The sequence below is a fragment of the Drosophila innubila genome (genome assembly GCF_004354385.1).
Source record: "Drosophila innubila isolate TH190305 chromosome 2L unlocalized genomic scaffold, UK_Dinn_1.0 4_B_2L, whole genome shotgun sequence".
NCBI classification, from domain to species: domain Eukaryota; kingdom Metazoa; phylum Arthropoda; class Insecta; order Diptera; family Drosophilidae; genus Drosophila; species Drosophila innubila.
Window position 1 is genome coordinate 26,282,769 of NW_022995372.1, and position 72,089 is coordinate 26,354,857.

Sequence of the window (72,089 nt, forward strand, 5' to 3'; positions counted from 1 at the left end):
TTCTGTCAGTTTGGTTAAGATATCCTAAAAAACAAAAAGTTTTTCATACAAAAACTTGATTTTCTATAGATCGTTCTTATGTCAGCTATATGATATTTTGGACCGATTTCAACCAAATTTGGCCAAGATTTAGATGACTTACCCAGATGCATATACCGTCAGTTTGGTTAAGCTATGTGCATTTCCGAGTTTTGTTAAGAACACAAATACTTGTCAAGGATTTGAGCCAAACTGCAGATATTTTAAAAGCATCTTCATGGTATTTAGCTATGATTACTGCCAACACTACCTCAAATAGCTAATTTATTATTTAAATATATTCCCTATTAACTGTCCGATCGATATTTTCAGCAAACATTTATGACATTTCCCGCTTTTTCTTTGCCAAATTTGGAATCTTTAGCTTTTAAATTGTTCTTATAATTTGAATGTATATACTTTTTTGGGTCTGTCACGCCTTCTTCTACCTATTAGGCAAATTTACTTTTCTTGTGTACAGGGTCTATAAGCCATTGATTGGCTATTGATTGACAAAACCATTTTTATGCCCATTAATCTAATTTTAAAAATAGTGAGGATATAGTTCATATATACATATATTATTCTTTAAAAACAGTTTGGTAGATCGGTAGATCTCTTTGGGAGTGAGTTCTGGCCCAAAGGAGGATTGTCTGCTCCAGTTCCCTTCTAAAGATTGTAAGAACTTATAAGACATTTTGTTTTCTTGGAGCTTAACATTGGTATATATATTTTGTTTAAGATAAAATTTTATATAAATAGAATTTTTTCCAATGACAATGTCGCAACTTGGCCAAGCTGATAATTTGGCATTGGGCTGCTGCCTGCTAACAGGTGGCAAAGGTCAAATGGAACCTAAAACAACGAGCGGCAACACATTGTTGTTGTTGATGTTATTTTGTGGATGTATAATTTGCATAATTTTATTGCATGAATTTTCAGTGGCATAATGAGTCTAGACATTTTGTTTCAATTTATGAAATTGTTATTTTATGCAATATGTTTGTGATTAGTTCACTTTTGCATAAATATGCGTACATATATTGTGGCTGTCATTGCTGTTGTTGCAGTTGCTTGTTGTTGTTTTAGGGCACAAGGCCGTGTTGTTGGAAGGGGACCCGAAATTATATTTACGATGCGGACATAAAGTTTAACACAGAATCAAGTTGAATGCAAACTTTATAAAAATTTCAGAGATGTACACTAAAAGTGACATAGAATGTGGAAATGAAAAAGAGAGAGAGAGAGAGAGAGAGAGAGAGAGAGAGCGAGTGTGAGAATGAGAGACAGACAGAGAAAGCAACTTAAGAACTTGCCTTACAAACATTAAAAACTAATCAAACTTTTAAATACACTTCAACCGCAGCATCCGACGTCTTAAGGTGTCTACGCAGCTAAAGGGGGCGTGTCCTTACCGCCCCAGAACAATTCGACAGGCGTCTTAAAAAGCGGCTTCGACTTTGATTTGTTGCCCCGCCCTTCCCCAGCAAATCCAGGCCCCCACCCTCGCCCCTAGAGCGCGTCTTGTCTTTCGGCCTTAACTTTTGCTGGACTTTTGCCTTGTTGTCAACGTCAACAGAAATTGATTGCTCACCAAGCGCTGTGCTCTGTCTCTTTCTCTCCTTTTCTCTGACGTTTTCTTTCCCTTTCTCGCTCTTCAGGTGCCCCTCTCCCATAGGGGCTTTTGGTTGCCTCTGTGGCATTTTCATTTCATTCAGTTGAGTTTACTTTACGCAAAAGTTTTGAGCTCGTCTCTCTGGCGGCAGCCGCCAGTGAATTATCCTTAGCCAGCGGACCAAGATGCCTTGTCCCTCCTCAAGCCTCCAATCATCTGTCTTCCCTATGCCCCCTCCCTGCCTGCGCACAACTTTGACACAGTTTAGAAGCCAAAAGTTTAATGGAATTTGTCTATGGCGTCGCAATGGCGGTCGCCGGAAATATAAATAAAACAGCATTCAACTTGTTTTTGAAGCAATTAAAAATTCTTTAAGACGCCTTCCTCTTGCTGGTTTCAAATTAAGTCGACCGCCGATCGACAGCTCTTTCCCCCAAGCCTCCAATATCCCTGATTCCCAGCAGCTACAACTACTAAAACAACCGTAATGTAAACACAAGTCAAAGTAATAACTAAAGTTTTTAATTTTAAAACGATTTATGTTTGTGTACAGATTTCATATCGGAGTTATCCCATCAAATAAAGACGTTTCGTATGCTATATGGGACCCTTATTCGCGAAATACGGCCAGCAGTGATTGATTTGGATTTGGAGGTCCAGAATGCGCTTCGTCAAGAACAGAAATGGTGACGAGCATACTCGACAGTCGGCGACCCCGTACTTACTATAGAAAAAGCAAAGACTGCTTAAAATTCAAAAATATTTTGCTCTATTGACGCTGTTGCAGAGCGTTGTATTAAATTCTCGACTACTTGTTTCAATGAAAGCTATATGATATAGTGAAGCGATTAAAATCAACTTCGGTCAGGATATATACGATTAACTTAAATGCATATTTTATAAGTTTGCTAATGATATCTCATAAAACAAAAAAGTTTTTTATACTAAGACTCGACTTTCGCCTATTCGGTCCTATGACAGCTATATGATATAGGGGTCCGATTTGAACCAACTTTGGTCAGGATAGTAAAAAAAAAGTTAAATGCATATTCTATAAGTTTGGCTATGATATCTCGTAAAAGAAAAAGTTTTTCATACTAAAACTTGATTTTCGACCGATTGTTCCTATGGGCGCTATATGATATAGTGGTCCGATCGAAACAAGAAACAAGCTTGATCTGTCTGCAATATAGAGGAATCTACATACAATCTACATTTCATCTACATTTGGTGTCACTAGCTTTTAAAATGCTCTTATAATTGGATATAAAATTTTCTATGTCGATTTTTAGCGTAATAGACCCAAAGTATATATATTCTTGATCAGGATCAGCAGCCGAGTCGATTGAGCCATGTCCGTCTGTCTGTCTGTCCGTATGTCTGTCCATCTGTTTGAACGCGTCGATTTCAGAGACCATAACAGCTAGAGACTTCAAACTTGGTATGTAGATTCCTGGATACCATAGGCATATCAAGTTTGTTTTTATTTATTGATCGGACCACTATATCATATAGCTGCCATAGGAACGATACATCGAAAATTAAGTTTTAGTGTGAAATAGTTTGTTGTTTGTTGAGATATCGGAACCAAACTAATAGAATATGCATCTGGGCTTGTATTATATATCCTGACCAAATTTGGTAAAAATCGGTTTATTATATCATATATCTGCAACAGAGAATCTCAATCGAAAATTAAGTCTCAGTGTAAACAAATTTTCTGTTTTTTGAGATATCTTAACCAAATTTATAGAATATGTATTTAACTAAGATATGTACATCCTGACCGAAGTTCGTTTAAATCGGATCACCATATCATATAGCTCTCATAGGATCGATCGGACAAAAATCAAGTCTTAGTTTGAAAAAGTTTTTTTTTTTTGAGATATCTTAACCAAATTGATGAAGCCCCCTTGTTCTCTTTAATATTAAAGTAAACAATTTTTTTTAAATATGAAAGAAATTCAAGAAATAAATTTACATTTTTTATTATCTGTCTGCATTAATGATAGTTATAATATGTAAAAATCTAAAAGTCTAGTGACGAAAGCATATTCTAGCCCCAAAATTTCTGATATCCAATTTTGTGACGAAAAAATAAAGTTTTATATAAAAATTTTAAATAATAATAAAAATGTATTAAAAAAAAACAAAAATTCACATTCGACGCTGCGCAAAAAGCACCCTTGTTGCGCACAGTTCAGAATGGCAATTTTCGTGTATTTTTAGACCCCGTACTTAAAAAAAATACAGGGGTCTATTGGGTTTGTCTTAACGTATATAAGCGTATTACTTACTGAGTAACAGGCAGAAGGTGGCGTGGCTTAATAAACTCAGAAAAAAGCAGTTCGATTCGTTCAACAAAAAATAATTCTTAAATTAATCCTGTTTCGGTATAGAAATCTATTAAATCGACTCAGTCTCTAATTTTCTTTCTATAAGAGCGAATCATTCTTAAAGCATAAATAGCCGTTAAAAATTAAAAAATAAGAACAAAATTCTTAAATTTAGAATTATGTATACTAAATAAAGACTGGTTCGTTCTAAAATATAAACGTGCTTAATCCTGATCTTAAAATACTTGCTTGTTAGTTTAAGTACAAATCGTGCTTAACTTATAAAAATAAGAACTACAATATTTTAACATAAAGCTGAAAACAAGAGCATTTCATCCTAAAAATGTGTAAGTTTGTATACTGTTTGTATGTAATTACGTTCAGAAAAATAGAAATTGACAGGTATTGTATTAAGTACAATGAGACTTGAATCAAGATCTTTTATTCTTATATATTTTTGAGTTCGCTTGCTTAGAATTCTCAAATGGTACTGGCTTGTCTGCTATGAGGAGCTGTTCTACGGTCCATATACTTGAGGACTCTATAACAGGATAAATTCTGTAGTCAGTATTCACACACTTTTGATGCTGATTTATGATTTTGATCATTTTATTTATTTATTTTGTTGCAAAAGTCTCATAATACGTATTTCTTATCTTTATTTTAAGATGTTTTTGTACTCAGTTTTAGAATTTAAATGACTTAAATCTACTACGTTTTGAAGTAATAAGTCTGAAAAGCTCTTAAAGTAAGTACAAAATGTTCTCAAACTTATCCCAATTTTAATAAAAAACAGTCTAAAATTAAGTACTTTGGGATTATATCAAAACTATAGAGTCTTAAAACAATCCTGAAACGTGCTTGACTTCTCCGAAAGCTTTTGATATCAAGAAATTATAGAAATTCTTAAATTTAGCATTTCGTTCTTGAATCAAGAAATTTCAGGCTTGGCTGACTATTAGCACCGGAAATTCTTGAATTAAGTACGAAGGTTCTTGATTTTTTTCTCAGTGTACCACAGCATATGCAGTGTCATTTGCAATTGAATATCCTATATGTTTCCTTTAAATGGCAATCAAGAAGCGTGCTAGATTTAAAGTTATCGCCTTCCATGTTGACATTCACATATAGTCTTCCCATATCAATTCTCTTTGTTTTTGCTCTTAATTAAATGAACACATTTTATGATAAACTAACATAAATATAGCAACTGCATTTTTGAATTAATTAAACAATCATGTCTAGAACGAACTGTCAACGGGGAATATTGTGAACAGTGAGAAGGTCCTGCTTCGCTTAATTCAGATGATTTTGTTTTATTTAGAAGTATTTCAAATATGCTACAAGTTTATTAGATTCTTTGTTAAGTTGTGTAATTTTCGTACAATACAAGTATATAAATATACGACTTAGTTAAGCCTGTTTATTTGAGCATTTAAATCGACTGGCAAAACAATTGAAATCAAACAAACAAATTTAATTTGCTGTCGTTTTCTCCAAACTCAAACGTTTGCCTTCGTTCACATGGCGTATGAGCAATGCGGCTTGTTTATTGCCTCACGCTTCCCACAGAGCGAGTCGCACATAAAACGCACAGTGACTCTCATTGTAGTGTTCATTCACATACACAAGCACACACACACTCAAACATAACAGCAGCATCATTATCAGCACTTACACATAAAAAGAAAAACGATGAAAGTCGTAGGAAAAACTGCTCTTAACTACTTTCTGCACGTCTGCAGATAAAATCGATAAATTCCTTTTCGCAAAACGAATTAGGAAACTAATTGACTTGGATTTCGCTTAAAGAATCTTACATAAATCGTGAGCTTAAGCGTGATTCTGGCAGTCGCCGCAGTTGGTATTCGCATCGCTAGAAGAAGAAGGAAAAGTGTTCTCCCCCCTAAGGAGGAAGTGGAGGGAACTTGTAGTTTCAGTGGAACTTTTGCTCTAACAAATATAGAGCACTCGTAGGAGTTTCCTGTATTTCATTATATTTATTTAGAATTTTAATTATGCCTGCCGCCTGTTAAATGTCATTAAATGTTTCAACATCAACCCCTTCACATCGCTTCTCCATCCCTCCCTCTTCTATATTCGAGGCTCCGCTCTCATCATTCAGAGCCAGCGAAGCGTTGAAAAACTAACAAGGCACAAATATTATGCTCGCATTTCCAGCAATGCCTTTCAATTTAATTTACCACACATTGCATTACATTTCAGCCCTGGCAACATTTATCCTTTCCTTACCAGTATCTGCTTAGCTGTGTCTCTCCAGCTTTATGTACACGGGCATTTTATGCTCGGCTTATTTGTGGCACGGCTGTGTGCGCGTCTGAACGTGCATCCACTTGAAGACAGTCCTGATAAATGCACAGCCCAATAAAGGGGGAACATTCACAACTTATTATTAGAAGATTTTTAAAATCTGATCTATTTTCTTGTATTCAGATCTGATTAAGATATACAAATTCATAAGACACAAACTTTAAGCGAACTTGAACTATAGAATTTAATATGAATTCTGAATAACATATGTTAATCTTTGTTATTTTCCTTACTTTTATAACCCTAACGTAATGTAATCAGGAAAATGAAATTATGAAACATTACGAAATTGACTCTTTATATACATTATTTATATAACCATTAATTGCAATCAAATCGTTTCTGGGTTTCCTTGGGTTAAGTTTAATTTTTTATACTGATTCTAGGCAATGCCCGAACTTTGGTAATGAGACATAAAAATTGTCGCTTCTTCGTTACTTAACAAATCGAAGAAAACTTTAACATGAAGTGAAAAGTTGGCAGTGCCAATATGCAAGTGGCAAATTCCGAGTTCCAAGTTGCAAGTTGCAAGTTGACAAAATTGCGTTTCATATTTATAAATTCATATGCAATTGCCATTTTTGCAGTCAACGTTTGCTGACTTCGTGCCTCACTCAAATTGCAACAAACATGCAAATATATAATTTTAATAAAGTCCTAGAGTTGCTCAAGCTACCTGGCCAGGTAGCTGGAGGGGGCAGGAGGGAGGGAGGTTGTAAAAATGAGGGGCTACGTGCAGCTAACTCATCAAAAATGCCAACCGACAACTGCCATGGCAAGTCATTTGGTAACAGCAACAAGAACAAGCTAACATTTCTCTTTTCTCCTATTCTAGTTGTTGTTGTTGTTGTTTATTTCACTGAGGAAGGCGTGAAGTTGAGTGAGGGGGAGGCAGCCACTTGATATGCCTCGAGAGAGGCAACGGCGGCTGCAAAATGGGAAATATGAAATTTATGTAGTACCTACAAAATATTTTCATGTAGATTCCATGCCGTCAATGAGTGCAATTTATATGCAATTTGTTTACCAACAACAACAACAACAACAAAAACAACAACAACGACAGGAAGTTATCTGGACTGGGGGCTCATAATGAGCTGGCAAATAGAAACAGGGAATTCGGTTCAGAACTTTGGAAGATATCTGACAAATTACAAAGACAACAAATGAAATAGCACCCCTACTATTTCAAAGTTAGCTTATATTCTTTAAACCAACAACACTTAAGAGCGAACACTTAAAGAACATTCTTTAGACTGTCACATAAGACATAAAACAATCTTGAATTGATGTCAAGATGCGAATATTAAATAAGAGGTAATAAAATCAAAGGGGCTTCGACCCCCGGGAGCACGCTCGACCCTGTGCCCAGATACTCTGTATTAAAAGTGAATTTCGACTGAGCGTCTTTATGGCAGCTATATAATATAGTGGGCCGATTTGAACCAAATTTGGTCAGGATGTATAATACTAACCCAGATGTATATTGTGTCAGATATCTCAAAAAGCCAAAAAGTTTTTCATACTTAAACTTCATTTTCGATCTATCGTTCTTATGGCAGCTATGTGATAAAGTGGTCCGATCCAAAAATAAAAACAAAACTGGATCTGCCTATGGTATCCAGGAACCTTCATAACAAGTTTGAAGTCTTTTGGTATCTGAGATCGACGCATTCAAACAGACGGACATGGCTAAATCGACTTGGCTGTTAATCCTGAGCAAGAATATATATACTTTGTGAGTCTGCCATACCCCCCTTTTCTGCCTGGTGCATACATTTTTTCAATGGGCTCAGGGTATAATAAGTAAGTTGTTGGCTGAGGATGATTAGCATCTATTGCTTATCCACTAGACTGTTACAGACCGGACAGGTTGCTAATCAAATCTAATTACTTCAGTCTAGTGATGTTAAAATACATCGAAATTTCGACAACTCGATTTTAGCGGAAGCGATTATCGAGTACTTAAACTCAATGATTTTAAGCTCGGTACCCAAAAAAATGGGTACTAGAGCCTATTAGATTCGTGAAAATTAAATGATATTAAATCTAATAACAAGAGCGAGCTACAGCCTTCAGACTTGGCACACAGGATGGGGAAAAGAGTCCTAAGGTGTGCTGAAAATTTCATCAAGATCGGTTCATAAACAGAGAAGATATTTGAAGAAATATGATATATGGAGGACATATAATCACCTGGATCTCAGAGACTATAAGAGCTAGAGCTACCGAATTCGGTGACAATACTGCTATGTTGCGCACGCAGATCAAGTTTGCTTTAAAATTTTTCCACGACCCAGTTTTCCTGTAATCGACAAAAAACTAAAATATTCAATTACAAGGCCAATTTCCATATTTATGATGTATTCTGAAAATTTCATTGCGATCAGATTATAAACAACGAATATATTAAGCAAATAAGTTTCGATTTGCACGCCGTGGTACGCACAGTCTGGAGGTGGGTGTAACAGCAGGTACACATGTTATGTTAATGTTTTAAAAACATAATATAATTTTAGTTATACATGTTGCATCAATTTTATATTAACATAGTATAATTTATGTTAGACATGTAATATGAATGTTATGTTCATTAATTTTATGTTAATATACATATCTTCTGTTAATTCAATTGTTCATTAAATTATGTTAATCTATAAATGTTAAATTTGTATATATTTATGGATGTTTGATGGTTAATGTGTTAAATTTTCTTTTCTTTTAACATTTTTAAAGCTAAAAGTGTCAATTAAATTAAACCTCTGTACGAATTGAAGTTTTTAAAGTATTTATTTTTATATAATTGTCGAGTGGGCTCGACTGTAGTCCTTTCATCCATTACCGCAAGCGTAGCTACTAGGGGGCTGAGCCGAGTCTTCGAAACAATAAAAGCTTTTATACAGAGTAATATACGTGTATACACACAAAAACCTCTGCACGAGGTAAAAGTCTAGTGACGAAAGCAATTTCTAGCCCCACAAATTTTATGATATCCAATTTTGTGACTAACAAAATAAAGTTTAATATAAAAATGTTAATTTAAAATATAAATAAATACAAAATAAACACGAAAATCGGCATTCAGCACTGTACAGAAAAAGGGTGAGCTACCACGAACATAAAAATTTATTTTTGCACAGTGCCGAATGCCAATTTTTGTGTTTGTTTTTTAGTGTATTTATTTATATTATTATTCACTATATTACGAATTTTATTGATCGGTATATAACTCGATCTGATCAGACAGTCGTAGCAAATTTTCCATATTAGCTGTATATATTGCTAGTCGCCCTTCGCACCCTTCGTGCGGTTTTCGTCACTAGCGCGGACTGCCGTCCACAGTGAAATGCATATATTTGATGGGAAGGTTATACGACTTCAATATGAAAGTCGAGTATCCTTTTGGGTGTCAATGCTTCACAGAAATGTGTCTGTCTATTAAAAGACCGCCAGACCCATCAAATATCTGCAAATACACACGTATATTACTCTGTATAAAAGCTGTTTCAAACCAATCCTAAGACTTTGTAATCTAAAAAGAAATATGTCTCTTTCTGAAATATAGTTACAGATTCACTGAATAATATTTCTGTTGCATAAAGTAAAAATTTCCAAAACCTAGGAGAGTTATATAAGTATAGGTTTTTACTATAGAAAGTTAATTCGAAGAGAAGATTTTAATATTTATATTTTAAAGGTTTGGAGCCTTGACTTAAACTACTTATTCCCAAAAGTAATAATTTTTCTAGTCCAATAAACTGCAAGAGTTTATAACATTCATAAATTGAAATTCTGAATTTTGTTTGAACATTATATACTCGTATTGTACCTTCATACACCCGTTCGTATCAAAAAACTTTGCAGACGAGATATCATGTTGAGTGGCGCAACCCAATAAAAATCCGCAACTTTTGCACCGCTCTCGACACTTTTGGGCCAGGTCAAAGTACCTCGCACTGGACACGGAAACTTTGAGGATATTTATTGTTTCAAAGGAAACACGCAGCATATGCAACGTGTCAGAGGAGGCGCCAAATGAAGAAGACGAAGAAAAAAGCGATGAAAGAAAATAATAGAAATTGAATTTCTATTAAACTTTGGCAGCATGCAAACGACCAAGTCTACCGGCCAACTTTGGCCACGGTTCACATATGAGCCCGGGGGCCGTACAAACAGGAGTTTTCTGCTGAGAAGTCAAGTTGTCAAAGAGTTAAGTAGCCAATCACTGCGCTCTCTTTTCTCTCTCTCTCTCTCTCTTTGACTCTTTTCTTTCCCACTCTCTCTTTCTCTATGTTTTTTTTTTGACTGCCACATCGCACTCATGACTCCATAGAGGGCGCTGTCAACACGTCGACTTCCGTTCGACCGTTCGACTTTTGGACCGTTGAACGTCGACATCGGCGTCGTACAGTGGTTCAATTTAGCTCAAAAAAATTTAACATATTAAAATAATGCAGATATTTTTCGATTTATCCTTAACTAATAAATGAATCGATTTTTTAGGGCTATTGGAACTGTTTTGGCTGGCGAAAATTTCTGGCAATTGCTGCTAACTTTTCAGTTATGATTGAAGACCTCAAGCTTCCACTTATTGTTCTTTTTTTGTTAGACTTCCTTCTATTTTCCATATCAATTCATACATGTTTTCTCTCAACTTTTTTGTAATCTCTCCGAATAAAACAGATTAATTCCAGACAGTGTGAAAGGGTTAAGTCTTACCTGCGAGCTCTGAAATACACACAATAGTTTTTTTTCCCATTTGTCCAATAATAAAATAATAATGAACGTACATTTAATATTTTTCATGCGCAAATTGATTTCTTAAAATTAGAGAAGGAGACTTTTTTAAAAAGATATTAATTAATCCGTGCCGAAATGCTTAAAATGACCACTGTACATCTGCGTTGCGCTGACAGAGGCAGCGGCTTCGCTGCTTTTGTGCTGTCAGCAGAAATGTCACATCTTGCACATGCATTGGAATTGGCTTTGTCCCATGCAGCAGCAATAGAAACAGCAGTTGTAGCATGTGGCGCCCTCTGTCGTCAGTTGAATTCCGTTTGGTTCGGTTTGGTTCATCGTCTGCCTTTTAGACGGCGCATTATTTGCTTTTATTTTTTGCAAGTCAATAGCTTTGGCTTTTAAATTTATCGTCTGACGTTTGATACGCTTCATTTAACTTGGAAACATTTTTCAACTCTGCCCTCAACTGGCACCCTGTCACCCCCGATACCCCCTGCCACACTGCCTCAGTATCACCGTATCACAGTATCACACACACTGCAACCACACCCCAAAACTCATTGCAATGTTTTACTAGTTTTAGAAATTACATGGGAAGACTCACACACTTTCTCTCTCTCCCTCTCTCTCTCTTTCTTTCTCCCGCTTACTCTGCATAGATAAGTTTTGCAGAATGGCAGACGTTAAGTGTCATTAAATTCAGTCGCACAATTGTTGCAGTTGTGCTATAGCTGAAATGTGAGTACAGTCCAGCATCATTATAACAAACTGAATATTATATAATTACATACTACAAATAAAAATTACATTTATTGTTTAAGAATCTCTTAATAATAACATAATTTTAGCGTGAGATAAATTATATATTTGGTTTCATCATGATAATAATTATCTCAATTATTCATAAAGACAGTACTCTAATCATGATACATCAAACGTTAGCTACCTAATGTAACGACTCGATCATGATGATATAGCAAATTGATCACACTTAATATATGATGATAGCACTCTGACTAGAACTACAGTTTGACAAATAACTGGGTTTGAATCCTACCTGTCTTGTTAAAATTCGTGCGTTCACACTAAAAATTCTTTAGGAAGCATGTAGCGTGCTTATAATAATAATAATAATTAAAATTTAAAAAATTATAATAATCAATACAAGAAAACATAAGCTACTCATAAACACATACATACTGCTACTTATATAATAATTTAATAGAGATTATTCTTCTTTTTTTTTTTGGGAATACGCATATTTACTATTATTAAGAGAAGGACGCATGCTTATTTAAGCAGCGAGTCTGTACAGAGTTTTTCAAGACATGTAGGTAACATATCTGATTCTTTTTAGAGGACAATTGTATGGTATTCTAGTACTGATTATACTAGGGAACAGCCTAGTTCTTAATTAATGTAGCTTTGCAAAAAAAATTAAAACCGAAATTCAGAATTTTTTTTCGAGTTTTCCTTGAATTTTTAAGTAAAAAAAGCTAACAAAAAATTCTTAAGTAAAACAACATTTTCTTAATTCAAAAATTAATAGTTCTTAAACTACTGGTTTATATCTTAAACAGTGAATAGATGAATTACAGATATATTCATTTGCTTTTAGGAAAAGTAAAGCTATTGAAAATCGGTTATGCCATTTTCGAGTAATGATGACAAAAGTGGGCGTACCTCTAAAAAACGGCTCGAAAAAAGCCAAGTTTTAAAAAATTCTAAAAAAAACTCTGCCATAGAAAAAAAATGTTTTTCTATCCAAAAAAGTCAGTTTGGTTAAATTCAGAAGAAAAAAGGTCCAAATTTGTTGCCTAATATTATAGTTCTCTGACAATAACAAAAGTTTTATAATCAAAGCGTAAATTTTGTGTTGATAATGGTGATATTACTTATTTTGTGATTTCAATCCACACGTACTTTGATTTTTTTTTATTAGTTCTCCGATTAGCTAGCCATAAATATAGTATTCTTAACATTATTATTATTCTCTGATAATAAGGAAACGGTAATAATGAAAGCATTAGCTTACGTGTATTGTGTGTTGATAGCGATGATAATGATATTATTCGTTCTGTGATAACAATCCACCTAATTCGATTATGATATTGTTTTTCCGATCGTGACTGAATACAACTGAACTGGAGACTGACTGTAGAAAGTGTATAAGCTCAGACAGGTTAATCTTATTCTCGATTCGATCACACATAAATCAGCTTCATTTATTTGGTGAGTGCACATTGAATTGTTAGCCCTAAATCTTTGACTACGACTGTGGTCTAATAGGCCTTAAGTAAAAAACAAATTGAATTTTCAACATTTTTGTAGAGCAACGCAATTTATTCAAAGATCGTACAACTTCTTTATGCGTTTCAAGTAAAAAGATAAGTTAAAGTTCTTAAAATGTTCATGTTTGCACTGATAACTTCTTAATTTAGTTGACCATGATTTAGAAACGACTTATCTCTTAATGTTCGATAAGTTTATACGCGAAACATTTTAGTTCTGATCGACTGCTCAGCACTCTTTCTAATGTTTATAGTAGGGCTGTGAGTTACAGTAGGAATTTAAATTATATTTATAGTCTGAAAGTATACTTAATATTTAACAATACCATCTTAATCCACCAACCAGATCCTGCAAACAAACTTCAAAAAGTCACTTTTCACCATAGATAATCTTAGTTACTTAACTTTTGTTTTCCGACATAGGTATTATAATTATAGTATTGGGTCGCATTAACTAGTGACTGTTTGGGGGTTTCTATTTTTATAAGCATCCCACTCGATGGATACTTATCGCAGAAATGAATTAGTCCCCTTTAACATCAGAATGCCAGTTGCCAGGCTCACCTGTAAGTGGCCTCGACTTTTCTCTGCTTAAGTATTAATGTATCAAAGTAGGCAGGTCAGAGCTGCTAATTCCACGAGTAACGAGTGTCCAGGAGTGTCGATGCCCGTGGCAAAAGTTTCCACAAAACAACGCAGATAAAGAGAGAGGAAGGGAGAGTGGGAGTGGGAGTGAGAGAGACTAATGTTGGCTAACTGGTCGACTGGCTGACTGTCTGGCAGGTTGACTATGTCTATGTGGACCTGGTTTATAAAGCAAGTACATTTCGTATACAAAAACTGAATGGGGCTACTTGAGCGCGAAGAGAACGATGGACAAGAGGGGAAGACAGCAGGGAAGGGAGGGGATGTAGGGAATGTGTCAGAGTTGACCAACAGCCGTGTAGGCCAACATGGCATCCATTTGGTTATTTGCCAGGCCAGCCGCACTTCAAAACATTTTTACAACCCATGCACAAACACAACAGCAACAACAATAGCTGGTTTTTATTCGGCAAAGGGGGGCGGCAGGGGCGTGGTCTGGGAATATGAAAGAAATGTTGCTACAATAACCGAAATGCACTGAACTGCAAAACATACAACTTCACGGTTATTTTCTCTTTAGTTAGTTGCAATTTTTTTTCTACTCTTGCACAGGGCATCCATCGCTTAGATTGGGTAGATAGGATGGTTAAGGGTGGTACCGGGTGTGGGGTGCTCGGGTGCTCGGCAGTCCGGTTGGCCGGGTGGGCGTTTCAACTGACCCAGCATCCACTTAACGAATATCAACTAAAATGGCTTTATATGTTGAGATAATAAAAAGCCAGCTGCATCTGCAGCAGCATCAGTTCCAATTCCAAGAGGACACCAGCTCCTTTCACCGAAACTTAAACCTTAACCATGTCCGCATAAGGATGCGTTGCACTGGGCATTGGACATTGGCTGCTCTTGAGAATTGGGTGTTAAGTTTGTCCGATTTCCACCTCATGCATTGAATTTAAAACCCAGCTTAGAAATTTTTTATTGGAGTCAAAAAAAAAAATTGTATTCCCTTCAAGATCTATATTATTTACGAAATTTAATAAATGTTCGTTGATTACAAATAAATTGGTTTTAAGAAAATTAGTATAGTGCAAATTGTTATTAGAGTTGACAAATCAAATAAATCATATGCATTGTTAATTATGATCGTTCTTTTTTTCACAAATGAAGATAAAATTGATATTAATTAACAAAAATCAAATTATTATTTATGTATAATTGAACCAAGCTTCAAACCAAAATCTTGGGTAAAGTAGCTCTTAATATAAAAATGTTGGAGTTGTATTACTCTCCGCTTAAAAATAGAAAAGATAATTGGATTATCTAATTTTCTCCACCAGATTATTAAGAGTACTTTTGAATTAGAAAAGGGGTATCTAAAATCTTTGTCAGTAAGTGATTTACAAAGTAATTGCTCTCAGCCTGAAACTATTGCCATGGTTAAGGAGTATGTAATAGTCATGCATGTTTACATATTCATTTAATTGCTTGCCGTTTAACAATATTAATGCTACCATTGTTGGCACACAGATTATTTGATTGCTCGTTACTTAACAATTTCAGACGCTTAAATACCTTGCCAACGCCCCAAAATATGCCCAAATTGGCCAATTGAAATTCAAACCAAATTGGCAATTACCTGAGCGGCGAGTGCGGCCATTGCGGCAGACGAAAGGAGCTGTGGGGCATGTTATAAAAGTATTAATAAGCATAAAAGTTGCATAAACTCTAATTAAACAATCGAACAGACACAATGTCAGACAAAGAGAGAAAAAGAGAGACCGAGAGAGAGCAGCAAACATTGCAATTGGAAGCGAGAGAATGTCCTGCGTCCTTCATGCTTCGGGATTCTGGGCAAAAGCTGTAGAGCAGATGACACTTCCGCCCCGGCACGTTTACACACACACACACACACACACAAATAGCGTTATTACCGCCAGAGGGCGCCACTTCAGGCGTCTTTTTGCTAATGAACTTATTTCGCAATTTGAATTCAAATGCAGACTCTCGAAATTGGCTTATTACAATCAACTGCCATTAAACAATCGATGGGCGCTAATTGTAAGTAAAGTAATACAGAGGCGAAAAAGAGGCGTGGCACTGTGCAATTGGGCACGAACGAGCTAATTAATTAATTAAACTTATTCGCAATGCAAATACGAAACACAAAGGACACCTGCAATTAAGCTGCATACTCTTTAAGCCTTAAACTCGAATTGGCCAGGTATTTTGTCAGGAGAGCTGAGGCATGATATACAGAAATTTTTCAGCTCGCTACGGTCAATTTCTATACACTGAAGTTTTTCCTATTTGATTTCAAGCTTACAACTTTTTGTTTCACCTTATAAATTTATAATCAAGTCCCTTTTACGCGTATTGACATGTTAATAATACTGAATTTTGAGGAAGGTTACCAAAATTGGAAAAGCGGAATAATAATAATATTTTAAACGTAAAATTAAAATCTGGTCTATTGTACTAAAAAAATTGATTGATTTATAAAACATATATATATTTGTTGCATTAAATTGAACTAAGTTTCGAATCAAAGTCTTTCAGCTTATCGTAATAATTTTGTAACTTAAAATAATTTAGTTTAAAAGTTATACAGATATATAGGCACATTGAAATTGTTTGGAGATGTTTCACAGTATTTAATTTAAATTATTTAAATTTATTTTAATGAAATACTTGGAGCATACTCATATGAATGTTTTGCCATAATTGATTTCCGAGGGAGCTCATCAGTGTCTTAAATGGACAGCTCAATCAAAGGGAAAGCTGATTATGCCAGAAACACAAAAGCCGTTGACAATAGATAAACCTTTGACTTAGCTCAGTGCCACGCGCCCCCCACTCCCCCACTCACCGGCTGCAGTTCCTCTCCAGCTGCAACTAGACAATGGCTAAGCTCTGAGTAAGGCGGACATGTGTGGGCGTTTACGGGCGTGGCTGGCTTGTAATAACTCACGCCTTTTGACACAGATTAAACCGGCATAAAGACAATGGCAGATAGCAAGCAAAGAAGTAGAGATGGAGACCGAGAGAGAGAGAGAGAGAGAGAGAATGGCAGACGACAAAAAGGGAACACGGCAATGAGAGCATTGACGATGACGAGAACAAAAGCAAACTTGGTCAAAGGATTTTATGACCCTTCTCGGTAAGTGTATGAGTATGTGTGTATGCAGCTTGTGTAAATGTTATCCTTTATTGTTTGCCAGGCTCTGGCATGCAGCCTGCACATGTCACTAGGCGAGACTACTCCAGAGTTGCCCTTCCCGATGCTTGGCAGGAGCATCGCTTCATTGTAAGTGACAGCTTCCATTGTTCTGCGACTGCAGCAGCTCCTGTCACGTTTGCCGGATGCATTTTTCGGCTTTTACAGCGTCATGTTGTGCACGCCCGACGAACTAACTTTATAAAGTATAAAGTATATCCAGCCATGAGTCAAAACTGCAGCTCCAACTTCAGTTCCAGCTCCAAACCGACGCTCATCTCATAAATTTCTGGCAACTCATGTACAATCGATCCGTCACATAGTGGATGATTAAATATTTTTAGCTTTATAATCTTTTAAATTTCGAAATTCTTGCGATATTTAAGACCCCTTAAGATAATTTATAGCTTATAATTTTACAAATAAGCTATACTATATATAACTTATCAGTCGGTCAAATATACCACGTGAGCGCCGCTAGAAATCGCTACTGTTTATTTAAATGCAAATCGGTATCGGAACGCATTGCGACGCAAGAAGGTCCTTAAAATAAACCACCAAGTATGACTTGAGATGAGTAAATTTTTTAAATATATACACAAAGAATTTCGAGGCCTATATTCAGTGACATTTTTCCGAAATTTTTTTCTTATGCAAATGTGTGCATAAATACCAACAGCATCTGCACCCAAAATATAAAATTTTAACAGTATATTCTCACGGAGATATTAACCTGCCAATTATATCACCTGTTCAAGTGCTTGTGCGTCTTTTTAGCGCTACTTTCCAAAATATTATTTGTCGGTCGACACTTCACGTTATACTCTTAGAAGATACGATTATAATCGATAATTATCGGTGGTTTTCACCTTTAGTGATACCTAGTCGAATCCGACAGATGAAATATATTTGTTGACTTCTTGTTGATTTGTTATCTTGACCATCTGCTCTTAGTATGAACAACTTAATTGTTTTTTAAGCTATCCCAATGATTTTGAATTTAATTTAGTATCTATTCAACTTAGGTCTTACAAAAAGAAATGGGTATTGAATCTTTACAATAATTAAAGAATATTCAAAGAAAATTTATGTGAATTGATAGAAAGAAATTAACTAGTAACTTATAAGTATACGAACGGACTTTTACTTACGTAGTTAATAATATCTTAAATTCTTATTATTGAAGACTTTTATAAATTAAATCTATCTTAGAAAGGGTATTTATTTGTTGGCAGTATTAAAAAAAAGGGTTTGTTCTTGTTTTTCGGTTGCTATGTTATGTCCATGTATGCAATGTGTGCAGTGTTTGTTATTAATTAAATAGATGAATGAGTCTAGGTTTCAACTGTTGTTTCTTTTGCTGCTGTCTCTAGAGTTGTTGTTATTGTTGTTATTGTTGTTGCACTCTTAGTAAACAAACAACCACAACGCACAGCAGTTATACAATAAATAAAATTGAGTTGAATGACTTGCATGCTTTTGACAAACACAGATACACTCTCACATACATTCGTACACATACATATACACATAGTTTACACACACACTTTACACATAAATGGAACAAAGACAGTTGTAGGGCTTGGTTTGGTTTTAAGCAATATGTCAAGGCAATTTCAACTGCAGTTCGCGCTACTGACCCAACTGGATGCTAAAGCAAACTTGGCTAACGACTACAACAACAACAACTTCAATATTTGTTTAGTTCTTCTTCTACTGTGGGGCCACAGTGCGTATGCGCAATATATTTGAAAACAAATTTATGACCAGCAACATTACAAATGATGCGCCGCTTTGTTCACAGCTCGAATAAAGCTTCGTATTTATTTGCTTTCCATTTGGCAAAGCTCAAGTTATCATTCAACAAACGAGCTCAGGGCATGACAGATGTAAAACTATTTAAGTTTAAGGAAATCCGAACGAAGAGATTAAAAAAACCATATGTGATTCATAAATAGATTTTTAAAAATGAATTTTACAAACATAATAAAATTACACAGATCCAGGGGAGTATCTCATTGTGAAAAAAGATCCATTCGGGAATCATATATAGATTACTGAAAATTAATTTTACAAAAAAAATAAAATTACACACATCCAGGGGAGTATCTCATTGTGAATCTGTCTTTATCTGGCTTTATTCTTAGAATAATTAAGTTAAAAGTTGAATTTGCTAAATATTTAGTCGGATCTGCGTGGTTCAGTTCTGGATCAGTTGATTTGGAGACCATTAAATCACACAAAATAACCTCTACACGATTTTTATTTAGACCCCGTACCCCAAAATAGTACAGGGGTCTATATAGTTTGTTTTAAGGAATATGTGCGTAAAAGGCAGATAAGGCGTGGCAGACCCTATAAAGTATATATATTCTTGATCAGCATCAATAGCCGAGTCGATATAACAATGTCCGTCTGTTAATCCGACTGTATGAGCGCCTAGATCTCAGAGACTTTAAGAGCTAGAGACACCAAACTTGGTATGTAGGTTCCTCTATATTGCAAGCAGATCAAGGTTGTTTCAGAATTTGGCCACGCTCCTTTACCGCCTTAAAATCGACACAGAAAATTTCATATCCAAATTATAAGAATAATTTAAACTAGTCGGCCGGTGCTACAGTCGAGCATACTCGACTGTCGGAGACCCCGTACTTACTATGGCAAAAACTAATAATGGAAAAAATTAAAAAATATTTAGTTAACTTAAATGCATATTCTATCATATTAGTAACAATGTCTCATAAAACATAAAAGATTTTTATACTAAGACTTGATTTTCGCCCGATGGGTCCTATGACAGCTATATGATATAGTGGTCCGATTTGAACCAACTTTGAACAGAATATATAAAAACAATTGTTATGCATATTTAATCAGTTTGGTTACGATATCTCGTAAAACAAAAAAGTTTTTCATACTAAGACTTAATATTGGACCGATCGGTCCTATGACAGCTATATGATACAGTGGTCCGATTAAAACCAACTTTGGTCAGAATATAAAAAACCAAGCTAAATGCATATTGTATAAGTTTGGTTAAGATTTCTCATAAAACAAAAAAGTTTTTCACAGTAGAACTTGATTTTCGCCCGATTGGTCCTATGACAGCTATATGATATAGTGGTCCGATAAGAACTAACTTCGGTCAGGATTTTTAAAACTAACCTAAGTGCATATGCTATCCTTTTGGTTAAAATATCTCACTAAGCAAAAAAGTTTTTCACACTAAAACCTAATTTTGACCCGATCGGTCGTATGACAGCTATATGATATAGTGGTCCGATTTGATCCAACTTTAGTCAGGATATATAAAACCAAGTTAAATGCATATTGTATCAGTTTGGTTGAGATATCTCATAAAACCAAAAAGTTTTTAGTACTAAAACGTGATTTTCGACCGATAGAAAAATGTATATATTCAGTTAACAGGTAATATCTTTCAAACCCCTCAGCCAAAATGTATGTTTCATATTCCAAAAAACGTAATACAACATACTCAAATTTAATAAAAATCGTAAGAGCCGTTTTGTCGGAAATCGTCAAAATGTAAGCTAAAAAACTTAATTTCACCTGTAAAATGTTACCTGAGTACTTTAGAAAAAAAAAGGTCAAAGCTACGCCTAAAAGCCCCCAAACACACCTTTCCAATGATTTATAGAACATATCTGTAGCTTCTATGGTTTGCAAACTGTTGAGGTTTCAATTTTAGCGGGACTTTGCGTTTTCCCGCTAAACTAGCTGTTTTTTCAAAAAGTCATAGAACAAACATTTCTTGATTTTTCAAAAGAAATAAATGCCCATCATTAAATCTAAGCTTCTTTAGCGGTTTGATGCAAACAAACAAACTGACTTTACTTTTCATTTTGAGAAGTCCACAAAAAATTTGAAATTTAATTTTCTTTTGAACTAGTTGTCGGATTTGGGTGATCGAAATCCATCCATGGAGAAATATCCTTTAATGAAAGATCGCATCAGACCAAGCCGCAATAGGGAATACAGACCATATATTTATAACAATGTATATGTTTATCGCTTGGGTAACTTAAAGTTAGAAAGCAGAAAACAATTTAAAAATAAAGTATTTAATTTAAGCAATGAAATGAATATTCCATAGTATTGCATTCTCATAAACGAAGTATTTCTGTTTTTGTTGCAATATTACATTTGTTGATACCTTTGCGTTGCTGTTTTGTCGCAATTTTGCTTTAGTCGTAGCACAGCATAACATAAATTTGGCTCTAAATGCATAGAATAAAGAGAAAATTCTATGCATTTTATATGACGCGACTGCCAGTGGCCATATACTTCAACTTTTTCCTCTCCACTCTCCTCTAACCTATAACTAGAAGTACTACGTATGTAGATCTATGTTGCATTTGGTGCAAAATGCATTCAGGCATCTTTGAACATGGCGTAACGCAGATACTCCCACATCTGGTAACATGACGACACTCGTCATTCACATTTGCAATGCTCTGTTAATGCCGCCCCCTTAGCATCCATCGCAGCCCACAGCCCTGGCACCTATGGCAGCCCTGGCCGCGAGTGCTGCCTTATCCAAATGTGCACTCAGCACGCGCTCATTTGATTCGAGTAAAGGGGAAAAAAGAAAGAAAAAGAGAAGAGTTCAACATGTAAATAGGTTGCATGCGAATATAGCAACTGGCAACTAGGGATAGAAACTGGTTATATGGCGTGGTTGGTGGTCCACATGCATAAAACATGCAACGCCCTCCAGAGATGTCAAATTTGTCAGCATGCACATCGCTGGGACAAGGTGCGTGTCCTGCGTGTAATGCGAGTCCTGCGATTTTTCATACGTTCCGCAAACTGTACAAGGAAATAGAAGCGTCTCGTTTTCAATAAAAACTAGCAAAACAATTTTAATAAACAAAAGAAATAATTTTCAGTGCACTTTGTTGTTTTTCGTATTGTCGTTGCAGGAGGAAAGCAACAAAAAGCCAAACGTGACACATGCGCCCACATTTTTGATATTCACAGAAAGACACAGAGAAACAGAGGAGGACACTGTTCAAAAGGGGTGTGATGAAGCCAACACAGAGAAGCAATACTACGTTGAACATAGTTGCCAACAAAACTTACTTCTGAGTCTCCCCGTTCATGAAAAACTTTTAGTTCCAGTCAAACCAACACGACAAACACAAAAAAAAACAAAAAAAAAAAAATTAAAATGGAAAAATTCCAATATAAAATAAACTGGTCGGAAAGGCTATAGTCGAGATCCCGACTAAAGGATACCCGTTACTTACATTAATATATACATAAGTACTTGAAAATACTTATTTTGCTCTGAAAACTTTAATTCGTCATAACTGCCGTTCTACTTGTCCGATCTTGATGCGGTTCGGTGGGATAATAGATAATAATAATAGATAATAATTACCACAAATAACTTATAATCTTAGAAACTGTGGGTGTGATGTTTTTTCGCAAAATGCGTGGGCGCGACAAAAATTTGAAATTTGTGTGCCAAACTTGGTTGCTCTATCTCTTATAGTCTCTGAGATCTAGGCGCTCACACAGACGGAAAGACAGACAGACACACATGGCTATATCGACTCAATTGTTTATGCTGATCAAGAATATATATACTTTATAGCGTCGGAGACTGTTGTCACTGTTACATACATTCCAACGAACACAATATACCCTTTTACTTAGTTTTTAAGTAACGGGTATAAGAATAAGAATATATAAAATAGAAAAATAGATGACTTGTAGCATACACTGTACAACTAGAATAGATCGAAGGCCAGAAGATTAAAAATAATAGTAATATTATTGTAAAATGAATTTATTTAATGTGTGGTCCGTGGTTCAGGTGTTAGAGTCGCCGACCTATCACATAACTAGAACTACTGTTTGAAAAATAAAGTAACTTATGTGTTCTGTAAATTCTTGATATTGCACTGAAAATGGTTTAAGTAGCATGTAGGGTGCTTAAAATATTAAAAAATGTATAAAAAAAGAGAAATTTATTTAGTAAATGGTCATCTGAGTGTTAACATTAATATGTTTAGTATTTCGATTAACTAACCTTAACATTATATTTGGTTTAATTATTATTAAGTAATCAATCTTATAGCTTTACTTTTTGATCAGCCACTAATGATAACAAGATACCCTCTTCAGTATTGATAAGTGAATATCTTCGGTTGATAAATATGCTAAGAGATCCCATTTAAAGTAAAGCAATGGCCATTCTGGTGCTCAAATTTGGGCCACATAGTAGGTCGATTTAACTTTAACTTATTATAAGGTATAATGTCATTAAAATGGTACCCATTACTATCCATCAGTAATCCACTTTGTTTCTCATGCTACCCCATTTTATTATTTTGTTATTAACACTTCATGATGTTTAACATACCAATAGCTGATATGCTTTCCACATATACGGTAGACCATTTTATTCATCCCACGCACTGCGCCTCTAAAAGATGGCATTGCAAAAAACAAGCGAACTTTAGTTGGATTCGAGGGGTCAGAGGGGACGTAGTTGCAACTAGTTCTGTTTCGAAATTGGCTTATTTGGTATTTTTATGCGACCGACACACACACACATCCATATACAGGGTGTCCTTGTACTGTGGCCTTTGTTTTGTAATTGTTTTGAAAAGGGATGGGCAGTAGTAGGCGGTAAAAGTTAACGTCGCTGTCGTTGTTATTGTTGAGATCCCAATGAAACAGCAGCTGCATGAGGAACAGGAGGAAGAGAAGGTGAAGGAGAAGGAGGAGCAGCAGCAGCAGATGTAGCAGCAACAGAAGGAGGACGTCGGAACGACATTAGCGGCAACTGTTTTGAGTGCTCCTTCCGTTGTCGGTCCATTCTTTATAGTCGAGTACTGCCCCGCGACCTGCACCCCGGCCATCCCCTTGTTTCCTTTTCTGTCTACCCAATCTTCCGTCCCTAGGTCCGCCGGCTTTCAAGTGGCATTCGAGTGGCAGCCATTGTGCACATTATGACGGAACTTTGTGTCGCAAAATGCAAATATTTGAAAGGTAATTGAATTTGAACTTTCCCGCTCGCTCGCGGTTGCCATGGTTCTCCTGGCGCTGTTGTGTTAGTTTGGTTCGGGTTTGGTTTGCTTTCATTTGGTTTACTACCGAAGTCAGGGCCAGAATCAGCGAAAGGCCCCGGGGGCGTGGCTTACCTTTAAAGTTTCGATAGCGCGCTTAAAGCGCTTCTCTCAAATATTTACCAATCGGTTTACATGCTTTATTTACATGAGCCAAATGGTCAACACGACTGCAAAACAAGCCACACTGAAATGCTCCCCTCTCTCTGTTTATTTCTATATATCCCGCTCTCACTCGCTCTCTCTCTCTCTCTCTCTCTCTCTCTATGTTTGCCAAGCAAATTATACTGAATTTACACTGGCAACAACAATAACAATTGGCATATTTCGAGTCCAAGGGCAACAAAATTTTCAAAGGCATGAAATGAGCATGCAATCACCACGCCCCTCATCCCCCTTTCACTGCCGACCCCCATGAATGTCAGTCTTTGTCCTGATCATGCCGCAGGTGCACTGAACAATAAGTTTTGTTGAAAATAAACAATTATCTAGACAAGAATGACGTTGTTTTTGGCATTTCAGCCTGCCTAGTGAGTACAAAAGATGAATTATATTTATGACTTGTTGCAGGTTACATTTTATTTTATATTCGACCATGATATAACAAGTTAATGGATTTAAACAATATTAATTTTATTCATTGGCTAAGTTTGTATAATTTGCATAGGAAAAACTTGCATTAAATTAGCACATTGCATGTTTGTTATACCTGTTACTTAAAAACTAAGTAAAGTGGTAGATGGAGACATCTCCGACCCTTAGAAGTATACATATTAGAGTGCATTGATGTGTAAGGGTTCAAAAAAAATGGAAAATTGGTAACTCAAATACGGAGAGTAGGAATTGATTTTACGAATGACCGCAGATTACAAATTTGGTCTACACTTTTTTACTACAAAAATCGATGCACCCTAATATATACTTTTTATCAGCATCAACAGCCGAGTTAGAGCATCCAAATTTGACACACAGACTTCTATAAACCTCACGCTGATCCCCACGCTGATCCCTAACGAACTTTAATAACGACTTTAAGAGACGAAAAATACTCACACAATCAATCGATATTTTTGAATGTGTTTTTCAAGAGAAACATTTTGATTTATTTTAATTGTATTTGTGATAATTACTGTCTGGTCTGACGCTATTTTTATCTCACAAAATCGAGGGGCGTAATCTAATTGGGCTGTTGTAAAATTGACAGCTGAGTTGACGGCTTAACTTGCCTTTGAGCGACAATGTCGCGTAGTTTTAATGGCTTTGAAAATGTCGTGTGTGTGTAAATCGCATGTGTGTGTGTGTATATATGTGTGTGTAATTGTGTGGCAGCTGTGGCAAGTGGCACTCCAAATGGCGACACATTAGTCAAACATCGACAATGTCTGGCTGGGACATCATCCAATGCAAATGTCTCGCTGCGTCATTCAAAAATTGTGATTCAATATTTTGCTGGCTCTTTTTTGGACTTTGTCCGGCAAAAAGCAATTGCACGCACGCTCTTCTATAGGCTGTCTACACCCACGGCCCCACCCACTTATCCTCCACTCACTCAACCAACAATTGATGCGCTGAGCATCGCTAGATTGCAATTAAAATCGATTTTCTACTTTGATCGGCGCACTTTGATTACCAAAGCTGTCGGCCACCATGAGCCACGCCCCCATCTCCCCAAAAGCGCGTTAACTGTTATACCCACCCCCGCCCCTTAACTTTGCCCAGGCAACCTCTCATGTGTTGACGTCTATTGTCGATTTGTGTCTGTCAACGTCTGGGCAGGCAACGTTACACGGCTTTTTTGATCGGCGTTTCAAACAAATTTTAATGAAATTAGAAATTTGCACGCATCGAAAGCGTCAAACTGAAAGCGATGCCAGCGAGAGTGAAAGAGAGAGTATGAGGGACGGAAAAAGAAGGAGAGAGCTTGACCTAACTGACTGTCCCTTTTCCAGCTTGTCGCAGCCTCATTACATGTCAATTGCAAACATTTTGTGACTTTGATTGCCGTCGACATTGCCTCCTCCGCTTCGTCCTGCTTCGCTGCCATGGATTCATTCTTTGTTACTTTTAATCAAAGGCCTGTTCCTGTCCTTCCATCTAAAATCCGCAGCTAAACTTTGACGTTAAATGAGATTGTCACCAAAGTACATACTATGAGTATGCTTGATTGCACATTGATAAAAATCGATCGTTGACAGTTTTAGTAAAGATTACGAGAGACAAGTCAATTTGGATGCCTAGTATAATATGTAAAAAGTATAATGATATTATTGATGGTATAAGGAGTTAAACATAGAATAATATTTGAGATTCATTGAGATTATTATTGAGATTGATTGATATTGAGCTTTTCACACAACTTCGCTACCATCCCTTCTTTCTTACGAGTCTAATTAACATTGTAAATTAAAAATATTCATCCAATATCATTGTTTGCATCTCTTGGGAATCAATTTCAAGATCACATAATTTTTAATTTATAAAATGTGCACAAAAGAACAAAATAATCCATTCCAAAACACAAGAATTGATAAAAAAACATAATTAATGAAATCGCCGAATTACCCCTCTACCGCATATAGTGCCATGTATGACTTTTCATTTTTAACGAAATTTATTTTAGTTAAAATGGTACTTAAGTGAAGTAGATTTTTGTTGGCCATTATCTTTGCACTGCTTCCTATTGGAATCAAATGGAAAAGTTATGTTAATGCGTCTCACGTGGATGTACGAAAGTGAATTTTGTTGAATGTCGAATGAAATTTTCACCAAACATTTTGTTGAACAAAAAATTTTTTTTTTTCTAAAAGAAAATAAAGTTTTCTTTTATAAAAACATATAATTTGACTGTGAGGTAAGCCTCATATGCACTATTTTATGCAAAACTGCCGACTCCATATATGTCTCTCTATGCATTAGAAAAAAACTAGTCGGAAAGGCTATAGTCGAGGTCCCGACCATAGGATACCCTTTACTTATTTCAATATATATATAAAATAACTTTATAGAAATTACTTGTATTACTTAGAAAATATTAAATCGCCATAACTGACGTTCTACTTGTCCGATCTTGATGCGATTCAGTGGGATAGTAGGTAATGCTAATAGAAAAACGTATTATCTTAAAAACTGTGGGTGTGGTGGTTTTCCGCGATTTGCGGGGACGGAGGGGCGTGGCTTAAATTTAAAACAAACTTGATCTGCGTGGGGTATATAGAAATTTGGTTACTCTATCTCTTATAGTCTCTGAGATCCTTTTGTTTATACAGGCGAAAATTCGGTTTTTCGCGACTTACCGGCGCGGAGGTGGGAGTGGCTTAAATTTAAAAAAACTTTACCTAATCAAACGCATTTAGAGTCTGTGAATGAAAGTTTGGTATCTCCATCTCTTATAATCTCTGAGATCTAGGCGCTCACACGGACGGACGGACGGGCAGACGGACAGACACACTCGGCTGTTGATGCTGATCAAGAATATATGCACTTTATGGGGTTGGAGATGTCTCCTTCTTCCTGATACAGACATTCCAACGAACACAATATACCCTTTTACTTATTTTTTAAGGAAAGGGTATAAAAATGGTAAGCCATATATGGCTCTGTATGCATTTAGCTTACTTTGTGTGAAAGTTTGTAAAACAGTTATTTTGTTATTGTAGCACAAAAATACATCCTTAAAAACAAGTGTAGGTACAGGAAGAATAATTGTTGTAAAAGTTGTCTATTTCATCCATTTGGGAAAATGTCTTACACTGGCAGATCAAACAGAATTCACTGAAAATATTGGAGCTTTATTCTTTCACTGCTAGTAGTCGGAGATGAAATCGAAGTAACCCCTCTGAGCAGCTGAGCCCCTCTTCAAGGATCCATTAGCAAAAAGGAGGACGTCCAATATTCAATTCGGGTTCATCTACGGCAAGCAGAGATGCTACTTTTTCAAGCAGTAAAATTCAAGCTGCCAAGATTTTCATTTGAATTTTGTCAGAATTTACAATTCATATATCAATTCTATATCATATAGCGCCCATAGGATCGATCGGGTGAAAATCAAGTCTTAGTATGAAAAACTTTTTTGTTTAAAAAGATATCGTAACCAAACTTATAGAATATGCATTAAACTTGGTTCTATACATCTTGTCTAAAGTTGGTTCAAATCGGACCACTATATCATACAGCTGTCATAAGACCGATCGGGTGAAAATCAAGTCTTAGAATGAAAAACTTTTTTTTGTTTTATGAGATATCGTAACCAAACTTATAGAATATACATAAAACTTGGTCTTATTATCGTGTCTAATGTTGGTTTACATCGGTCCACTATATCATATAGCTGTCATAGGACCGATCGGGCGAAAATCAAGTCGTATAGGCTATTTCCACGACCACTCACATTTGCCACATTTGCTCACATTTGAATGCGCCTCATATTTGGCTTTCCACGACCAAATGTGAAACTGTTAAGACACCCAAAGCAAAGCAGCTGTTCGACTTCTGTGCACAAATTATAAAAAGCAGACAGTAACATTTTATTATTTATTATGATATTATAATTGGCGCAAATTTAATGCCTACCGATTTTATTGATGAAAACAGCTGGTTAAGGTGATAATTGCTTTTTTTTAAGAGTTTATCGATAAACATCGCGTGTTAGATAAAAAAATACTGAAATTCACAGGGTCGAATGACTAAAAATCGGCTCATTCATTATGAATGAGCCAAAATGATCATTCGGATTTTGTACTGAAATGAAGTCCACATATCGGCGAAATGATGAAAATGGCGTCGAATGAGCCAAATGTGCTGTCGTGGAAATAGGCTATTAGTATGAAAATCTTTTATGTTTTATGAGTCATTGTAAACAATCTGATAGAATATGCATTTAAGCTAGCTAAATATTTTTTAATTTTTTCCATTATTAGTTTTTACTATAGTAAGTAAGGGTCTCCGACAGAAAATGTCATGTCAGAGAATATGATGCCACAATGTGCCCCAGTGTGAACTCACTATAATGTTACATAAAAACCAATAATTAAATATCAATTCTTCACAAGAATCATTAAAATCAAATTCACTGCTAGTTTTGGCAATTGTTGATAAAATTTCTTTCATCTTTCGGACTATTTATTTCAGGTGGGAACAGGAAATGGAATCAACATCTCGTAAAGCGATGTCTGACAGTTTCCATTTTGAGAAATGGCTACCTAGGTAACCAAATACAACCAAGTCAAATCAATTTCAAGCGTTTTGCACGTTTTTCAAGTTTCACTTTTTGCATTTCCATTTCCACAGAAGCTGAAAAAGAAAGAATGAGAGAGAGAGCGACAGAAAATGGGGAAGAAGGAGAATGAAAATGGCCAACGACCAGGCCAATAAATTCAGCTAAAGTGACGCATCAATAAACCGTTAAATAGCGGTAACAATTTCTTTGGTTTCGTTTTGGCCTTTTTGAAGTTGCCGCCCTCTGATTTATGTGTCTCTGATGTCTGCGATTTTTCAACTCCTGGTAATTTGATTTTTGCATATTTGTAGCCAACTATCCATGCTCATTCCATTGCCATGACCCAAACCCCATTCAGCAGCCATTTGGCAATCTGATTTGTATCTACGTAATGGAATTTGGTTGTGAGCATTGTAAGTTATCCCATCTGCAGATACATGAGAATTCCTTCAATTTTAGACTATTGTGACACATGCAATTGCAAGTTGTCACGCCACCTGGCGGTCAGATTGCATAAACGTCATCTTATTGATGCGATGACAGCTGAACTATTCATTTATTTGTTTCATTTCAAGAATCCTTGATAAATTTAATCAAAATTGGATTGTCATGTCTTATTACATCATCCGATACAAATGTTCTTACTAAGTTTTATACATCTGAGACAAGTAATAGTAACTTTTTATAAGATTAAAGTTATTTTACATTTCCCCACATATCAATTTATCTCATTTTGTATTTTCGCGATATGTGAAGCTGAAAATTTACATTTTATATAAGAGCTGCTTGGCCTGATAAAAACTAAATTTTGTTTAACTAACCACAATTAATATCACAAAACGGTCAATTGCCTTTCCTTTCAAGTTATTTCTGATTTTAAGCCTCAAATGTCTTATTTTTTATACACAGTGCCCATTAAAATGGCAAAAAAAAAGGTATAAAGTGTTTGGCAGAATGTATATAACAGGCAGAAGGAGGCGTATCAGATCCCAAAAAATATATATATTCTTGTTTGGAATCAATAGCCTCGTCAATTTAGCCATGTCCGTCTGTCTGTCCGTCTGTTTGAACGAGTCGATCTCAGTCATGAGAGCAACAGACTTCAAACTTGAAATGTTGTTATTTTTGGATCGGACCTCTATATCATATGGCTGCCATGGGAACGATAGGTAAGAAATTAAGTTTTAGTATGAAAAACTTCTTGGTTTTTTGAAATATCTTAACCAATCTGACACAATCAGGCCTATTCCGAATTCCGAACGTTTTCAAAAAGTAAGAACAAAACAAAAACGAACATTTACTATTTGCAGTTCCCGATTCCGACCGAAATGGACTTGTTTTTACTTTTCGAACTCGGTTTCGAAAACGTTTCGATAGCAGTAAGTCATCGACCGCATCAGCTGTTTAGAAAGTAGAAGTTGCTAAAATAATATAATAATATATCTAATAATATATCTAATTTAATTCTGCAAAATGCCGGCTATTATGGTTATTGGTTGCTTGCATTTTTGGAATCCATTTTTTTTGTTACCAGCTGATTGCTTGGCTTGTGCATGCCAACCAGAGTTGTCATGAATTAAAAAATAATAACATTCAATCCTCAATTTTTCTCTTAAATCCGATTAGAATTACTTAAAACTATTTTTGAAAATTAATTTAAATATTTCATGTCAATTTCATGCACATAGAAGCTAAATTTGACTAAAATTTCGTTGTTAGAATTTTATTTATAAATTGAAGTAACTCTAGCAGCTTTCGATTGCGAGAGTTAGTATCGATAACAAAAAGTAATGTGGAATTTAGAACTGCTCGGTTTAGTCATTGCCGCAGGTTTTTTTTTTGTATGCAATATTTTATAGATGTTTAAAAAAAAATTCTTTTAAAATACTCTTCAACTTTAAACAGTTGAAGTAGTGATGTTAAACGGTTCTAAATATGTTAAGGCTTATTTAAATTTTCAGTTTATTGTTTTAGGGAATTATTTTGATGCTTTTTGTAGCATTTACTTTTGATTCCGCTCACTCAACAGCACACGTTTTGAAAACGACAATTCTTGTCGATTTGCGGAAATCGGAACAGCAATCAACTCGATTTGCGGCAATTCCACTCGTTTTCGGAATTCGGAACAGGCCCGATTGTAATGAATGTCTTAGTATGGAAAACTTTATTGCTGACAAGAATTGTCGTTTTCAAAACGTGTGCTGTTGAGTGAGCGGAATCAAAAGTAAATGCTTCATAAAGCATTAAAATAATTCCCTAAAACAATTAACTGAAAATTTAAATAAACCTTAACATATTTAGAACCGTTGAACTGTTTAAAGTTGAAGTATATTTTAAAGGATTTTTTTATAAACATCTATAATATATTGCATACAAAACAAAATCGAGCGGCAATGACTAAGCCGAGCTGTTCTATATTTAACATGAATTCTTTAAAACTAATTTTCAAAAATAGTTTTATGTATTTCTAATCGGATATAAGAGAAAAATTTCAATATTCTATTGAATGTTTTTATTTTTGAATTCATGACGATATGCACAAGCCAGGCAATCAGCTGGTGACAAAATAATGTAATGCAAAAATGCAAGCAACCAATAACCATAATTACCGGCATTTTGCAGATTTAAATTAGCAATTTATATTATTTTAGTAACTTCTACTTCTTCATTTGCTAAAACAGCTGATAAGCTAGATGACTTACTGCTATCAAAACGTTTTCGAAACAAGTCCATTTCGGTCGAAATTGGGAACAGAAAATAGTAAAACGTTCGTTTTCGTTTTGTTTTTACTTTTTGAAAACGTTTGGAATTCGGAACAGGCCTGTATAATCCAATTTTGGGATGCGGATTTTAAGCAGGAATTAAATTTTTCCAGAAAGTAGCTACGGGGTACACTTAGGAAAGTTATTAGACCCCGTACTTAAAAAAAGTACAGGGGTCTATTGGGTTTGTTTTACCGAATATGTGCGTAACAGGTAGAAGGAGGCGTGGCAGACCCTATAAAGTATATATATTCTTGATCAGCATCAATAGTCGAGTCGATATAGCAATGTCCGTCTGTCTGTCTGTCTGTCTGTCTGTCTGTCTGTCTGTCTGTCTGTCTGTCTGTCTGTCTGTCTGTCTGTCTGTATGAACACCTAGATCTCGGAGACTATAAGGGCTAGAGACACCAAACTTGGTATGTAGGTTCCTCTATACTGCAGGCAGATCAAGTTTGTTTCAAAAGTCAGCCACGCCCCCTTAACCGCCTGCAAATCGACATTCAAAATTTCATATCCAAATTATAAGAGCATTTTGAAAGCCAGAAATTCCAGATTTTGCACAGATGAAGATATAATTGTCCTAAATTTTTGCTGAAAATTTCATTTTGATCGCACAGTAAATAGCGAAGATATTCAAATAATAAATTTTGCTGTTAAATTCGTTGATGGCGCGTTGGCAGTAATTAAAACTTGAATATCTTGATAAAACAAAAAATTTATATTAACATATTATATAACAAATTGGCGTCCATTCAGACGTGAGCTTCGGTGGCGCAGTGTACTGAGTCGCGGAGTCGGACAGTGCTCGTGGTTCGAGTCTGCCGTGGGCGAAAGATTTTAATTTATTTATGTTCGAATTCAATTTCATTTTATATTAAAACAAACTCAGTGCTTATTTAAAATGTAATCTTAACATTAAATGTTAAAATATAAATTATTTCTTTTACTTTTTAATTGAGCACTAAAACAAGCAATATGGCCATTTAGGAGCATAAAGACGTAAGTGCGAGAGTGGCTCAACACTTTGAGCCTTTGTCTTTTGAAAATTTTTGCAATTTTGTCGCGGGTTCGATTCCCGGCGGGAACAACATTTTTTCCAGCTGAATTTAAGCTTTTTTTTTAATTTTTACAATTTATTGAAATTGTTATTTATGAATGTTATACTGGCATTTAATATTGAATACATGTTTAAAAATTTCATTTAAATAATTTTACATTGGTATTTATATAAACGTTAAGTTAAAATTCTATGTTAATTTCATGTTTATTATAAATTTACTGGTTAAATTTATGTTTTTAGTAAATTTGTCTTTTTTTGGTTTTCAATTATTTTACTATTTGATTTAACATTTAGCATGTTTAACATGCAGTTTTAATTTATTCTCTGTTAAGGTTTCACTTATGCTTAACATAGCCAAATATGCATAAACGCATGTTTATATATATGAATGCTTAGCTAGAAACTTATTTTGTTTTGGCGATAAGATAATTAGTGTGACTAGTGTTATTAAATAGTGTTAAACAAAAGACTCTAAGGCATATATACTATAAGTATATTTTAGTTTTTAGAAGTGACTGATTTTGGATAGTAAGTACGGGGTCTCCGACAATCGAGTATGCTCGACTGTAGCACCGGCCGACTAGTTTTTAATCTATGATCGTATGATCCTAGGCAAGTTACTCACATTTTTCTAGATCTTCAACAAACAAAATTTAAATAGAAATATAAAGATATTGTAGCTGCAATAGATCATTCATCTATCGACAGCAAGATGATATCTGGTTCAGTTTCAAAAATGTACAGTGACGAGGAGCGCGACTTTGTGCCCTCTAATGTCTGCTCAAATTGTCCAATAGTTGAGGAACCTCGAATCCATCTAGTCAGCTACACAAAACGCTATACAGATGTTGCTCGACTGATTCGGCTCAAGTTCATTGCCCAAGTGTGTCCCAAGCTGCGAGTAGAGGCTCTAAAACTGGCCATCAACCATGTGAAGACCACATACAATATAAAGATGTATGAGGAGCTGTACAAAGCACTATCCATTGAGGTGAAACGTGGTGCTCGATTGTCGGAGGCTGCTTCCAATTCCGTCAGTGAGACATCTCCAAGATGCAGTACGTCCACGCCGGAGAATAGAACTTCCCACAAAGTGTTGCCTTACGACTCCTATTGGGTGGAGGACAATACTATGGAGGCGACGCTGCTGCTCCAGGAACTCGATGCAGAGCTCAACTTTAAGAAGTCCAACTCGGGCAGTGGCTATGTGCGTCGAATTCTCGAGGAGATCGGCGATTACCATGTGAAGAGCGGCAATCTTCAGTTGGCCGTCAAGTTCTATGCCCGAGCTCGTCCATATTGCACCAGTAGCGATAATGTGATCAATATGTTCCGCAACCTGATCAGGGTTTCCATATATATGGCCAACTGGTGGCATGTCCTCAGCTACATTGACGAGGCCAAACAATATGCCTCTGGGTTTCAGAATCTCGACCGTGAAGTTCCCGCTAGTCTCAGCTGTGCTGCGGGTCTGGCTAACATTGGTCTCAAGATCTACAAGACGGCGGCACATTGTTTTCTTCTGACTCCATTCGATCAATATGACTATGATAAGATTGTGGCGCCACAAGATGTGGCGTACTATGCAGGTCTGTGTGGCCTGGCCACCTTGGAGCTTGAGATGCTGGAGTTGGGCTGCCTCAATTCGGAGACCTTCAAGCCTTTCTTTTCCCTTTCCCACAAGATGTGGGAATTACTAGCCAACTTTATTAGCGGCAATGTCGATCAGTGCGTGAAACTGCTCCATGAAGTTGAAGGTCACGTAAGGCTGGATGTTTACCTGGCACCGCATGTGGATGCACTTTATGGCAAGATCATGGCCAGAATTCAGGATAGACGGCATAACAGTGGTATACTCAAAGAACAAAGCTCATCCACATTGCTGAGCGAGGTGGAAGTGAATGCCAAAGATACTAATTATTATACTGAAAATGATGTGTAACAAATTTGTCTGGTTCAGCTTCGAATATACCATATATATTTCATAAGGAGATATTTGTGATACCAATTAGTATGTATGGATGTATTCTAGTATTTTTTAGTCTGAACAGAAGTTGCTATGAAGTTCAGTGGATAGGCAAGAAATAAAAGAAAGAAAGTAAGTATAAAGATAACATAGAGATATGATATTTATGGATATGATTGCATTGGTTATATATTTTGTTGTATATTTTCTAATAAATATTTTGATAGCTTAGAATAAAAAAAAGAGAGAGAGAGAGAAAGAGAGAGAGAGAGAGATAGTAATGATAAAGATAACATGGAGATATTATATATAGGGATGTTGTATATTTTCTAATAAATATTATGATGTATTTATTTTAAGGAGCAAAAAAAGCATTATTATTAAAAAAAAAAAACTTATCATCCTAAACATTCTGTTCTCATATACCGCGCGAATACTGTATGTCATTAATTTTCATTAGTAGTGCCCCACAATATTGCATTCCTAACTTTCAGCAACAATAAACAAACTACGAAGTTGTCAAGCAAAGGATGTGGAAGCTCCTGGAAAGGAACCTCTATGATGCAAAGTTTTTTAGCTTTCAGTGCGACTTTCTGTTTATTTTTATTTTTTTTTTTGTTGGCGCACCTTTTACAGTTTTTGGCACTTTTCTTGCCAACGAAAATGGTTGGTCCTCCTAGCTGAAAGGGAAGGTAGATTTACATAGACATTCGCGTATTTTCTGCTGCCACTAACAGAGAGTGAAAAGTAAGCCAGGCAATAACTATGAAAACGAACGCGAAACGGAAGAAGGGGATGGGTAGATGCAAAAATTGGTGATGATGGGATGGGTGGGGTGGGGGGTAGTTGTTACATGATGAGCGGGGGACAGGACAAAATATTTTTATGAAAAGCGTGTTATTTTCATGCTTTTTTATGCGAATTGATATTCGCAGACTTACGAAGATGCTCTTAAAAAATTAAGCTGCACATGATTTTCTATTGATTTTTGTTTAACCAAGCAGAAACATGATAACTATTTTTTTATCCGTAAAATTTTACAGAATACATATTACATATAATGGTTGAGGTTTTATTAGGCAGTAAGCTTCATTTAATTTTAATATTTAATTATTATTTACTATTTCTTATATTTTATTGAAATTCTTTATCCTAACCCTACAAGTACCTAGATACTAATTATATATTGCGCTGGTCATGTAAGATGTAAGATGTTAAACACAGTGTTACTTTATAAAAATTATTATTTCATAAATAAGGTTACATTTTTAGACCCCGTACTTAAAATAAGTACAGGGGTCTATTGAGTTGGTTTTAACGAATATGTGCGTAACAGGCAGAAGGAGGCGTGGCAGACCCTATGAAGTATGTATATTCTTCATCAGCATCAACATCTGAGTCGATATAGCAATGTCCGTCTGTCCGTCTGTCTGTCTGTCTGTCCGTTTGTATGAGCGCCTAGATCTCAGAGACTATTAGAGATAGAGACACCAAACTTGGTATGTAGGTTCCTCTATATTGCAAGGAGATCAAGTTTGTTTAAAAATTCGGCCACGCCCACTTTATCGCCCACAAATCGAAAAAAAAAATTTCATATCCGAATTATAAGAACAATTTAAAAGCTAGTGACACCAAATTTGGTATGTAGATTCCTCTATCTTGCATGCAGGTCAGGTTTGTTTCTTTTTTGAATCGGACCACTATATCATATAGCGCCCATAGGAACAATCGGTCGAAAATCAAGTTTTAGTAACATATGAAAAACTTTTTTGATTTCTGTGATATCTATAGCAAACTGATACAATAGGCATATGACTTGGTTTTATACATCCTTACCGAATTTGGTCCAAATCGGTCCACTATATCATATAGCTGTCATAGGACCGACCGGGTGAAAATTAAGTCTTAGTATTAAATACTTTTTTGTTTTATGAGATATCGTAACCAAACTGATAGAATATAAATAAAACTTGGTTTTATATATTCTGTCCAAAGTTGGTTTAAATCGGATTACTATATCATATAGCTGTCATAAGACCGATCGGGCGAAAATCAAGTCTTAGTATAAAAAACTTTTTTGTTTAATGAGATATCGTGTCCAAACTGATTAAATATGCATAACTGGTTAAAAATATCTTAATTTTAATTGATATATGCACAAATGAATACAAACTTACTTTTAAGTAATTAACAAAATTGTAAAACTGAATTAAAATTGTTTGCTTTGCATTTTTATTAACTTTTTGATGTTGAAAGACAGATTCTATCAAATAACCGATACATGCACACTATTTTGGAATGTAATTTTCCCGAAAACAGGCAAAAATATAAAAAAAACTCAATTTATTCAAATATATATGTTTATATTGTTTAAAAAAGTTGGTTAAATTCATTTCCGGAAGATAAATTGATAAGATGTCAGTTTTTGATTAATTGTAAGATTTTGGTCGCGGCGGATCAGCTTATATGAAAAAATGGCTACGACTGTACGACCAGATCGAGTTATATACCGATTAAAAGGTTTAGTCCTTACTAACAAAAACTTTTGCTAACTCACCTGGTTCATAAGATAGGGGTGTGTAAGTGGGTGGGGCAAAATTTAAATGATTGCAGCTAATGGGGCCGTTGGGCCCTTTTGGGAGAATTTTGTATTTTTTTAAATTAAAAATTAAAAATACTCGTCGATTAATACTTCGATCACCCAAATCCGACAACTAGTTTAAAAGATAATTAAATTTGAAAATTTTAGGGGACTTCTTCAAATGAAATGAAAGGTCAGTTTGTTTGTTTGTTTGAAAACGCTAAGTCTCGCTAAAATTGAATAAATTTTTAACAGAAATATATAAATTATAAAGATAATTTCACTCTGCATTGCGTAAAAATAAGTTTTTAAGTAATATAAGGCTCAACTTTTTTGCGCATGTTGCAGAATGTAATTTTGAAAGAATTTCGTCACTAGACGTAAAGAGGTTTTTTTTTTGGAAGATTATTTATAAGCCAGTTGCCGTAAATAAGAGTTATTAATGTAAATTTTAACTAAATAAATTAATGTGAAATAAATAGTTAGGATAACTTGGAATACACCAAAATTCATATTTTTGTCATAATTAGCGATATCAGTCAAAAACTTCTATTTCCGATGTATATAATGAAAATCATTTTTAATTTTAATTTTTAATTTTTATTTAAAAAGTGCAAAATAATTATTTTTTTAAAAATTACAAAATTTTTTTATTTAATAAATAGAAAAATAAATGTTAAGTTGAATATTTTTTTGAACCAAGTGGTGCAATTAACTCTAAATTAAAATTGATATTTAATTATCATTTTGCACTCTTCAAATAAAAATGAAGAATAAATGTTACTTCGTTACTTTTAACTTAAAGTATGGAAATAATTGTTAGATTGCAGTTTGTATTTTAAAACTGATAACAGTTACGGTTTCTGGTATAATCATTAAATTCTGACGTGCGACATCATAAGCTTATTGTAAACAGAGCATCCCTTAGTCGACCTTACTCAACTTTAGAATTTTTCTCCTGTTTTGTATTATTCTTTTCTAACTGTGACAAAAGTCGGGTAGTGGAATCTGCTTTAGCAACACCAAAATATACAGCATAATTAAATTTTCGTATGCTCAGTAGAACGAACGAGCGAACTTGGCGCTCACAAAGAGCTCAGAAAAGGCGCAGGACCAGTGGAGGTGGTTCTTAGCCACGTCTATTCGCCCATCCGGCCCACGTTGTGCATTCTATTGAGGGGCGCTCAAAAGATTGACGCCAAATCATGAAATATTGCACAGTTGAAGTGATTTTTATGAACTCTTGAAAAGTAGCTGGAGACGCATAAGGAGTCGACAAGAAGTTTCTCGTAACGAGCTTAAATATAAGAAGAATAAAAATGGTACAAAGAATTTGGCAGAATTCGTTATTATAAGGTCATTCTTTTTTAATTTTGTTTACAGGCTTGCATCAATTCTAGATTATAATAAACTTTTCCTAGTTGAAAAGCAACTTTATTTATATTTAATTTTAAATAGATTACTCCTTTTCTAAGATTTAATTTGAAAATGCTAATTTAGAAGAGAAATTTTTCTTAAAGAAAAATTATCAGAGGGGTACGGTAGCCTGCTTAAACTTTTTTTCTTTTCATCTGTCTTTTTCCTTTTATCTATTATTTTGATCTATGACCCCACTTAATCACAACCAGATCGGATAAATAGAACTGCAGTAGGTGCTGTTTTATAAAGTATGCAACGGGTATTTCTATAGCCGGGGTATGAGCTAAAGCTTTTCCGACTGTTTTCTTAATATTTATTGCTTGCCTTCGTTTTTTACTCATATAATAATGTTTAAAAAGCCAGGAGCCTTGCCTATATTTATTTTACTCTCAAAATTATTTTTCATTTAATTTTATTTTCATGCATTTTCTTCCATGTCGACGCTGACTTAGCAAATATCCAGGCAACATCTCATCTTGGCCAACTTTGTGCATGACATTTTGTGTTGAGTAATTCTTTTGTAATGCGGAAGGAAGCGAAGAACAACAGTGCACTGCGACTTCCGCCACTTCCGCGGAGATGGGAAGAGGGCAGGAGTAAGTGACTTAAAAAACTTTAAAGCAAAACTGACCCAGACGAGCTGCATGGACAAGGGAGGAGTTGACTTTGTGAACGGGTCGAGGTACTGAATGAGGAAAGATAAATTGCTGCAGTGTTTAGTTAATACTTGAGCTCCTGAACGATTCGCCCTGCGAATCCTTTTGGCCCTGAACGCATTCAATACGCCCAGAAAAACCAGAAGTAGCAGCTGCCTGGACAAGTTTATATTTTGTTACATTGACTTCCGCTTAAAGATGCTAAACTAGAGAAACACTTTTTGCTTGGCAAGAAGCACAGACAAGAATAAGAATAGAGATAGGACAGGAATAGCACTAGGAAATGAGCAAACAGGAAAAGTTAAACAGAAATTAAGCGCAGCTGGGCAAGCGACTCAACTGATCCATCTAAAAAAATTCAGCTAACTTGTGACTCTGCAAAAAATACGACAAATAGATTTCTACACTTTTCAAAACAAATATTCATTTGTGTTTCCACAATTAAATTTAGGGAATGGAACTGTGAGTTGGTCAACCGATTTCCAGTTATAATGGAAGTCAGTATCCCTCTAAGTACTGTATAGATAAGACAGTCTTAAGAACAAAAATGTTAAGGTTTCGTAACCAACCTAATTTATAATAATTTATTTTACTTCAACTAAGAGCAGTCGACATATATTAATTAAATGATTTAAGTACAACACTATTAGGAAACCAGGTTTAAAAATTTACATTTTAAATTAGTAACATCAAATTAAAACATAAGTTTACAAGATAACGAAATTACCACCATTAGTAATGGTGATTTTTTCGATGTTTCGACTGTCGGACACCCTGTACTTACTATGAAAAAGCAAAGACTGCTAAAAATTCAAAAATACTTAGCTCACTCGACGCCCTTGCAGTGCGCTGTATTACATTTTCGACTACTTGCTCCAATTCGAACTGTTAAGGATGTAGAAGACCAGCTTAAAAGCATATTCCGTCAGTTTGGTTACGATTTTCGCCCGATTGGTCCTATGACAGTTATATGATATAGTAGTCCGATTTGAACATACTTCGGTCAGAATATATAAATCCAAGCTATATGCATGTTGTATCAGTTTGGTTGAGATTTCTCATAAAACCAAACAGTTTTTCATACTAAAAATTGATTTTATATAGTGGTCCGATCCAAAATAAGAAACAAACTTGATCTGCCTGCAATATAGACGAATCACATACTAAGTTTTGTGTCAGTAGCTTTTAAATTGTTCTAATAATTTGGATGTGACAATTTTTTTTGTTAGTTTGTGGATGATAAAGGGGGCGTGGCTGAGTTTTGAAACAAACTTGATCTGCTTGCAATAATGAAGAACCTACATACCAAGTTTGGTGGTACTAGCTCTTATAGTCTCTGAGATCTAGGTGTTCATACTGACATCAGGACTTCAGGACAGCAGGTCGTCAGGACAGACGGACATTGCTATATCGACTCGGCTATTGATGCTGATCAAGAATATATATTTACTTTATAGGGTCTAAAACGCTTCCTTCTGCCTGTTACGCACATATTTTTTAAAACAAAAATAATAGACCCCTGTACATTTTTTAGGTACGGGGTCTAAAAATTAAATTGTTTACTTGCCCTTAAATATTGTTTGATCTTATTTAGCAGTAAGTGTTACTTTGTGTCATCTGTCAGGCTCTCATTCTAAAATTGCAATAATTGTGCATGTATTTTTAAAAAACTAATTGTTAACTTATAATGGAAGCTGCACACATATCAGGATGCCAAATTGTGACACAGCTGGTGAGGATTGGCATCGTGGCGGCCGTAACCTACTTCTGTGCCAAGTGGCTGATCAACTCGATGGACCCGACCAACAAGGCCAAGAAGAAAGCCAAAGAGATTGCCCAGAAGCAACTGAAGAAGCTCTACGGAATGGTAGATAAGGACTCAAAACTGAAGCTGAGTGACTTCAACAGCTACGAGTTGATGATAGCTTCCCACCTGGTCGCTCCCATGGACATCGAGGTGAGCTGGGCGGATATTGCCGGACTGGATGCCATTGTGCAGGAGTTGCGTGAGTCTGTTGTGCTACCCGTGCGACACAGCGATCTCTTCCAGCACTCGCAGCTGTGGAAGCCCCCAAAGGGGGTGCTACTCTATGGTCCACCCGGATGTGGGAAGACGCTCATTGCGAAGGCGATTGCCAAGGAGGCGTGTATGCGTTTCATCAACCTGGACGTGGCTGTGCTCACGGATAAATGGTATGGCGAATCCCAGAAGCTCGCCGCTGCCGTCTTTACCTTGGCCCACAAATTGCAGCCCTGCATAATATTTATTGATGAGATCGAATCGTTCTTGCGTGTGCGAGCAACGGGGGATCACGAGGCGACGGCCATGATGAAAACACAGTTCATGATACTGTGGGATGGGTTGATCAGCAATTCGAGCTGCTCGGTTCTAGTGCTCGGAGCCACGAATCGTCCTCAGGATCTGGACAAGGCTATACTTCGACGCATGCCGGCTCAATTTCACATTGGGCCACCTCTGGAGCGTCAGAGATTGGCCATTCTTCAACTCATCCTGCGACACGAACACCTAAACTCTTCCGTGGATCTTAAGAGATTAGCAAGCCTTACTTCGGGCTACTCCGGCTCGGATCTGAGGGAACTCTGTCGTCAGGCCAGTATCTACCGCGTGAGAGGTCTTTTGGGTGGGGATGGAAATGCCGATGAGGAGCATAAGCTGGATGAAAATGAGTTGGTCATCAGCATGGATGATCTACTGAAATCCCTCGTCACCATGAAGCTGTCCAAGTTGCGAACCGCCTGCACATACCTCGCCAAAAATCTCGATCTCGACTAAATGGTCCAATGCACATTTCGAGATTGTTCAATGAGCTTCTGTTCCTGCCTACGTAGTACAAAGTTCTGTTCCAAATTTGAACCATCACAACGTCTGAATTTTTTTTCAAAATTAAATTTAAGTGCTTCCATTATTATTATTTTACTGATTTTTCAAAATGAGTTTTTTTAGAATGTTCTAGGTATTTAAAAGAATGGATTATATCTCGTTCGGAAGGAGTGCAGTATTTCGATAGATAGATAGATTTAAGGTGCAGACATGTAGTCATCAATAGATTCAACGAAACTTAGAATGAAATACCCCTAAAGGAATAGATTTAAAAATAACAATAGTTTTTAGTCATTTGTTATTATAACAATAAGTTAAGCAGGGTGTTTAGCTCGGTACCCAAAAAAATGATTTCTAGAGCCTATGAAATTTGTGACAAATTATAGTACACTATTTTGAACACCTTTATCTCTGATATTATAAGAGTTAGAGGAAATAAATTTAATGACAGTACTCCTAGGATGTTGACCTATATAAAGTTTATTTTAAAATTTGGCCATGGTTACTTCCGCTCACAGGATGGAAGACTCACTCAAAATTAAAAAAACATTGTGCAAAATATTTTATTTGGTTTTTGGTAAATGGGGACAATTATGGATAAGTTATTGCTGTTATCGACGGTTAGACATGGAGTGGCTCTGAGGGTATATCTATGTACATTAGGCTCCACTATCCAAAGTATGGCTGATGCCACAATCATAGATGAGGTCGAGGAAGGTAATGAATTTATTGAGAAGACGGAGTGAACTAATTTTCCAAAGAATGGTGATCACTGCGGACGGCAGTTCGCGTTAGTGACGAAAGCAGCACGTAGGGTGCGAAAGGCGACTAACAATATATACAGCTAAGTTGGAAAATTTGCTACGACTGTCCGATCAGATCGAGTTATATACCGATCGAAAGGTTTAGTCCTAACTTACAAAATTGCATACTAAAACTTTTTCTAATTCACCTGGGTCATGAGATACGGGGGTGTAAGTGGGAGGGGAAAAATTTGTATGATCGCAGCTTGTGGAGCCGTTGGGGCTTTTTGGTAAAATTATTTATTTTTTTAAAATTTTTATGAAAAATACGCGTCGATTGATACCTCGATGACCCAAATCCGTTAACTGGTTCAAAAGATAAATAAATTTGAAATTTTTAGTGGACTTTTCAAAATGAAATGAAAAGTTAGTTTCTTTGTTTGTCTGTTTGTCTGTTTGTATCAAAGCGCTAAAAAAGCTAAGATGTAATGATGGGTATTTATTCCTCTTTGAAAATCTAGAAATGTTTGTTTTACGACTTTTTCAATTTCCCGCTAGTTTAGCGGGAAAACGCTAAATCCCGCTAAAATTGAAGCTCCAACAGTTTCCAAACCATAGAAGCTACAGATATGTTCTATATATCATTGAAAAGGTATGTTTGAGTGCTTTTGTGCGTACCTTAAAACTTTTTTTCTAAAGTATTCAGGTAACATTTTACAGGTGATATTATGTTTTTAAGCTTACATTTTGGCGATTTTTGACAAAACGGCTCTAACGATTTCTGTTAAATTTTATAATGTTGTAGAACGTACAATTTCGCGTTTTTTGGTATATGAAACATAAATTTTGGTTGAGGGGCTTGGAAGATATTACCTGTTAAGTGAATAAATACATTTTTCTATCGGTCAAAAATCATATTTTAGTACTAAAAACTTTTTGGTATTATGAGATATCTCAACCAAACTGATACAATATGCATTTAACTTGGTTTTATATATCCTGACCAAAGTTGTTTCAAATCGGACTACTATATCATAGGACCGATCGGGTCAAAATTAGGTTGTAGTATGAAAAACTTGTTTGTTTAGTGAGATATCATATAGCTGTCATAGCACCGATCGGGCGAAGTCCAAGTCTTAGTATGAAAAACTTTGTTTTTCATAGTAAGTACGGTCTCCGACAGTAGAGTATGCTCGGCTGTAGCAACGCGAAAAGCGAGCAGGGCGGAGCCCCTAGTTTTGTTTATATTAATTTTTTTTAAATATGAAATACAATTTTTTTAAATATGAAATACGTTGAACAACTAAATTTATATATTTTACTATTTGCCTGCATTAATGATAAAGTTACAATGTCAAAAGCAAAAGCAATTGCAAAAATTCTGATATCCCATAAAAAAAACCTCTACACGAGGTAAAAGTCTAGTGAGAAGCAATTTCTAGCCCCAAAATTTCTGATATCAATTTTGTGACGAACAAAATTCAGTTTAATCTAAAATTATAATAAAATATAAATTAATAAAAAAAAAAAGCGAAAATTGGCATTCGGCACTGCGCAAAAAGTAATTTTTATGTACAAAGAAGCTCACTCTTTTTGCTCACAGTGCACAATGCCAATTTTCGCTTTATTTTTTTTTATTAATTTATATTTTATTTAAAATTTTAGATTAAACTGAATTTGTTATCACAAAATTGATATCAGAAATCTAGAAATGCTCACTAGACTTTACCTCGTGTAAGGTTTTTGTGGATATAGAAGAAAGTAAAATGCAGCGAAAAGTATAGAAAACAAATTTTCGGCGCAGCATGCTTTTCGCTGTCGTCACTCTCAGTCAAAATTTTTTCAGTGTGGTGAATAAAAATTTGAGGACGATATTTGTTGTCCCATATAATCCTGGATCTCAGAGACTATTAGAGCTAGAGCAAGATGTATTTACTAAGTGGCAAATTTGGGACCTCGAAAGAGATCAGCTGTGCTGAAGACATCCCCTATAGTTCATTCGCCTTGAGCTAGAGCTACCAAATTTGATGACAATACTGCTATGTTGTGCACGTTGATCAATTCTGCTTCGGAATTTTGCCACGACCCCCAACTCACCTCTAATCGAAAAAAAAATATATAAAACCTCCAATTCCAATGGTACAGATTTCAACTCACGTATAGATTGCCATCTTAATGATGTATGTTAGAGGGGTCAGCTGGTCACATGTTATGTTAATTTTATAATAACATAAGATAATTTAAGTTATACATGTTATATAAATTTTATATTAACATAGTATAATTTATGAGACATGTCTTATGAATGTTGTGTTAATATAATTTTATATTAATATACGTTTCTTCTGATAATTCAGTTGTTTATTTAACATTTTGAAAGGTAAAAGTGTCAATTAAGTTTAGACTCTGTTAGAATTTAAGTCTTTTAAGTATTTATTTCAATAATAATGGTCAAAATAACTGACGAGTGGGCTCGACTGTAGTCCTTTCATACATCACCGCGAGAAAAACAAGTGAAAATCTTAAAATTTAAAGAAATAAACGCAATTATACGCACCAGTTTTTGAATGTACTTATAATATACATATTTTGCTGGTTGCCTTTTGCACGCTTCGAGATGCTTTCGGTGCGTTTACATGGTGTGTTTTCAGTTTTTGTGTCATTAATTAATAACTCGTAAACTACGCATATTCCAATAGTTTAGTTCTGATATCTCAACAAGCAAAAAACTTATTCATACTAAAACTTAATTTTCGATGTGTCGTTCCTATGGCAGCTATATGACAAGGTGGTCCGATCCAAAAATAAAAAAAAAATTGATCTGCCTATGGTATCCAGGAGCCCACATACCTACATACCAAGTTTCAAGTCTCTAGCTCTTATGGTTTCTGAAATCGACGCGTTCAAACAGACGGACGGACGGACAGACGGACAGACAGACTAAATCGACTCGGCTGTTGATCCTGATCAAGAATATATGTACTTTAAGGCGTCTACCACGCCCCAAAAGTGCCTGTTACATACAGTCTGCCAAACACATTATACCCTTTTTTGCTCATTTTCAATGCCCATATAAATAACCGTTGCTTACGAGTTGTCACTGCGGACGGCAGTTCGTGCTAGTGACGAAAGCAGCACGAAGGGTGCGAAAGGCGACTAGCACTATATATACAGCTTATATATAAAATTGGCTATGACTGTCCGATTAGATCGAGTTATATACCGATCTAAAGGTTTAGTCCTAACTTGCATAATGGCACACTAAAACTTTTTCTAACTCACCTGGGTCATGAGATACGGGGGTGTAAGTGGCAGGGATAAAATTGCAATGATTGCAGCTAATGGGGCTGTTGGGGCCTTTTGGTAAAATTTTTGGTTTTTTTTTTTAATTTGAATGAAATATACGTGTCGATTGATACCTCGATCACCCGAATCCGATACCTGGTTCAAAAGATAAATCAATTTGAAATTTTTAGTGGACTTCTCAAATGAAATGTAAAGTCAGTTTGTTTGTTTGTCTGTTTGCATCAAAGCGCTAAAAAACCTTAGATGTAATGATGGGGACTTATTAGTTTTCGAAAATCTAGACAAGTTTGTTTTACGATGGTAAAAAAACGGTATTTCCCGGTAAAATTAAAACGCTAACAGTTTTAGCTACAGATATGTTCTACATATCATTGGAAAGGTGTGTTTGAGTGCTTTTATGCGTACCGACAAAAATAACCAGTGTTACCAGAAAATTTTGTTTTATGTCGCAGAAAAAGACAGTTTTGCCAAATAGTTTTTTTGGTTTTTTGACAATTCGTGCTGAAACTAGTTTAATTGACATAAACTTGTTGTGTCCTTCTGAAGCGCATGTGAAATTTATTTATTCTTTTTATACCCTGAGCCCATGAAAATGGGCAAAAAGGGTATAATGTGTTTGGCAGAATGTATGTTATATTCAGAAGGGAAAGTGGCAGACTCCCCAAAGTATATATATTTTTGTACAGGATCAACAGACGAGTCGTTTGAATCATGTCCGTCCGTCTGTTTGAGCGCGTCGATTTCAGAGACCATAAGAGCAAGAGACTTCAAACTTGGTATCGGTTTACTAAAGTTAAGTCTTAGTATAAAAAAGTTTTTTGTTTATTGAAATATCTTAACCAGACTGATAGAATATGTCTTTAACTTAGATTTGTACATCCTGACTGAAACTCGTTTGAATCGGTCCACTATATCATATAACTGTCAAAGGACCGATCGGAAAAAAATCAAGTCTTAGTTTGAAAAAGTTTTTTGTTTTTTGAGATATCTTAACCAAACTGATCAAATTTGCATTTATGTTGGTTTTTTAAAATTCTGACTAGATTTGGCTCAAATCGGTTCCATATATCATATAGCTGCCATAGGAACAATTGGTCGAAAATCAACTTTTATAAAAGAGCATCTGGGCTCAGGGTATCCTACTGTCGAGCGTGATGGTTTGCAACCGCACCTCACCGCGAGCGGAGCGAGCAGTGGGCGGAGCCCCTTGTTCTCTTTATTATTAAAGAAAACAATTTTTATACCCGTTACTTAAAAAATAAATAACTAGTCGGCCGGTGCTACAGTCGAGCATACTCGACTGTCGGAGACCCCGTACTTACTATCCAAAATCAGTCACTTCTAAAAACTAAATAATATTTAAGATTACTATAAACTCTTATATATTAAATTTGTCGCCGCTCGAATTTGCTTCCGATATAATTAAAAATTTTATCGGCACCCAGGGAACACCACGTGGAGGCCATTACACTTGTAATGGGGTCCTTTTTTCCAAAAGAAACTTTTGGGGACCTTCGAGTCGACTTGAGTTGCGTAAAGCTTATAGTATATATGCCTTAGAGTCTTATGTTTAACACTATTTAATAACACTAGTCACACTAATTATCTTAAAATGGAACACTTGGTAGCACAACAAAATCAAATTTCAAAATCACTTGTACACAGCGCACAAAAGAGTTGAAAAGAGTCAGTTTAAAGTCAAATAGACATACATATGCATTAATCATTAGGAAGAGCAGGACATCCATATGTGCAATTCAAAGATCTGTTAAGTGCACACATACATACATATGTTGGCACGCGCCAAAACAAAAGAAGTTTCTAGCTAAGCATTCATATATATAAACATGCGTTTATGCATATTTGGCTATGTTAAGCATAAGTGAAACCTTAACAGAGAATAAATTAAAACTGCATGTTAAACATGCTAAATGTTAAATCAAATAGTAAAATAATTGAAAACCACAAAAAGACAAATTTACTAAAAACATAAATTTACACAGTAAATTTATAATAAACATGAAATTAACATAGAATTTTAACTTAACGTTTTAACTTATTTAAATGAAATTTTTAAACATGTATTCAATATTAAATGTCAGTATAACATTCATAAATAACAATTTCAATAAATTGTAAAAATTAAAAAAAAAAGCTTAAATTCAGCTGGAAAAAAAGTTGTTCCCGCCGGGAATCGAACCCGCGACAAAATTGCAAAAATTTTCAAAAGACAAAGGCTCAAAGTGTTGAGCCACTCGCACTTATGTCTTTATCCTCCTAAATGGCCATATTGCTTGTTTTAGTGCTCAATTAAAAAGTAAAAGAAATAATTTATATTTTAACATTTAATGTTAATATTACATTTTAAATAAGCACTGAGTTTGTTTTAATATAAAATGAAATTGAATTCGAACATAAATAAATTAAAAATCTTTCGTCCACGGCAGGACTCGAACCCACGAGCACTGTCCGACTCCGCGACTCAGTACACTGCGCCACCGAAGCTCACGTCTGAATGGACTCCAATTTGTTATATAATATGTTAATATAAATTTTTTGTTTTATCAAGATATTCAAGTTTTAATTACTGCCAACGCGCCATCAACGAATTTATCAGCAAAATTTATTATTTGAATATCTTCGCTATTTACTGTGCGATCAGAATGAAATTTTCAGCAAAAATTTAGGACAATTATATCTTCATCTGTGCAAAATCTGGAATTTCTGGCTTTCAAAATGCTCTTATAATTTGGATATGAAATTTTCAATGTCGATTTGCAGGCGGTTAAGGGGGCGTGGCTGATTTTTGAAACAAACTTGATCTGCCTGCAGTATAGAGGAACCTACATACCAAGTTTGGTGTCTCTATCTCTTATAGTCTCCGAAATCTAGGTGTTCATACAGACAGACAGACAGACAGACAGACAGACAGACAGACAGACAGACAGACGGACAGACAGACAGACGGACATTGCTATATCGACTCGACTATTGATGCTGATCAAGAATATATATACTTTATAGGGTCTGCCACGCCTCTTTCTACCTGTTACGCACATATTCGGTACTAAACGGGTATATTGTGTTCGTTGGAACGTATGTAACAGGGAGAAGGATGCATCTCCGACCCTATAAAGTACATATATTCGTGATCAGCATCAATAGCCGAGTCGATATAGCCATGTGTGTCTGTCCGTCTGTCAGTCCGTCCGTCCGTATAAACAAAAAGATCTCAGAGACTATACGAGATAGAGATACCAAACTTTCACTCACAGACTTCTATATACCTCACGCAGATCAATTTTGTTTCAAATTCTAGCCACGCCCCCCTCCGCCCCCGCAAAATGCGAAAAACCACCACACCTACAGTTTTTAAGATAATAAGTGTTTTGTGATAATTAACGTTATGTATTAGTGTTATCTATTATCCTACTGAATCGCATCAAGATCGGACAAGTAGAACGGCCGTTATGGCGAATACTAGTTTTCAGAGCAAAACAAGTATTTTCTTTAAATTACTTTTATTTATATTGAATTAAGTAACGGGTGTCCTATGGTCGGGATCTCGATATGAAAGAAATTCAACAAATAAATGTACATATTTTATTACCTGTCTGCATTAATGATAGTTATGATATAATGTCAGAAAAAGCAATTGCAAAAATCTTTGATAGCCCACAAAAAAAACCTCTAAACGAGGTAAAAGTCTAGTGACGAAAGCATATTCCAGCCCCAAAATTTCTGATATCCAATTTTGTGACAAAAAAAATAAAGTTCAATATTAAATTTTTAGATAATAATAGAAAATAATAAAAAACTAGTCGGCCGGTGCTACAGTCGAGCATACTCGACTGTCGGAGACCCCGTACTTACTATGGCAAAAACCAATAATGAAAAAAAGTGTTTCTTACTAAGACTTGATTTTCGTTCGATCGGTCCTATGACAGCTATATGATATAGTGGTCCGATTTGAATCAACTTTGGACAGGATATAGAAAACCAAGTTATATGCTTTTTATATTAGTTTGTTTACGATATCTCATTAAACAAAAAAGTTTTTCATACTAAGACTTAATTGTCACCCGATCGGTCCTATGACAGCTATATGTTATAGTTGACCGATTTCAGCCAACTTCGGCAAGGATGCATAAGACTAATGTCAATGCAAATTCTTTCAATTTGGATATGAAATCTCATAAAACTAAAAAGTTTTTCACACTTAGACTTGATTTTCGCCCAATCGGTCCTATGACAGCTATATGATATAGTTTTCCGATTTGAATCAACTTTGGACAGGATATATAAAACCAAGTTATATGCTTATTATATTAGTTTTGTTACGATATCTCATTCAGCAAAAAAGTTTTTCATACTAAAACTTGATTTTCGACCGATTGTTTCTATGGGACCATATATATGACATAGTGGTCCGATTAAAAAAAGAAACAAACTGGATCTGCCTGCAATATTGTGGAATCTACAAACCAAATTTGGTTTCACTAGCTTTTAAATTGTTCTTATAATTTGGATATGAATTTTTTTTTCGATTTATGGGCGATAAAGGGGGCGTGGCCGAATTTTGAAACAAACTTGATCTGCTTGCAATATAGAGGAACCTACATACCAAGATTGGTGTCTCTAGCTCTTATAGTCTCTGAGATCTAGGTGTTCATACAGACAGACAGACAGACGGACAGACGGACATTGCTATATCGACTTGGCTGTTGATGCTGATCAAGAATATATATACTTTATAGGGTCTGCCACGCCTCCTTCTGCCTGTTACGCACATATTCGTTAAAAAAAACCCAAAAGACCCCTATACTTTTTTTAAGTACGGGGTCTAAAAATCTTAAATTGTTAGGAATGTATAAACATGTACTTTTTCGTATCAAGAAATGGTGGCTCAGTGGCGCTCTGGTTAGAAAAACCGCTTCAGTTGTGAAGTAATAGGCGCTGGTTCGAGTCCCACTCGTTACAAATTAAATTAACATTTATAAAATTATTAAGACAGATTAAAATGAACATAAATCAAAATTAGAAAAAAAATTTTTTAAAGATAGAAAAAAAATGATTTTTAATTTTTATTCTTAAAAAAAGAACTTGGTCTGATTTGAAATGTTCTTTAAACCAAGATGTGTTCGCTTCATTCAAGAATTTTATGTTCTCGACGAACTTCTGAGACTAAAATCTTGATTATAGAACATTTTTTTTTATCAGTGTACTCTTGTTTGCCTTCAAGCCTATCCAATATTTTCCACATTTCATAGCATGCATGTGGTGTTTTCGCCCATGAAGTGTAGACAGAGAACGAGATGAGAAGAGAGAGAAAGAGAGGGTAGAAAGACAGAGGTGAGGGAGGGAGACAAGCCAAAGAAATCAAAATAACAACAGCTACGACAACAACAAAAATCTTTTATGTAAAATTGAATATTCATAAGTTTTTCCACACAGCAGCAGCAACAGGAGCGGAAGCAGGAGCAGAGGCAGAAGATGGATCAGAGTTGGGCGCAGGAGCAGTTCAGGATAATGCTGCAGTAGAAGCCTAACTGTAGTTGTTGTTGTTGTTGTTTCTGTAGTTGTTGTTGTTGTTATTCCTGCTCTGCTCGACGGACGCCACTCTGGCAGTTGATTGTTTTTTTCTGTAGTTTTGTTTGGCTGTGTGAACCTACAGACGCTCACACACATACACACACACACAGACACACTCACACACACATGTAAAAGTCGCCGTTGTTTGCTATTTTGTCATGCAAATTGTATTTATTGCGGCGAAAAAGCAACAACTTCTGAGAGACAACGCCGCGTAGTTGTAATTGTTTGCTATTTTCCAAAGTGTGCGTATGTGTGTTTGTGTGTGTGTGAGTTGTACTGTAAACAAGTAAATTGACTGCCGTCGTCGTCGTGGCTTGGGAAACACGCAATTCTTTTATTTCTATGCAGCATCAACAACAAAAACAACTAGTACTCCATAGTCGAGCTTCAACACAATGACAAGTCACGATGCCCGCCTATCGATCGTATACGCAAAACTCAACACCTTTCTAATATATTCTCATATCTGGCGCTGGAAAGTATGCTACAATCAGCTGCGAGCGATCAGTGAAAAGCCAAAGCCTGATAATAACATTAATATCTCAATTTGCAAACGAAACTGTTAAAACGCCATTTGAATGATAGATGTAGTAAATGTAAGAGAGAGAGAGAGAGAGAGAGAGAGAGAGAGAAGATAGAAAGTCTGCGAGATGGAAGTGGCAATCAAGGATAAGTGTCAAGCTGACGGTAACGGAAATGAAGAATCAATGAAATCTCTTATACCAGATTTAAAAGAATAAAACAACATTTTTAGACCTCTTACTTAAAGAAAGCACAGGGTCTATTGGGTTTGTTGACCCTATAAAGTATATATATTCTTGATCAGCATCAAGAGCCAAGGCTATATAGGAATGTCCGTCTGTCTGTTTGTCTGATCCGTCTTATCCAAATTCTAAGAGCAATTTACGAGCTAGTGACACCAAACTTGGAATGTTGATTCCTCTATATTGCATGCAGATCAAGCTTGTTTCTTTTTTCGATCGGACACTATATCATATAGCGCCCATAGGAACAATCGGTCGAAAATCAAGTTTTAGTATGAAAAACTTTTAGACTATGCATTTAAGTTAGTCTTATACATTCTTACCAAATTTGGTTCAAATCGGACCACTATATCATATAGTGTCATAGGACCGAGCGAAAATCAAGTCAAAAAAACTTTGCTGTTTTTTGAGATATCATAATCAAACTGATACAATCGGGCCTGTTCCGAATTCCGAAAACGAGTGGAATTGCCGCAAATCGACAAGAATTGTCGTTTTCAAAACGTGTGCTGTTGAGTGAGCAAAATCAAAAGTAAATGCTACAAAAAGCATTAAAATATTTCCCTAAAACAATAAACTGAAAATTCAAATAACCTTGAACATTTTCCGAATCGTTTAACATCACTACTTCAACTGCTTATAGTTAAGGAGTATTTTAAAAGAATTTTTTTATAAACATCTGTAAAATATTGCATTCAAAACAAATTCGAGCGGCAGTGACTAAGCCGAACTGTTCTGAATTCCACGTTAATTTTTGTTATCGATACTAACTCTTGCAATCAAAAGCTGCTAGAGTTACTTCAAATGATAAATAAAATTCGAACAAAGAAATGTGCTATGTTTATTTTCAAAAATACTCCTCAGAAATTCTAGTCGGATTTAAAAGAAAAATTGAAGATTGAATGTTTTTATTATTGAAATCATGACAACTCTAGTTCATTTCGATATGCACAAGCCAGGCAATCAGCTGCTGACAAAAAAATTAAATGCAAAAATGCAAGCAACCAATAACCATAATTGCCGGCATTATGCAGAATTAAATAAGCAAATTATATTATTTTAGCAACTTCTACTTTTCCATTGGCTAAAACAGCTGTACCCTCGATGACTTACTGCTCTCCAAACGTTTTCGAAACCGATTTCGAAAAGTAAAAACAAGTCCATTTCGGTCAGAATTGGAAACATCAAATAGTAAAACGTTAGTTTTCGTTCCGTTTTTACTTTTTGAAACGTTCGCAATTCGGAAAAGGCCTGAATGTGTATCTTACTTGGTTTTATATATTCTGACCCCTATATCATATAGCTGTCATAGGACCGATCGGCCGAAAATCAAGCCTTAGTATCAAAAACATTTTTGTTTCATGTTATCATAACCAAACTTATAGAATATGCATTTAAGCTAGGATAAGGATGTATACATATCGAAGTTAGTTCAAATCGCACACTATATCATATAGCTGTCATAGGACCGATCGAGCGAAAATCAAGTCTTAGTGTGAATAACTTCTTTGTTTTTTGAGATATCGTAACCAAACTAATACAATATGTATTTAACTTAGATTTTATATATCCTGACCAAACTTTATTTAAATAGGTCCACTATATCATATAGCTGTCATAGGACCGATCGGGCGAGAATCAAGTATGAAAAACTTTTTGTTTTATGAGAAATCGTTAAAAAACTGACAGAATATGCTTTTAAGTTTGTTTAATACATCCCTACCAGTTCAAATCGGCTTACTATATCATATAGCTGCCAACAAGTAGTCGAAAATGTAATACAGCGCTCTGTAAAAGCGTCAAGTGAGCAGAATATTTTCGAATTCTTAGCAGTCTTAGCTTTTTAGACACCGTACTTAAAAAAAGTACAGGGGTCTATTGGGTTTGTTTTAAAGAATATGTGCGTAACAGGCAGAAGGAGGCGTGGCAGAGCCTATAGAGTATATTCTATTCTAACACCTAGATCTTAGAGACTATAAGAGCTAGAGACAAACTTGGTATGTAGGTTCCTGTGTTTGGCAAGCAGATCAAGTTTGTTTCAACTAAGAAATTTTGATATCCTTATTATAAGAGCAATTGAAAAGCCAGAGACACCAAACTTGGTATGAAGGCTCCACTATATTGCAAGCAGATAAAGTTAGTTTTAGAATTTGGCCACCACCCCTTTACCGCATAAAAATCGACTTAGAAAGTTTTATATCAAAATTATAAGAACAATCTAATAGCTGGAGATTCCAGATTATGGTTAGACGAAGCGGGAAGTGTTTTAGATGTGTGCTGAAAATTTCATTCCGATCAGACAGTAAATAGGGAAGATTTTCAAACAATAATTTTTACTGTTTGATTTGATAAGGGAAGGCAAGTAATTAAATCTTGAATATCTTGATAACATGAAGATTGAGTTAACATATTATATAACAAATTAGCGTCCGATCAGTCATGGGCTTCTGTGGCGTAGTGTTATAAGAGGCGGAAGGTCAGACAATGTTCGTGGGTTCGAGTCTTGCCGTGGGCGAAAGACATCAAATTTTTATTCTTTTTAATTTTTTAAATTTTTTAAGATGATTAACTATTTTTAAATTTTTTTAAAATTATTATTTAATTTCAAAATTTTTTTTAAATTTATAATTTATGAATGTTATATTGACATATTATGTTGAATACACGTTTTATCATTTTGTTTAAATTATTTTATATTGAAATTTATATAAATGTTATGTTAAAATTCTATGTAAACTTAATGTTTTATAAATTTTTCTGTTATCTTTTTTTGATTCAAATATATTACTCAATTAAGTTTTGAGCTTCAGTTATGTTACTATATGAATTAAGTGTTGGTTAGTTTATTTATTACAACATTTTGCATGTTGAACATGTACTATTAATTTAATTTCTGTTAAGGATTTACATTTATGTAGGCTTAGTAATTTAAGTTTATCTTAAATATTATTTAATTTTTAGAAGTGGCTGCTTTTGGATAGTAAGTACGGGGTCTCCAACAGTCGAGTAGATCGACTGTAGCACCGGGCGACTAGTTCAAAGTAACTAGTTTGTAGTGCAATGAACAAAATAATTAGTGAAAATATGTTAAAGTGGTAAACGGTGCATTCGGTAATTATAATGCGTGTACCAAAACGATTATTGAGCTCGTGTTTGCGTTTATTCATTTTTTTAATTTTTTATTACGATTGTTTCCGATAGTCGATGACAAAATCAGCTGTTTGCTACCGATACCCTGAAAGAATGCAACATTTCGATAAAATACTAGATAAAATGCTGTCACACTTTCAGAAGATGAGGCGCATGTAGAAAGATGCGTCCGCATCATTGTCTTCTTCTATCCACAGGTCTCTTATGAAAAACAATTCCGCACCTTCCATTTAACGGCTTAAAGTCAATCATGCGCCCAGTGTAAAGACAGTATTAGTCCTATTATCCAAAAGAGTTTTTATCTGAAATTTGATTTTTAAATCATACATCGATTTAAAAATTTTGACCGCTTTTTATTAAACTTAAAAAAAAATGTATTTTACATTAACCATAATACATTGGTGAAATACTAATAATACTACAGTTAATTTATTTTGCTTAGAGCGCTAGCGTCCAGTAATTCATCTCAAATGATTAAAAATTAAATTTACTTTTATTATAATTTACAATTAAATATAATTAAATTGAATATATTTAGTTTTTTTTAAGAGTGTACACATTAAATTTACTAAATGCATATTTATCGCTAGATCTTAGATGGCAAAATAGTTAGATTAAAGTGTAATTCATACAATTTCAGAGCATTTCTCTATCAGTGAAACTAAAATTGCTAAATTTCAAGACTTTGGTAGACAATGATAATGTTATAGTGCTTTATAATAATAGATTCAATACGAGAATTGTTGAAATATTCCGAGAAAATTTTCTATATGCTTCTCCGGAGATGCACTAATTTAATTTGCAGTCAGAAAATTTACGATTGCATTGTGGCTACTTTGGGTTTATGTCGCTGTCGTAAAACCCGTTGGCCAGATGAGGCCACTGAGTTGCCTGCTAAAAGTCATAATTGTCCCAAGACAAACTTTATGGGAGTTTTGCACAACCCCATAATGGCCTCCTTCCATAGCCCGCGGCTTAGCCACGAGTTACAATCAATTTACATACGCTGTGGCGCAATCATATAGACACTCAGTCGATAAATTTTAATGCAGCACACGCAGCGGGAGAAAGAGAGAGTGGGAGAATCTTTTGCAGGCTAATTCCAACTTGACTATTAACATAATCCTCCCAGCAGAGAGCTGTCTGTGGGAATGAGGCATACAAATCCATCAAAGTTTCTGAGTATCTCACTTGGAAGGCAACTGATGATACTGATGAGAATTGCCATGAGAATGAGTTTGGGAATTGAGAATGAGAATGAGAAAGGCAACGTGTGGCAAATAAAACTGAAAATCGTAAAACGAGCCACGAGTCTTGTTTAGAAGTTGAACACCGACACGAAATTTATGAGCACATTTGAGGACTCATTATGAGGAATGATGATTTAGTCTTGGGTTTAGTTTTCCCAACATTCAACTGCTCCCATTTTCGGTTTATAGCCAGCTATAAGTTCCCTATTGCTTTGCAAATTGCGTTTAAATTTGAGAGGTTTGTATCAACTACAATTACTTCAGTTATCTTTGCTCTGTTTATTGGTACCTTTTCAAAAAAGCTTATTTCAAATTAGAACTTAACTATAAATGTATATCTCTCATTTGATTAACTTTACCATGACTAAATATAAATTATTTATTCGCTTTCTATTTTTACATGCAGGATGACGACAATTGTTTCAAATAATTGTAAGTGGCTTTTTGCACAATTTATTGAATTATTAATTAACTGCAATTGCGTAATCAAATTGAATATTACAGCTGTCATCGAGTGGCCAAAAGAGCACTGTCATTAAATTATTTTAATTACATTCATAATTTAATTGATTTAAATGTTGCGGCTACAAAGTATTCCCCAGTCACGCCTTTTCAATGGCTTAGAATAATTGCTGACATTTGACATTAATTAAACTTTGCTGTAAACTTTTGCTAACTTTAAATATTTATTCGTAAATATCAGTAACTTCTTTTTGTTATTATTTTGCTCTTTTTCTGCTTCCTATAACTAATTTTATTATTGCACATTAATCATGCACCGCCTGTTAATAAATATTAATAGCCAATAGCCGCTCGGCCAATTGCTAATTTAAGCCATAAAATTGCAACAACATTTGCATTAAAATGCCTTGATTTATGGCCCACAACAGCAACAAAAACAACAAAAACAACAATAACAAGTTAATTTAAAAGTACAACAAAAAAATTGAGAACATTTTCCAGGATACACACAAAAAAAATATAAATAGCTATTAATTATTCCGCAGTTAACTTTAATTTACGTATTTCGAGTCGAAATACTTATACTCTACACTCATTTTTAAGTACATCTTAGTATCTTTTTTAAGATAAAGATTAATTTAGAATTTGGTAAATACTCAAATAAGAAAATTAAACTTAATTAATTTGCTATGAATTCTAGATGAAATTAATGAAAGTTGAACAGGTATTAGTTAAACTTTTATTGATTCTAGTTAGAATTCATAGCTGAGAAAAATCATAAATAATGGTGGAGTATTATATTTTAAAGAAGAAATTAGTATTGATTAATATTTTTCACTTGCAGTCGATAAGAACAGATGCAAATGGAGTGAACCAATAAGACGACAGTATAATATAACATGTAATACATTTTTAGCTTAACTTTGTAAAGAAATATTATTATAATATAATACTGTCAGCTTTCATATTGAACTTCACTATATAGCAAGGATATCGTTATTGACTAGGAAAGGGTCAAAAGAATTTTATTGAATATTTCTATTATATTTCTTTCAGTCATTCTTTCTATACATATTTAACGAAATTCTTTTGAATGGGACTGTCGTTGTATTTTCACATTTAACAAACGCAACTGCAAAGTCTATAAATTAATCAGCTTGAACCGTGAGGGTATTTAAATGTCTCGTTTGAATGGTCCAGTGGCCATTTACTGCATTTCTGTTGCTGCCGGTCATTAAATGCATCTGTGTGCATCGAAAAAAATGTACTAAAAATCGTTTGTAAAGATACTAGAGACCATCAAGTGGGCATCCAAAGAGGATCGCAGAGAGATGAAGGGGAAGAGAGAAGAAGAGAGTAGCAGAGGAGGTGCTAGTTCCGCTCTGACCACTTCTATTTCCTTTTGGCCATTTCTAGAATTTGCATATTTCATACCACAATGTATAATATTCATATTTATAAATCTTTTAACTGCACAAAACACAAACGGGACGCATCAAAAAGCCAAAGGACAGAAGTGAAAAATGTGCAAATAGGAAATGAAAAGGCAAAAAGAAAAATATACAATATAAAATAAAATAAAATAAAATATAAGAGGGACTGAGGAACAGCAACAACAACATTCGCATTCACACTTTGCACATAAAAGGGAGACATAAAAATGTGTTGCAACTCCGAATTGGATGAATACGAATATGACACAGACACATATACACACAAGTACGAGTACCAGGGCAGTTCAAGAAGCACACAATAAAAATACTTGGCTCGTATAGTTATGGGCAAGCTGAGCAGTTTCTGGCACGGCGCTGTGATTTTTCATTTGGCCACCAGGCAGAATCCGCCTTCGACTCCATCCGTCTCCGTTTTTGTCCGTGCCCACGGCTGTCGTCTCAGACTCCGTCCGAGGCAACAGTTGTGTCAACGGCGGCAGGGGCGCAAAAGCCAAAACGGCAACGCGTGCCGCATGCAACTGCAAAAGTGACCAAAAGCACGAGAGAAACGATGGAAGATGGAGGAAGGAAGACGGGCAGAGTTGGAGTTGGACGACTTTGCACGGCATCGGACAACAGACTACGATCCGTTGCATTTATTAAAAAATTTGTTTAGCTTTTTAGTTGCATGCAACACTCTTCTTCTTTTTTGGGCATATGAATAATAAATTCGTTTCGCAGCTTGAATTAATACTTTTTTTGTTAGTCCACCAAAATCACTTAAAAAAATCTAAGTGTGTACATAGGAGGTAACTATTGGGTACTCTTCTTTTAATCAGTTTTTAGACCCCGTACTTAAAAAAAGAACAGGGGTCTATTGGGTTTGTTTTACCGAATATGTGCGTAACAGGTAGAAAGAGGCGTGGCAGACCCTATAAAGTATATATATTCTTGATCAGCATCAATAGTCGAGTCGATATAGCAATGTCCGTCTGTCTGTCTGTCCGTCTGTCTGTCTGTCTGTCTGTCTGTCTGTCTGTCTGTCTGTATGAACACCTAGATTTCGGAGACTATAAGAGATAGAGACACCAAACTTGGTATGTAGGTTCCTCTATACTGCAGGCAGATCAAGTTTGTTTCAAAATCAGCCACGCCCTTAACCCTGCAAATCGACATTGAAAATTTCATATCCAAATTATAAGAGCATTTTGAAAGCCAGAAATTCCAGATTTTGCACAGATGAAGATATAATTGTCCTAAATTTTTGCTGAAAATTTCATTCTGATCGCACAGTAAATAGCGAAGATATTCAAATAATAAATTTTGCTGATAAATTCGTTGATGGCGCGTTGGCAGTAATTAAAACTTGAATATCTTGATAAAACAAAAAATTTATATTAACATATTATATAACAAATTGGAGTCCATTCAGACGTGAGCTTCGGTGGCGCAGTGTACTGAGTCGCGGAGTCGGACAGTGCTCGTGGGTTCGAGTCCTGCCGTGGACGAAAGATTTTTAATTTATTTATGTTCGAATTCAATTTCATTTTATATTAAAACAAACTCAGTGCTTATTTAAAATGTAATATTAACATTAAATGTTAAAATATAAATTATTTCTTTTTACTTTTAATTGAGCACTAAAACAAGCAATATGGCCATTTAGGAGGATAAAGACATAAGTGAGAGTGGCTCAACACTTTGAGCCTTTGTCTTTGAAAATTTTTGCAATTTTGTCGCGGGTCTGATTCCGGGGAACAACTTTTTTCCAGCTGAATTTAAGCTTTTTTTTTTAATTTTTACAATTTATTGAAATTGTTATTTATGAATGTTATACTGACATTTAATATTGAATACATGTTTAAAAATTTCATTTAAATAAGTTAAAACGTTAAGTTAAAATTCTATGTTAATTTCATGTTTATTATAAATTTACTGTGTAAATTTATGTTTTAGTAAATTTGTCTTTTGTGGTTTTCAATTATTTTACTATTTGATTTAACATTTAGCATGTTTAACATGCAGTTTTAATTTATTCTCTGTTAAGGTTTCACTTAACATAGCCAAATATGCATAAACGCATGTTTATATATATGAATGCTTAGCTAGAAACTTCTTTTGTTTTGGCGCGTGCCAACATATGTATGTATGTGTGCATAACAGATCTTTGAATTGCACATATGGATGTCCTGCTCTTCCTAATGATTAATGCATATGTATGTCTATTTGACTTTAAACTGACTCTTTTTCAACTCTTTTGTGCGCGCTGTGTACAAGTGATTTTGAAATTTGATTTTGTTGTGCTACCAAGTGTTCCATTTTAAGATAATTAGTGTGACTAGTGTTATTAAATAGTGTTAAACATAAGACTCTAAGGCATATATACTATAAGCTTTACGCAACTCAAGTCGACTCGAAGGTCCCCAAAATTTTCTTTGGAAAAAAGGACCCCATTACAAGTGTAATGGCCTCCACGTGGTGTTCCCTGGGTGCCGATAAAATTTTTAATTATATCGGAAGCAAATTCGAGCGGCGACAAATTTAATATATAAGAGTTTATAGTAATCTTAAATATTATTTAGTTTTTAGAAGTGACTGATTTTGGATAGTAAGTACGGGGTCTCCGACAGTCGAGTATGCTCGACTGTAGCACCGGCCGACTAGTTTTACATCAATTTATCTGTATTAAACAGAATAATCTACGGCAACCTCTATAATTTTTAAAATAATATTCAGCTGTTTTCGAAAGTCGAGTAGTAGTATTGTTAAATTAAAATAAAAAATAGGCTTAAGATAATCATTTTTAATATATTGAAATAAATTTATGGCGATAAATTGTCAATTGATTTTGATGTTAACACAAAAATATGTAACCTGTCTCATTTCCCATAAATTTACATTAACATTTCGTTAAGTGTTTTTAAAATCAAAATCCTTTAAAATTTTGAATAACTGGACAATGAAGCAAAGGGCTTGATAATCGAATGAAAAGAGTCAAGAAATTTGGATAACTAATTAATCAAAAGCTTTCTAAGTTCGGAATTCTTAAAACTGAGAACAAAAATCCTTCTTCACGTTGAGTTTTCGCAAGTCCGGAAATCTTTAAATGAGATTTTTCGGGGAATCTTTAAGTGCGTTTTGTAATTGTTTCAAGTATGTAAAAGTTCGATACATATTATTTTAAGTACACAAAAATCTTAAACTAATTCCCAATTAACTTGTTTATAAAAGAAGACATTGTCATATTTAATTTCATTTAATCTTAAAACATACACTAGTATATATACTAAAATCAAGTAAAAGAGCAAAATTAAATACCATTTAATAATGGTGTATTTTGTTGGTTAGCGACCTTTCTACTTTGTAATAGGTGCTGATTTTACCAGTGATCCAAGCTTAAAGGCATTTTTGTGTCGCTTGAACCTGTTAAGAATTCTAAGGCGCGACAACGAAAAAAGTCTTGAGCAAAATGTACTTGTTTCTAGTACAACACATTCTTATTTTTAAGTTCATTTCAATTTTTCAAAATTCTATTTTAAGTAGAAAATACTCTTAAATTAGTAAAGTATAAACTTAACTTAACTTAACTTAAAAAAGTGGTTTCTGGAGGTATCTGGACGAGACTCACAGATTTTCTGTATGCTATGGTCGTTTATATCCGGCATAAGTGAGATTAAAAACTGACTGTTATTTTAGATAGTTGCCATAGGAATAGTCAGTCAGAATTCTAAATTTAAAATCGATTCATACTTAATTTAAGATTTGTAATACACAGCTTTCTTAAAATTAAAAAAAAAATTGGTTTAAACTCAAGTACGGTCGTACCAAACTTTTGTATTTTTCATCTGACTTAAATCCCAAATGAAAACTATTACAAAATTTAAATGATAAGATAACACATTTTCAATTGGATGTAAAATATTTTTTAAAGTCTCTATTTAACAATTTGGAATTAGGCATAACCCTTAAAATACTCTACTATCTGAATTGTTATTACTCGAATGATTACTGCAAAACACGCCGCACTTGGTATGCATTTGAAATTCAAATCATTTTATTGCCCCAGCTATATTCTTAAAGGAATTTCTATTATAATTTTATTTTTACTTTGTTTGGCTTTTGAGTAAGCATTAATTTCTGACTGGCACGCGTTGGCATGAGCTGCGTGTGACTTTCTGTTTGCCTCGAAAATTAGCGAGACATTTAACCAAATACACACACACACATACACATACACAGCTAAATGAAATGGTGTCTATGTTTAAGGTGTTCACGTTGCACTTTTCTCTGCTTTGCCACGCAAAAGACCAAGAGCCAGACTCCCAAAAAAAAAAAACAGCAACACCAGAGAGCAGGCAAAACTCATTCAACGTGGCAGGCTTCCAGTTGCCATTGCAACCATTTGTGACAGTCTGTCATCAGTTGTGCGTGTTGGCTAAAAATTTGCCTAGCATTGCGAATGATGACTCCAGAGTTTCCCCAGTCTCTGCCCCTCCCGACTTCTATCTGCCTCTCTCACGCTGACGCTCTAATTAGCATCGAATTTGCTTCTCCTTTCAAGAGTTGCAAATGCAGTCGACGCTTCGTTAAGTGCGCATGTGATGACATTGTCTGCATGAAAGAATTAGCAACATTTAAATGTTGTCATAATATTACTCACAGAAGCAGTTACATAACTTCATTTGAACAATGTTTATCGCTGGAAAATATTGTTTTGTAACTCTTTGTTTTGTGTTCTTAGCTGACTTGAATTAAAAACAAGTGGGAAAGGCCCGACCATAGGATACCCGTTACTTATTTCAATATATGGTATAGAACTTCCGTTCTACTTGTCCGATCTTGATCCGATGGATGGGATTATAGATAATACTAATAGATAACGTTAATTTACACAAAAATCGAATAATGTTAAAAGCTGTGGGTGTGATGGTTTTTGTGATTTGAGGGGGCGTAGGGGCGCGTGTCAAAAATTTAAAATAAATATGACCTATGTGGGGTCTATAGAAATCTGTGTGCCAAATTTGGTATCTCTATCTCTTATAGTCTCTGAGATCTAGGCGCTTACACCGACGGACAGACGGCCTGTTGATGATGATCAAGAATATATATACTTTAAGGGATCAGAGATGCCTCCTTCTACTTGTTACATACATTCCAACGAAAACAATATACTTTTTTACTTATTTTTTAAGTAACGGGTATAATTAAGAAATATGCTTACTTCATCCATTTAAAAAAATTATTTGCTGGTGTGAAAAATGATAAATGAGAAATTGTGTGATAAACATTTCATGTATTTCGATAAACATGGCTGACGGGAGGAGAAAGGTAGCACAAAGTAGCAGTCTATTTAATGATACATGATCTAGGTAGCCAGATTTTAGAAATCCCACCTCCGAAACCATTTTGCTCCTGTTGATTTAAGACTTTCAGTATATTTTATTCTTTGTTGTTCTTAATAAGCATGTAAACTAGTGCGGCCTTTTTTAGACAAATTTTTTTATATCAATGAGAGCCGGGCTGAATAATATTCGTTTTTACCCCTAGAACACACTTGCAAAATTTGAGCCGGATCGGATATGACCCAAAAACGGGTCAATGGTCACCACAGGGAATTTTTATGGAAAGCTCTTTTGTTTCTAAAGATATCTTAGCTTAACTCACAGATTGTATATTTGGGAGAGCCTGTTACACCCTAATTTATTTGGTCAAAATTGGACTACTATATCATATAGCTGCCATAGGAAAAATCGGGTACGCTTAACCTTTAGTATGAAAAACTTTTTGGTTTCTAAAGATATGTTAACCAAACTAACAGATTGTATATTTGGGACAGCCTGTTACACCCTGACCAAATTTGGTCAAAATCTGACTACAATCAGCTTTCATGGGAACAATCGGTCGAAAAACGAGTTTTGTGACCAACATTTTTGTTTCTCAACGTATCTCAGCCGAAGTCGCTAGTAACAAGTTTTATTATGTTCTATACATTTAGACCAAATCTATTCAAAATCGAACTACTATATCTTATAGCTTCAATAGGAGCAATCGGTCAAAAATATGAGCTTGGTATGAGATTTCTTAAAATATTTTTTACCCAAACTTAAAAAATAATTTTAGTTATTTTTAATATATAGATAAGAGCATAATTATAAGTCACAAACATAATATTATTATTTTATGGCTCGAAACCACAATTGGGGCATGGCCTGATGCGCAGTTCGCCTCCCTTTTTGCGAGCGTCTCTGCCAGTCGTTAACACCAATGGTTGACAGAACTTCCAACGCACTATGGACGATTTTTCGATTTATGCGGCATTAACTCTATTTTTAAAGTAAGCGACTTAAAATTTTGTATTTACGTTAGTTAGACTTAGATAGAACTTCAATATTTTTTTTTAGTTTGACCGTGCCCTCACCTTTTTTGCCCATCATACTAGAAAAACATTTTTTTTTTTTGTGCAATTGCACATTTGCAACAGGTGTAATTTTAAGAAAAAGGGCAAAAGCCGTCAAAAATTACGAATAACATATTATTCTAGATGTTTTTGCTAATATTTTTTTAGCTCAACTTTTTCTATATCTTTTACTGTATAAAAGTAATACACCACAGAACATGAACACAGCTATTAGTATTGAACTAAAATACACATCAACAATACATTCCAATCGGGCCTGTTCCGAGTTCCGAAAACGAGTGAAATTGCCGCAAATCGAGTTGATTGCTGTTCTGAATCCCGCAAATCGACAAGAATTGTTAAAACGTGTGCTGTTGAGCGAGCGGAATCAAAATTAAATGCTTCATAAAGCATTAAAATAATTCCCTAAAACAATAAACTGAAAATTCAAATAAACTTTAACATATTTAGAACAGTTTAACTGTTTTACTGTTGAAAGTTGAAGTATATTTTAAAAGAATTTTTCTATAAACATCTATAATATATTGCATACAAACAGACTAAGCCGAGCTGTTCTATATTTGGTGACTTTAAAAGGCAGTCAAAATAAAATTTTGTATTTTTTAAAAATTTTTATCAAAAATACGCGTTGCTTGATACCTCGATCACCCAAATTCGATAACTGGTTCAAAAGATAATTAAATTGGAGATTTTTAGTGGACTTTTCAAAATAAAATAAAAAGTCAGTTTGTTTGTTTGTATCACAGCGCTAGAACAAGCTTAGATTTTATGATGAGGATTTATTCCTCTTCGAAAATATTGAAATGTTTTTCTACGACTTTTGGAAAAAACCGCTAGATTAGCGGGAAAACGCTAAGTCCCGCTAAAATTTAAACCGCCATTCATACCATTCAAACCATAGAAGCAGATATGTCCTATATATCTTTGGAAAGGTAAGTTTAAGGGCTTTAAGGCGTACCGTTAACCTATTTTCCTAAAGTGATCAGGTAAAATTTTACAGGTCTCACAATTAGCCGATTTTAGAAAAATTGATATTCAACCATATTATTAAAATCTCGCGTTTCGTGGCATACCACATACGTCTGTGAAACTTCGCTTTCTCAAGATATTAACAAATAAGTGTACACTGATAAAAAAAAATGTTCTAAATTCAAAATTTTGTTCTGAGAATTAAGATTTTTGGTCTACAAGATGCGTCGGGAACATAAAATACTTAAATTAAGAAAACACATCTCGATTTTAAGAACATTTTAAATAAGAACATGTTCTTATTTTAAGAATAAATGGTCTTAAGAAAATCATTTTTTATATTTATATTTTTTTTTTTTAATTTTGATGTATATACATTTTGTTCTATTTAGTTTTAGTAATTTTAAAGATGTTATATTATTTTGTTACGGGTGTGATTCGAACCGCCGCCTAATGCTTCACAACTGAAGCGGTTTCTCTAACCAGAGCGGGACCGCCATATGTTTGATACGAAATAGTACATATTTATACTCTCCTAACAATATAAGATTTTAAGACCCCGTACTTAAAAAAAGTACAGGGTTCTATTAGGTTTGTTTTAACGAATATGTGCGCAACAGACAAAAGGGGGCATCTCTGACCCTATAAAGCATATATATTCTTGATCAGCATCAATAGCCAAGTCGATATAGCAATGTTCGTCTGTCTGTCCGTCTGTATGAGCGCCTAGATCTCAGAGACTATAAGAGCTAGAGCCACCAAACTTGGTATGAAGGTTCCTCTATATTGCAAGCAGATCAAGTTTGTTTTATAATTCGGCCACGCCCCCTTTATCGCCCATAAATCGAAAAAAAAAATTGCATATTCAAATTATTAGTACAATTTAAAAGCTAGTGACACCAAATTTGGTATGTAGATTCCTCTATCTTGCAGGCAGGTCAAGTTTGTTTCTTATTTGAATCGGACCACTATATCATATAGCGCCCATAGGAACAATCGGTCGGTTTTGTTTTATGAGATATCGTAACCGGAACTGGCTCAGGTTTATATATCCTGACCAAAGTTGGTACAAGTCTGACCTCTATACCATATAGCTGTCATAGGACCGATCGGCCGAAAATCAAGTCTTAGTATAAAATTTTTTTTTGATTTATGAGATATCATAAACAAACTGACAGAATATGCTTTTAATTTTGTTTTATACATCCTTACCAGTTCAAATCGGTTTACTATCCCATATAGTTGCCATAGAAACAAGTTGTCGAAAATGTAATACAGTGCTCTGCAAGGGCGTCAAGTGAGCAGAATATTTTTGAATTTTAAGCAGTCTTAGCTTTTTCCATAGTAAGTACGGAGTCTCCGAGCATTCTCGAATGTAGCTCCGTCCAACTAAATATTCTTATATTAAGATTTTAAAATTTTTAGATTTATAATCTTAGTTTTATTAATTTGGTCATCAAATAAACTTGTTTTAAGAACAAAATATTTAAGACGACTGTTCTTGATTTTAGAAGTTGGTCTTTTTTTTCAGTGTATATATACATATTACGTAGAGTTGAAGTATAACAGCAGCAATAACTGGACATAGCAGCAAACCTATGTAGCAGACAGCTTTTGCGTTGCAAAAATAATCAATGCTGCCAGAAATTTTTTTTGTAGCATAGCTTTTGCATAGTAGTAATAATCAGTAATAATCAGTGTAGTCAGTTATAAGTTAAAAGAATTAAATTGTTGGAGTCTTCCCACAACTGTTTTTTATTATTAGTGAATAACAAGCGGAAACATATGAAACCAAAATATTTCTGATATCTTAAAAAATCTTCACGAGGTAAAAGTCTAGTGACGAAAGGATAAATGCTCCAAAATTTCTGATATCCAATCCATTGCCGATTGCCGATTTATTTATATTTTTAATTATGATTTTAATATTTATATAATTTTCATATTAAATAAGAAATTTTGGGACATCTTGCCTTTCGTCACTAGACTTTTACCTCGTGAAGAGGTTTTTTTGTGACCTAGCTATGTAGCAAAGTCGCTGTGTGCTCATTCCACTGATTATGTCAATATCATCATAGTGTTATAATTATAATATTTTTAGACCCCGTACTTAAAAAAAGTACAGGGGTCTATTGGGTTTGTTTTACCGAATATGTGCGTAACAGGCAGAAGGAGGCGTGGCAGACCCTATAAAGTATATATATTCTTGATCAGCATCAATAGCCGAGTCGATATAACAATGTCCGTCTGTCCGTCTGTCTGTCTGTCTGTCTGTATGAACACCTAGATCTCGGAGACTACAAGAGCTAGAGACCCCAAACTTGGTATGTGGGTTCCTCTATATTGCAAGCAGATCAAGTTTATTTCAAAATTTGGCCACGCCCCCTTAACCGCCTGCAAATCGACATAGAAAATTTAATATCGAAATTATAAGAGCAATTTGAAAGACCAAAATTCCAGATTTTGCACAGACGAAGATATAATTGTCCTAGATTTTTGATGAAAATTTCATTCCGATCGCACAGTAAATAGCGAAGATATTCAAATAATAAATTTTGCTGTTTAATTCGTTGATGGCGCGTTGGCAGTAATTAAAACTCAAGTAAATAACTTGATAAAATAAAAAATTGTATTAAAATATTATATCACAAATTGGCGTCCAATCGGTCGTGGGCTTAAGTGGCGCTGTGCTCTGAGTCGCGGAGTCGAACGGTGCTCGTGGGTTCGAGTCCTGCCGTGGGCGAAAGATTTTTAATTTATTTGTGTTCGAATTCAATTTTATTTTTATTAATACAAACGCAGTGCTTTTTTAAAATGTAATATTAACATTAAATGTTGAAATATAATTTATTTCTTTTACTTTGTAATTGAGCACTAAAACAAGCAATATGGCCATTTGGGAGGTTGAACGCATAAGTGCGAGAGTGGCTCAACACGTTGAGCCTATGTCAGTTAAAATTTTTTGCAACTTTGTTGCGGGCTCGATTCCCGGCGGGATTAACTTTTTTCCAGCTGATATTAAGCTATTTTTTTAATTTTTACAATTTATTGAAATTATTATTTATGAATGTTATATTGACATTAAATATTGAATACATGTTTAATCATTTCATTATATCATGTAGCGCCCATAGAAACAATCGGTCAAAAATCAAGTTTTAGTGTGAACAACTTTTTTGTTGTTCTAAAGCAAACAATAAGCATACGACTTGGTTTTATATGTCCTGTCCAAAGTTGGTTCAAATCGGACCACTATATCATATAGCTGTCATAGGACCGATCGAGTGAAAATCAAGTCTTAGTATGAACAACTTTTTTGTTTTTTAAGATATTGAAACGAAACTGATAGAATATACATAAAACTTGGTTTTATATATCCTGTTTAAAGTTGGTTCAAATCGGACCACTATATCATATAGCTGTCATAGGACCGATCGGGCGAAAATCAAGTCTTGGTATGAAAAACTTTTTTGTTTAATGAGATATCGTTACCAAACTGATTAAATATGCATAACAATTGGTTTTATATATCCTGTCCAAAGTTGGTTCAAATCGGACCACTATATCATATAGCTGTCATAGGATCCATCGGGCGAAAATTAAGTCTTAGTGTAAAAATTTTTTATGAGACATTGTTATTGATAACGCCAACTTGAAAAATTCCTTACAAGCCGCGAACAGGCTAATGTAAACGCATACATAATCGAAGGTGCTCCAATTAAAAGAAAGTCGAATAAACAAAAATAACATAAGAGGCAAAAACCTATAACAGTTCACTTACTTAAACAGTACATTTGAAGTTCACACAAAGCGAAATTTAAAATTAAATGAATTGCAAAAATTCGTTGCCAAATAAGGTCTCCACTTCTTTCCTTAAAGCTCCTCCCCTAATTAAAGTCGCCCACACAGCAAAAATTTTTTGCGCTGACTGCATTAAAAGTAAAGTAAAAACTACAAGCAAATTCCCGAATTGGCAAAATGAATGAGTCTGGCCAAGAATCGGCACACTGAGTGCCTTCGATTGAGTTCAACGATGGTGTAATGAAACAAGAGAAAGAGAGACCACTGTAAACTAGCCAGACCATCAGCTAAGCCAATAATCAAGGCTGGAGGAGGCATGGTCTTCCTGTCCAGAGGACTCCTGGTCTATAGGACTCCCGGTCTGTGAAGCGGCAGCTAATTTATTACGAGCATTTAACAAGCATACTCCAGGGAGGCTTCAGGGAGGCCGCTTTGATTTATTAGGTGTGTGGTTTCTTTTTTCGTTTTCTTTTTTTTTTTAATGAAAAGTAAAAAAATGAAATTGGCCAGTCGAGAAACAAGGAGCAGGAAATACCGAAACACTAATGTGAATGTAATTTGTAGTTAATGTGTTGCCTAGAAATGTGGGCAGGGTGATTCATTTTATTCAGTTCGATGGGCGTTTTAATTGCTCAAACAAATTCGGTGATGATTTCGAGGTGTCGATAATCCACCGAAAAACTTATCCAAATGTCTGACTCAATTTATGCTGTATAATTTCTTGCCAAGGTACAAGGGAGAAGAAGAACTGGACGGTAAAAAAAGTCTTAAAAGTAGTGTTGTTTTCTTAATGTATAAAGCTTACACGAAAACCCATCGACTTTATTAAAACTACAAGTATCTTTATAGGGCAATTAATCATATCAACCATATTGTAGGCTCGGACTTAGACCTCTTAACGTATTTTTTAAAGACATGATCCACCAGCGAGCGGAAAATGTGTTACCATGGTATCATAACTAAGCTTTATCTATATAATGTTTTCTTATATATGATAATATCAAAGTGATTTGTTTCTTTGTTGTTCAAACCTCGTTTTGATTATAAATAATTATAATAAATTCCTCGAATATAATGGAAAAAATTTGAATACTTCTGAAAATCTCTTAAAAACTTCGAATTAATTACAAAGTATGGGTTAAAAATCAATTTTGGAGACATCAACTCAAGGCACAAATGAAATAATTCACTGTAATTCATTTTACTACGTATTTGTATTAGATTTTAAGATACGTACCTAAAATTTTCAGAAGATTTCAAATAAGAATATGAGAATTTAGAAAGTTGAATAAACTCATTCGTCACTAAATGGATACGTTAAGTGTTTTTTATATTATATTAATCAAGGGCGCAAGCCACAACAATTTTGTTAATGGTTCGGTTTGCCGGTTCGAACTATAGAGCATTACTTAGGGTCTGAACACCAGGTTTGGGTTCGAGCCTTGGTTCAATATAATACAAACAAAA

The 72,089-nt window shown here is 34.9% G+C and overlaps 2 protein-coding genes across 2 annotated transcripts; both read left to right on the top strand.

The window, feature by feature from the left end:
* The first annotated feature begins 33,874 nt into the window (after nucleotides 1–33,874).
* Nucleotides 33,875–35,275, top strand: LOC117781949 (COP9 signalosome complex subunit 1). The gene has a single exon (XM_034618836.1). The coding sequence runs from the start codon at nucleotides 33,980–33,982 to the stop codon at nucleotides 35,207–35,209; it is 1,230 nt and encodes a 409-aa protein (XP_034474727.1). The 5' UTR covers nucleotides 33,875–33,979; the 3' UTR covers nucleotides 35,210–35,275.
* A 6,174-nt stretch (nucleotides 35,276–41,449) lies between these two features.
* Nucleotides 41,450–42,822, top strand: LOC117781950 (ATPase family AAA domain-containing protein 1). The gene has a single exon (XM_034618838.1). The coding sequence runs from the start codon at nucleotides 41,577–41,579 to the stop codon at nucleotides 42,681–42,683; it is 1,107 nt and encodes a 368-aa protein (XP_034474729.1). The 5' UTR covers nucleotides 41,450–41,576; the 3' UTR covers nucleotides 42,684–42,822.
* Nucleotides 42,823–72,089: the final 29,267 nt, after the last annotated feature.

Excerpts from the sequence above, each read along its gene's own strand:
- LOC117781949 (XM_034618836.1), top strand. The coding sequence starts at position 33,980 with ATGATATCTGGTTCAGTTTCAAAAATGTACAGTGACGAGGAGCGCGAC.
- LOC117781950 (XM_034618838.1), top strand. The coding sequence starts at position 41,577 with ATGGAAGCTGCACACATATCAGGATGCCAAATTGTGACACAGCTGGTG.